The 56,798-nt window shown below is 38.3% G+C and overlaps 3 protein-coding genes across 4 annotated transcripts; 2 read left to right on the top strand and 1 right to left on the bottom strand.

Moving 5' to 3' along the window:
* Window positions 1-4,281: 4,281 nt before the first annotated feature.
* On the top strand, window positions 4,282-7,385 carry olfml1 (olfactomedin-like 1). The gene is made up of 8 exons (XM_020935307.2): window positions 4,282-4,498; window positions 5,302-5,405; window positions 5,473-5,660; window positions 5,876-5,979; window positions 6,065-6,256; window positions 6,335-6,515; window positions 6,593-6,752; window positions 6,837-7,385. The coding sequence occupies exons 1-8, from the start codon at window positions 4,355-4,357 to the stop codon at window positions 6,985-6,987; spliced, it is 1,224 nt and encodes a 407-aa protein (XP_020790966.1). The 5' UTR covers window positions 4,282-4,354; the 3' UTR covers window positions 6,988-7,385.
* A 240-nt stretch (window positions 7,386-7,625) lies between these two features.
* Window positions 7,626-39,370, top strand: si:ch211-266k8.4 (uncharacterized). 2 transcript variants are annotated; one of them, XM_055155532.1, is made up of 15 exons: window positions 7,626-7,848; window positions 8,330-8,417; window positions 8,857-8,964; window positions 9,030-9,219; window positions 9,335-9,460; window positions 9,743-9,866; window positions 9,982-10,051; window positions 10,462-10,576; window positions 10,696-10,813; window positions 12,749-12,873; window positions 23,449-23,529; window positions 25,078-25,259; window positions 26,023-26,135; window positions 28,705-29,001; window positions 39,173-39,370. In XM_055155532.1, exons 1-15 carry the CDS (start codon window positions 7,703-7,705, stop codon window positions 39,237-39,239), a joined length of 1,950 nt encoding a protein of 649 aa, XP_055011507.1. In that variant the 5' UTR covers window positions 7,626-7,702; the 3' UTR covers window positions 39,240-39,370. The 2 variants fall into 2 exon arrangements, 1 of the variants encoding a protein (XP_055011507.1); XR_008632406.1 differs by lacking the exon at window positions 39,173-39,370 and having other exon boundaries at window positions 25,760-26,135; window positions 28,705-28,738.
* Window positions 39,371-53,964: 14,594 nt separating this feature from the next.
* On the bottom strand, window positions 53,965-55,416 carry rassf10a (Ras association domain family member 10a). Its single transcript, XM_055155655.1, has one exon. The coding sequence runs from the start codon at window positions 55,381-55,383 to the stop codon at window positions 54,040-54,042; it is 1,344 nt and encodes a 447-aa protein (XP_055011630.1). The 5' UTR covers window positions 55,384-55,416; the 3' UTR covers window positions 53,965-54,039.
* Window positions 55,417-56,798: the final 1,382 nt, after the last annotated feature.

Genomic DNA, 56,798 nt, shown 5'->3' on the forward strand with positions numbered 1-56,798 from the left:
TTGATCCTGAAGCTCATTTTATATTAAATGCCAGAGCTGTCCTCTTGTCTGTGTACAAAATCAATCAATGAAGATATAGCACAATGTCCTCTTAAGTAAGTCTGCTTCTTTTTTAAAAAAAATAAAAAAACTAAACATGATCCAAAGATGACTTGTATCATGTTTTTTTCTGTGGTGATTATTGGGTTCCATGTGAATACAATATCTTATATGTGGTAAATCAGCTTTCATTATCTATGTTTCATCCATCTATACATGTGTTTGTGTGTATATTTATTGAACAATGATAATTTGTACTTTTGATTACAGTTTTATTTTCACTTACTTTGACATTGACTGTCTGGGTTGTGTAAAAGGCAGCAAAAACCTGAACAAAACTTGAAGCACTGAGACAGTCCGCCCTGTCTTGCAAAGGCGAGGAGGAGACAGCACATCAGAAATGTTACACAACCGAGAAGTATAAGGCCAACCAGTGACAGTGGAAATGGCACAGGGAGGTAACAATAGATCGCTGCCACATTAAGACTAATTAATGTCTGTACCTGGGGTCGACTTGGCATTCAGGTTCGTCTGCTGCACCCGGACACACACGCCTGTAATTACATTTTTAATGGCGGCACCCTAGGGAGTCAGACACCCTGCTGAGAGAGACAGGACCGGGTGGGGTGGAGTGAACCGGGGCAGAGGGGGTAATGAAAGTCAAAAACCACTGAGAGACAACCTAATGCACAAATCAGAAGCAACAGGTATATGTATAAGACAAAATGCTTGGGATGCACCAATACAATTCTGGAAATTTTAATTGAAAATTTTGATGGCTAGGATATCGGTTCTAGGATATTGATTTAGGTCATATCCTATTTTGGCCTATTTGGTCTATTTTTTGGTGTATTAAGACGATTTACATGCCAATCTCCATCCCAACCACCTGATATTGAAAATGCATTTTTTCAAAGCTGTTCTATAGTTACTTTACATGATAAATAACATTTACAAAACACATTTAGATAATTCTTTACCATTCACCAATTGTGTTTAAATTAAATAAAACATATCTTCAGTATCTGCCCTAGTATTGGTTGATTTCAGGTACTGGCAGGTGCTTAAAGACAAAATACTGATATCGGTATCAGAAAAGAAAAAGCTACAAAATACAAATGATTAATCTCTGCAATAAACAACAAAAGATACAAATAAATACAAGCCTAAACAAACCCATTTTAACCATAACCAGCCAGTACATACTAGTAAGTGACAAGCAACATACTAATTATTAAGGTATAGGTAAACAATAATAATATACCAATGAGCAAAACATGAACTTATAAAATGCTGTATTTATATTTCCTCATTTTGACGCATCTGTCCATCCACATGTCAGCAGAGCCTTCCTGACCTGCCATTATAACCTCATCATCTGCCAACGCACAGACTGGCAGCAAAGGTCACCTGCATTACTCACATCGCCATCAACGCCACCAGGCTACCAGTGACGTCATCCATAAACAGACCGTCCAGGAGCACGCTTTCAAAGTACTAACCAAGGATTAGTTTGACGGCGAGATAGGCCTGTCACAATAATTACTATATTGATTTATCGTTCAGTGTATGTTGGATGGAACAATACTTTTGGGGGGGGTCAATATTTACTTTGTGTACATTTTCTTTACACGACTGAGAAATGTTTGCTACTTTTTGTAATATGATGATGAGATTTAAGCCATAAAAGGTTGAATAAATAACTTCTATGTTTTATTACAGATGCAAAGTAAGTAGTAAAGTGTTTCATTCTCCTGTTTATTTATTGCAGGTCATTGTTTATTTAACAGTGTTGTACATTTAGAACACTATTTGTGGTATAACTTTGCTTCTGGGGTGACAGTTAGTAGAGTTTGTTCACTGGTCTGAAGGCTGGCAGTTCAAATCCTGTTCAACATAAAGATCATTGGTTGAGTGGTCTTATTAACTGACCCTCAGGTTGGTGGTGCGATTCCATCACCTACAGATTAATTCTTGGGAAAGATACTTAACCCACCTCGCCTCCAGTGTCTGCGTTTGTGAATTTGTGAATGAATGCAAGTGTGAATGGATGAGCCTTTAAATTTCCTTGAAGGTGGAAAAGCTCTATATGAAAATGTGACCATTTATTGTGACAGTAGCATAAATTATCGTTTATCATCTATATTTACTACAGCAATATATGGCACTTCAATATTTGTTATCGTGACAGGCCTAGTATGAATAGACAATCATATAACCTATATATACTTTAGCCTTTGTTTACAGAAAGAGCTATGGGCTGTCAGTCTTCATGCATGACTGATCCTATATAGATATTTTATATCCCTGCTCCACAAACAGTGATCAATCTTTCATCAGGTTACATGCATGCCGCTGACATGTACAACTGCCTCCTCTGAGAACAATGAAGGTATTTACATAACGCTCCATTTGTTCTGTCATTTTGTATACACTAGTCACAATCTACTTCTTTGTGATGTGGCACACTGCCACCTCCTGGACGCAGGCTGCTATGACATTCAGAAACACAGACTATATTATTTTAAAGAATATACGTAATAATAGGTTGTAAGTAATACACGCTATTAATATGTTACTTAAGTAGCCATCTAAAAGCCACAATTTGCAATCACTCAATCCTTTAATGACATAAAGTAAACAAAAGGCTACGAAAAAGTTTGTTCCTGCAGCAAAGGTTAGAGACTTTAATGTATTACTATAATAACTGTCTCACTTCTTCTTGCAAAAACATATGGTGCACTATCTGTCTCTGTAGCATATGTACCAGATGTGCTCTTTCATCTAGAGGACTATAATGTACTTCACAGAGAAGCAGATGGAGATAAAGTTCAAACCAGCAGCAGCTGACCAGCACCTGTGCTCCATTTAACGTATGACTGTTGGATTACAATCAGTAGAATTTCATTTAGAATATTTTAAAATAGCATCCATTTAAACAGATGAGGGCTACATATGTTGTTAAAATAACTCAATTCTTCAATGTTTACACAGCTATGCACAGACCAATAAGCAATATTTCAAATTCCATATTTCAAGGTTTAGGCAATATTGAGGGTTAATGAACATGTTTTTAACATGGTTTCTCCTTACTAAGATAAATGGGGGAGAGCACACATATGGTATGCCTATTTTGGGCTATTATCACAGTCTGTCTCTGCTTCCTCTTTTGGTTTGTTCTCTCATAACTTGCATTCTCAAAATCAGTGCAGAGCTAGAAATAGAGGGGTTCAAGGGGGAAACATGGAAAGCTTCAGAGTGGTGGGTTTGAGGCTTTTGTGGATGGAACAAGCATACAGTTACAAAACAGAGCAGAGCTGAATCATTTTGAGATGAAAAAAACTATGCACTTTATACATTCTACAAAGTAGTACGAATAGAGCGGTACAAAGTGTTATAATATTACAATCAATACTGCACACTTAAGTTTATATTCTATACTTAAAACTGTTGTAACTTTTTTGGCAGAAGGCCTGCCACCTGCTTGCCTCCATGAAGATGATATTGTTTTGCCTGGAACGTTTCACAGTATGGCATTAAACTTATCACTGCCTCATCAATTCAATTTCAGGTGTTTGTAATGCACAAAAAATATTTGGTCATCTCTGCACAGATCTGACTAGGAACTTGACTTTGTGGCATCATCTGATAATAGTTTAAAGACATGCTGTGAAATATTCCAGACAAAGCAGTAAAAAGAGACAAGCAGAAAAGTTGCATGATTCATCTTTCACTATGGGTGTTTGATGATTTTTTTTTTTCTCTCTTTTTTTTCCATCTTTCCATGGTTTGTAGGCATTGTTGGCACTAGAAAATTTTACATGGCAGGAACAGAAAAATGATTACATGAGAGCTCTGAGTCAAAGCCAGGTGTTGATATGTCCTCCCAGTCTGGGTGGGGGGATAAAAATATTCAACTTCTCAGGGGACTAGCCTCAGTAGGAATCCGTAACAAGAATCTGATTTAGCAATGATCTTCTAATCGCTCAAATATTTACTAAAAAACAAACAAAATCAACAAATACAGTAAACTAAACACAAATAATTCATTCTGACTGGCACTTACTCCTACCATCTTTTCTCTCTCACACTGTTAAGGAACCAGATCCAGAATACGTAGCCAGGGAGGAAGGGTGGGAGCAAAGGAAAATAGGAAAAACACAGCTTTTCAGAGATGGTGGGTGGGACTGAGGGTGAGGTCTTGCATCAAAACTCACTGCAGAGACGGATCAGACCGACCAAGACAACACAACAGAGCTGGAATAGTTCATCTAGGTCCAAAAGTTATAACAAGTAACCACGATTGCTTGGTAACATGTTTTTCACTAAGATGGTGGGCAGAGGGGTTCTTCTTCTAGCTGTACACCTGTGCGTGGCTCTGGTCTCAGTTCAAAGCCAGGGATCTCAACAGGACAGCTTCATTATACAGTATCTGGAGCGCAGGTTGGCACAGATAGAGGTAAGAGCTTACATTTCAACTAGACATATTGTAATAATAGGGAAGGGCATGGAAGAAAAACATAGCTGATATTTTAAAGTATAAACTGTAAGAAACTATAATATCTTAGTTTAGATTTCTTGTTAAATGAATCATAATAACACGTGTAAAGGCATACGGTCTGTCAGTAGAAGTTAAATTCACTGTTGTCCACACTGCATTGCAAAACAATGTCTTCTCAAAAAAAAAAAGAAAATTAAAAAAAAATTATGTGGGAATACTAGTCTTTTTTTGTAGGTTTCAAGAGAGCTACAGTAAACTAAACAACACTGGAAGTAAAAACAAGTTTGCATGGTAATAACATCTGGAGACAATATATCTCAGCCCCATAGTGTTTTTATCAGAATACATTTGTGCTGAAAAATACCTTCCCAGTAACAAAATATCTTGTAACATGTCCCTACAACTCCAATGGATAAAGCAGGATATGGTTCTTCTGGTACAATGTGAAATTAAAGCAGTGTCAAGTATCTGTGTGGTCTATTATTACGAAGAACAATGGAATTTCAAGACAACACAATGTTGGCAAGTAGCAATTACAGCAAATGCATGTATCTCCTTCACAGATCTTCAGAGCCAACTGTCTGGATGCTGCTGTTTGCAAGGATTCTTTAGTTTACCAAGGCTAGCTAGAATTTGCTATAATGTTGCAATAATGCAGTTGGTGTTCATTATGATCTAAGCCACAGAAAACAATGATAAACATAACCTGATAGCTCTTCATAAATCTCTCTTCCTCACTGGTTAATGTTTTCTAATTGCAGGAGCGTTTGAGCCAATGTGAGCTACAGAGTATAACTGCCACACAGAAAATTTATGAGCTTTCCTCAGAGGTCAAAGGTCACATGTCTACTCTTGGTATTTTTCAGTAAGTACAAATCTTTTAAAGTGCTCATTAAATAATGTTTATACATGTAACTGAGAACTGTCCACAGATCTGAGATGAAGACTCAGGTGGAAAGTGTCTCCACTCGTGTGGAGCGAATGGAGAGAGAGATGGAGTACCTGGAAAACAAGATCCCCACACAGTCTGACATTGAGATGGAGGAGGCCCTTTTGGAGCAACAGATCAAGGACATCGAGCAGGAGCTGAAGCAGAAGGCCAAGTTCAAAGTAGAAAATGGTAATATGTGTTTCTTATACCTCTGTAATTTAAGCAAACATCTCAATAAGCAGAGAAAACAAGATGGCATTGAACATGTAAAATTGTAATTTAATCATCACAATTAAATATGTCATGTCATATTTAGTTATTTACTCAAACAACTGAACTACACTGAATTGTCATATCAGTATAAGCTACTATATGGTAGAAAAATGTTGTCTTTGTGTATTTAGACTGTAATACAGCACTAAGCCAAATCAAGTCTCTGAAGATTGTAAAAAAAGTTGGGGACACTTCTGGGTCCTGGTTTAAAGACCCTTCAGAGGGGTCAAATAAGGTGAGCTCTAACTTGGAAAAGTTTGAGTTTTACATTTCATTGGGTAGAAGGAGCCAATAAGTGTGCAGTGTTTGATGTGTTGCAGGTGTACCTGATGAGTGGAATCCGGAACAATACTCTGGTGGAGTATGTTTCACTGAAGAGATTTACAGAGAAGTCTATCACTCCAGCTCCCAAAGAACTGCAGCTTCCTTTCTACTGGCAGGGCACTGGGCAGGTTGTCTACAATGGGTTCCTTTATGTCCACAAAGCAGACACACCAAATCAGATACTCAAGGTAAACTATTATTTAGTATGACTATGAATGACTGGATAGTTTCCACATTTTGAGGATCTATTATCGATTACAACACAGGTTGATTTACTGAATGGTACAGTGGTGGACAGCACACTACTTCCTGGAGCAGGTCAAATGCCAGTCTACAGTCTGAATCCAAACACATATATGGACTTTGCTGTTGATGAGCTAGGCCTATGGGTCATCCATGCTGATTCAGAATATGGAGGAAACCTTGTCATCACTAAACTGGATAAAGGTAAATTTTAGGAATTTATTTATATAGATAAGATAAGATTTTGAATTTAATATTGCTACACTGTGTACATTTTCCAGCTAGTCTGTCAGTAGAATATACTTGGGATACTCAGTGTAAAAGTCGGGATGCTGAAGGAGCCTTCATCATTTGTGGGACTCTGTATGTGGTCTATAACACACGTTATGGGGGACGCTCCACTGTGCAATGTCTCTTTGACATCCATGACACCATTCACAGGTGAGTCCAGTGCAGGTTCCTTCACATGCAGTTTGAAAGACAGTCATTATTAATGGAGTATTTACCTATATTTTTTTTTTGAAGTAATGAGAGCCCCGTGATGTTCTTCCCAAAGAGGTACACGAGCCACAGCAGCATCCACTACAACCCCAAAGACAAACAGCTGTATGCCTGGGATGACGGATACCAAACAATTTACAAAGTGGAGATACAGAGGAATGTCACTGCTCAATGATGATTTTTTTTCAATGTGGATGTCATGATTGCACCTGAACTAACCCACACATGGTCTACGGTTATCCTGGGAAATGTATTTTTAAATCGTTTTAACTGCTACAATTTATGTCACTTGTCAACACAATAAATGATATTGGTCTGCAATAGTCTACTCTAGCCACTTCTAGTTTGCCAAAGTTGTCATAATGGTGAAGCTTTTGTTTTAATAAATATATCGTGATTGGACTTTTTAAAAGAGTAAGTCACCAACTGGCATCAACCATAGACTATGATAAACATAATTGTATGCATTATCCAACATACAGGACATGCTTTTTAAACTCAGCCTTCTTATACATTATATAATTCTGTGACAGATGTTTAGATCTATCTTTATCAACATTCTTACCTCTCTGCCCTGCCCTGTGCTGCATTAAAAGTTACACAGCAAATACTGGACTCGCCTTTGTTTGCCCTAAAGTCTGTATAAGGGTTATAAGGCAGATACAAGCTAGCAATACCTTATCCAGTTATGTTAACAGATCCACGTGTTTTGTTCCTGACCTCATCCCGTTTCCGCCCATTTTCGGTTGACCATGACGTCAGCGGGGGGCGGGGCTAAAGGCTCTGATTTGACAGCCGCTTGTTTCAAACCAGAGCATCCATTCACGCCAGCTTTGAGTCATACGAACAAAACAAAACTAAAGAGTGCTGTTAAAGGGAGTCGATGAAATATGAGGAGAAGAAGTAGCAGCAATGGCAGCAGGAGAAGAAGCTCGATCATCCGAAGACGTAGTGAAAACGTGCGTTTTGATGAGTTCGGTTTTGCGATCACAAAGAAGAAGGAGCAAAAACTTCAGCACAGATCTCACGACTACAGGTGCGACACACACAAAGGATCACTAGTTTATTTGAGGATAGTTAATTTGGATAATTATTTATCTTAGAATCCCTCCTATTAGAAAGTTATTTTATTAACGTTATAATAAAGTAAGTAACTCGTTTCCGATTAGTGGTTATGCTGTAGCAACAACAACACAAACTAAGCTAACAAGCTACCTACAAAATCAAATCAGTCTAGATTTAACGATTAACATTAATCTTGAACTAAAAAAATTACCCTGTTTCTTTTTAAGCCTCTGTTTTTTTCTGTTTTTGTCTTTTGGCATTGAACCAGCGGGAAATAATACATTCAAGTACTTTTTGACTCGTGTTCTTTGTATTCAATCTTGGTAGGAAAGCATATTCTTTTTAGCCGCACCTTTCATTTTAATCTTGGTTAATTATTATTTGGATATCAGGAACAATAACAATGCCAATGTCATCCACATTCTCCATGTATTGTGCTGTCGTTTTCTTAGCTACCCCCAGTTGAGTCCAGTGAGGGTCAAGGAGCTGTGTGAACTGCTCAGCTACTGGAATGGAGCCAGCTTCCTCTGCAAAAACCAGGTAATGTCATAATTTTAAAATGATCAGTTTAGAATCAAATGAAATGTATAGACCGAAATGGATAGATAGAGATGGACAGGTGTTAATGCCTGAATCAGATCTGAGAGAAAAAAAGATAAATCCAACAAGTGAAAGCTTTTGGCTTTGAAGACACATTTGACTACGGAAGCTTTAGTTGTTGTTGTTTTTTACACTTGTTTTTAAAGTTAACAGTATGTAAACACTTGAGTTTTTTAAATGAAATATATTTACTACTTACTATACTATTATCGTTCCTCTAGCTCTTTGATAAAGTAGTTGGCCACGAAATACACATTAAAAGCCCCCAATATTGAGTTTTTAATATTTGTGCTTAATACACTATCAACCTTAATGCTCCATCACAGGACTATTATTTGTGTTGCACTAAATGCAGTTGTATTGTAAACTTGTTTTTTAGATTGAGAGATTCATCAGGATGGGCATTCCTTCAAGTTTGCGAGGGCAAGTTTGGAAGTGCCTTCTCTCCATTGAAAACAGGAGACAAAAGAGCCAATTTAACTATGAGGTGCTTTATTTTTCAAAATTCATTATTTAAGTAATTAAAGAGTTTAATTCATATCTCTTCTTCAGATGTGCCTGGCAGAAGTGCGAGGACCTCTTGTAGACCTGGGGGTCAGTGAGTATGGCATTTTGTCAGCCATCACCACATTGAGTGAGACACAGAATGATTTGGGAACAAGCCAGCAGCAGTTCACCGGCTCAGAGATGCGCTACTCTGTGGATGACATCACACTCTTCAGACAGATAGCACTGGACTTGCGTATGCGTCTCTCTTTTAATTACAACTTGTACTGTTCCCTTTAAACGTATAAGCTTAAATGCACACTGGACAGTAAGATACTGTAGCGGATGCTGAGAGTATGTTCTTGTTGCAGAGCGCTCATTCCCCACACACCGCTCTCTGATGGGGGACAGTCCTGAAGCCATAGAGGGCCAGGCCAAACTTTTCCGGGTCCTCATTGCCTATGCAAGATACAATCCTCAGGTTGGATACAGCCAAGGTAAGAATTAAGTTACAGCTCTGTGAAGTCTCATAGGGGCAAGACTGGTCCTCCCACTGGCTTTAAGTAGAGATTGGTGTAATTCCTATTTTGGCCACAAGATGGCGATATAAAACAGATTATACAAATAGTATGTGGTTCTGCTTTGGGGTCCTGCAAGAAACCACAAAGCTACTTTCCTTATTAATTGAATGCCATGATATGTATGTGAAGTGCTGTTTATTTCTGGTTTATTGCAGCACCCTAAATCTTTCATATCCCATATGTCTATGTTATTTACAGGGATGTCCTACATAGCTGCTGTATTGCTGATGCAGCTGGCAGAGGAGGAGGCATTTTGGGCTCTTACAGCCCTGTTGGATCAACCTCAACATGTAGCTGAATTATTTGACCTCAACCTTTCAAAGTAAGAATTTACACTGTGTCATGAAACATGATGATATCTTAAACCTAAATGTTATTTGAATGAATCCATCTGTGGACTTTCTTACCCAGTTCAATCGTTTTGTGTGTCTCGACAGAATCCAACATCAAGTGAAGGTGTTTGAACAGCTTCTGAAACACAGAAAACCTCAACTCTCTCAGCATCTGGTATGTATGCATACTAAAAGTAATAACTGATCAATATGTGTTTGTACGTTTGAATAGGCTCATCATGTCTGTTATGTTTTACTACAATATATAAATTCATAAGTTCATTTCAAAAGTTTTTTTTTTTTTTTCTGTTGTAACATATTGAACTTGCTGAAAAATCAGTGGATTTCCCCTGGGTTTTCCAGGTTCCAATGAGTCACAGAAGACTCCAGTCCTGACCATCACACACCTGCTGTTAAATACCTGCTTTGTTCAGCTGTACTGAACATTATAACAAAGATGAAGGGATTGATTGAATGCCCTTCTTACACTATTTCAACTCAGTATTTTTTTTATGTGTGATCGAAGTATTAAGCCATAGATAATCGCTGTACGTGATTTACATGTAGTATCTGCCTTCTCTTCAGGAGTCTGTGGGACTTTTGTCAGTCCATTTTGTGATGCCCTGGTTTCTCACCCTCTTCACTTCACTGCCCTGCTGGGACTCTGTGCTGGCTGTCTGGGATCTCGTCATTTTGCATGGTTTGTACACACGCACACTTGCGCACAAAAGCGCGCATGCACACACACACATACAACTCTTTAATGCTCTTGACTTGTTAGTCATTTGATTTGTGGGTGCCCTGCTTGTATTGACCCAGGGTTGTCAGCTGTTTTCCGGACGGCGCTGACCATCATTGAGCTCCTGGAGCCTCGGCTGATGGGGCTAAATGATGAAGGGGCCATGTTACCACTGCTGCTTCGAGTCCCAGTGGATGTGTAAGTACAGACCAGCTTGCAGCATAAAGTAATGCCAGATCTACAATTAGGAAAAATACTATAATGTATTACCAGTGCAGATTCTGTTTTGCAGCTTTTGTACAGCAGTGTTCAAAATGTAACTAGCTAAACTAAAAGTGTGAGCAAACAAACAATTTAACCTCAAAAGTTTTGTCTCTTCCAACCCACATTTTAGTGAGTTTTCCTGGAATAGTCCTGTTTTTTCTGAGTACTACTGATTAATTAACAGGCAACTCATGAATATGAATCAGTCCATCAGAAATGGGCATGTTTTGACATTTCTAAAAGTAAAGTGTCATTGTTGCTTCACTTGTTTTGGAGCGTGTTTGAATTGAACGCCCTTTATGCAAATGAGCTCCTTCAATGGCTGTCTTTCAGTCTGGTCTAACTACATAAGGAGTATAATCGTTACATGTTTAGTTGACTTTGGGTAGTTGCTATAGCAACTGAGTGGGTCACTGGGTTTGTGTACACTGCCAATATGGTTAGTCAACAAATGTATTTGTTTTAATTGATAACCTTTTTAATTTCATATCTTTTTGACTTTCACTCTGAGTTTAATTTACTTTACAAGTTAAACATTATCGCCTTTGAACTAAGACTGTACCTTTACCCTCACAGATGAGGAAACACACGCTTAATGCCACTAAACTACCCTAAATAAATGTTCCTAGATGTATTCATCTGGAGTAAAATCCTAGGTTTAAAGGATAAAGCATATTTGCAGTACTATTTCATAATGTGAAATACTGTACATGTTAAAATCCATAAATGGGAACAGTCATGAAATAAATGGAAGCCTAAAGAAGACACAAGGACACCTCTGCTGCTGCTCTGGTGTCCAGTGGGCAGCCTGCCATAGTGTTTGTTACTCAGTTGGAAGTCAGCTCTAAGTGGTTTGGTTGTCTCCTGTGGCAGGATCTTCTTACTCTGGGAAGTTTTAAAGAACGAAAGCTACAAGACAGAATGACAGATGAACAAAAGGGAGCTATAGAACTGCTCACAAAATATGCTATGCTCCTGCAATCCAAATAGCGAGAAGAACAATGAAAAATATTGCCTATACCTGGTAATTGGTCTAGTATTGTAACTAGAGTGTACCAGACATCGGTTGAACACTTGATGTCTTAATTTTACTTGGTTGACACTGAAGATTTTTCAACTTACATTTGAATTATTTCTACCAATCCCATGAACATTTTGTATTATACGTCTACATTTGAGCCTAAAATATGTATGTGAGGTATGTTTTTGGAACGGCTACACTACTCTTGTTCCTAAACCCCATCCCACGCACTACTACCACTTGGGTCTTTGGACGTCATTCTCTTTTGTTCACCCCTCTTTCACAATCCTCTGTTCCCATAAATCTCCCCGGGCCGTCCATCCTCCCCCTGCTCCCTGACTCTCTCTCTTTCCTCTCCTCTCTCCCCCTCATTCATTCATTCTTCTTCATTGACACATTGACACTCGTTCAGCTGAAGGGGTTGCCACATTATTTGTTCACTTCACACTGACAAGGCTGGCTTCAGCAAAGTCTAGCCTTTATCCATTTAGACCACCAACCAGCGGCCCTTTATTGTTAAGTCTGATTTGTGGAAATCTGTTGTAAACATGCTTTTCTGAGCACTGAGCTTATGAGATGCCTTAATTGCCCATAGATTGCCTGATGAGTAGGATTGTGCTAAAATCTCATATGAGTAAATTGTGATCTCATTCAGAGATACAATATAAATATTCTCTACTGTTGTACTAGCACAAATATGTTTCTGTATGTCATTTTTGTCTAGATTAAAATTTTTTTGTGATTTGGCTAAATTCAGATTTTTTTGTGATAATTTTTCTTGCTTAAAGTAGGACAACAAAGTGGCCAACATAACTGATTGTGTGTGGTTTTAACTTTCCTGTCTCCAGATCCCAGTACTGTGTGTTGATTCCTGCTCTGTGGAACACTGAAGTGCAGGACTGGGAGCTCAAATGCATGAACAGCCTTGTTCTGGACGAAACCCTAACCCTAACCCAGAGTGGACCCATAGCTGGTAAAACACTGATAAACAACACACACACACACCAGAGTTTTTTTACAAAAGGGTGGCTGATCCAGAATCCTATGGGGAGCACTCAGGACACAGGGGCTCAGGTTCTGCTCCACTTAACCTTTTACAACGTACATGTAACCTGTTCTCATCAGGCACTGCCTTTTGTTGTTGGGTTGTTGTTTGGTCTTTTTTATCTTATTAACTTTGCTGCTGGGAGACCAGGAGGGCATCTGTGTGAGAAAGACTGTTGTTTACATACCTGCATCCTCTTGTACTGCATATGCTTGATTGTGTGGGTGAGTATCCTGATAACAGAATACAGACCATATCTCAAGCTACCAAGCAATGTGCTAAAAAATATATTAAGTTATGTTAGTTGAGATTTAAGTATCAAACACATAAGAAAATCATGTTATGATTACATTTGAAGTATGATATTTTGCTTAAGAAAATACAGATAATAAAGAAACATACTTATGCTATTGACACAATAACCCTAGAGAATAATTATCCCCAAAGGCGTGATAAATGTATAATACGGTTAAAGCACAAACTGCAATAAATAAATGGCAGAATGAAGCACTTTTAGTAGTTAGTTTGTGTCTATAATGAGTCATTGAAGTTATTTACTCAACCATCTACAGCTCAAATTTAATCGTAGTACAGAAAAATAACAAAATGTCCCCCCCAGTGCTAAGAAAAAGTCATCACGATAAATAGTAACCCCCCCCCTCCACCGAAGTAATAATTCTATCATGTATTGAACAATAAGTAAATATAGTAATTATTGTGACAGTCCTGTTTATAACTTACATGACTATTCATATAACTTTTGCTTTCTTTTTTTTTTCTTTTCTTTTTTCATTTTAATTAGAAAAGATTCGTCCGACATTCATAATATTATTATTGAGATATATTTGATCTTTTTTTATATTTTAACTTGATGGCTAATTTTGTGATTGGCATACACTGTACACTGTAAAACATGCTGTCAGTTTTATGTCATAATTCAACACAAAAATCTTGAGGCATAAATTCTACATCTGTCACCTTAAACCTTTAACAATCTTAAGATTTAGAATTTGTGGTTTGTTGCTCAACTACCAGTTTTCTTGTTTGTCAAAAATGAGCTGTTGTGCCGGGAATGGGGAGACTTGTGTTTCTGCGTGCGTGTGTGTGTTTGTGTGTGTGTGCGTGTGTGAGACAGAGAGAGAGGTAGACCACTACAGCTCCATAGATCAAAGAACCTGTAATCTTTCTGCAGGCTGTTCAAATATCTCTCCACTGAGATCTGTAATGCCACTACTGCAGTCTCAACTTCACAAAATCAGACAGGTTGGAATGTTGCCTTCGTGCGCCTCTGTGTTACTGGGTCCTGGGCTGGCAGACTGGAGCGGGATTTGCTTTGTACATGAGTCACATGCTGTTTGCTGCAAGGGAGAAAGGGAGAGAGAAAGAGCATGTGTGATCTGTAAAATAAGTTTTGGAGAGACTATAAAAAGAGCACATCAATCGTAGACAACCGTGAGTCTGCTTTTGGGTCACTTGGAAGCTACAAAGCATATTTTGGGACAGCGCTCATCCATCAGTCTTGTTGCATGTGTCCCCCACCTGTGTGTGTATCTGTGTATGTGTGTGTGCGTGCGTGTGTGTGTGTGTGTGAGTCACAGTGAGTCATCTGAAGTCAGTCCAGCCTCAGGCATCAAGAGGAGCGCTCTGATTCAGTCACCGGTGCTACTACGCCAAACATTTACTTTTACTTGTTACTATTGTTGCTCTCCAAAATTGAGTCATTTTAAACTTTCTTTAGCTGATGTAAAATAAGGGTGTAGATGAAAAGGAACTTTTCAGCAAACATTTACGGGACACAATTACAAAGGATACTTGTTTTCTTTTATATATTGGTGTGTCGTCAAAATGTAAAGATGACCATGTCAAAAGCAGCTTGATCTAGACTTTGCCAACCTTAACTCCATGTTTTCTGGAATACTCCTGACCAAAACGCTCAATATTTCCATAATATTTTGTGAATTAAATTGAGTGATTAACTTGATGGATGGTATTAATTTTAATAAAGTACTTATAGCAGATTGAGATACTTAGCTTGTTGTTTTGTTTGTATCTGTGCCTGAGGCAAGAGTTCTTTTTGGAGAAGGCCAAAAGCCAAAATAAAGTGCTGTAATAGTATATTCTGTGTATGTACGCCTCACCTCTGACCTGTCTGTCATGTTTTATAATGGTCTATAGTGAGAACATGTGAAGGATATTGATGAGATGTGTGGCTCAGGGGTCTGCCAGCATCGGGCTGACTCATCAGGAAAAGGACAGAGTAGGTTACTTATGTTATGCTGACTCAGACTGTGGTCTTTTATGTTTTTACGTTTGCCCCATCTCCATCGTGCTCTCTGTTTTTGTAACCATTGTGGCCCCCACTGCTTCTCCAGTCTATTTTTTAGACTACGTATAGTTTCCCTTCTGTGTATAGATCATAATAAATAGTGTATTTTTGTTAACTAAAAGCAACGTTTGCTAAGATGCAGTTATTATTATCTAAATATTGTCAATATACTGTAAGTTGTTTGCCAATACTGCAATAGCAACACTTTCTACCACCTTCAAAAGATTTGCAACTTTAGTTACATTTGGTGGCGACTCTATTACTAATTCAATGAATATGTGTCTGACATGCTTGCAGCTATGTTATTTAATGTTGTGAAAATCACAGGGCTCAGCAGCATATATTATTACTATAATAACCTCCTTTTAGTGCACACAAGCTGCTCTCCTCTCCTCCGTCCTTTAGGCATCACTAGATCTCTCTCTCTCTGGTCCTGCACCAGTATTTCCCTGCTCTAATTCCCTCTCTGCTTGTTGTGTCCCAGTGCTGAAGTCGCAGATGCCAGAGCCCTGTTCTCAGCAGGCTCCCCTGATACAACACTCTTTTTCCTGTTCTCCTTATGTCCATGCTAAGTGCTGTGACTCAGCGTTTACATTGCTTTTTTGTCCTCTAAGAACTACCTCTGGCCAGTGCTGCACAATCACTTTTAATGCAGGTGCTTTCATATTAGGCCTTTAAATATATACACTGGGTGGATACATTGATGTGAGAATGGGTTCATAACAGCTCAGTATTACGGAAATGATCATTACCTTTTTTATCTTTGCTTCTGTTGATCTATCTTTGATATATTTGTCCAATTTATCCTTTAGACTTCCTTACCGTGTGGTTTTTGTATGAATCCAAAATGGATGTGAAGAAGTCCAAAGAAAAGCAAGGTCAGAGTTAAACGTGGGGTCAGAGTAAATTGGCTTGGCTTGGGGCAGCGGTGCCAGACACAAACACATTAAAGGCAGGAGTGATAAGAGCGGTTGTAAGGGTCTCAGTGGAGATGACCTTCAGAAGTGTTCTCTCGCTCTAATGTATCTAGGATACTATTGTAGCCTCATGTACTAGTGGGTCATATAGTCTTCTTACATATAGTATTATTATTGCCTCATAAGAAAGACGGCTTATACTTGTGTATGTCAAGCTTAAATTACCCTACTCTAGTCTTGAGATGGTCCTTCTTATTTGTACAAACACAACAGAAATACTTCAGTTTATGATAAATGCCACTGCATTTAATGTTGATATTAAATGGTGTCTTAAAGGTGACAGATTCAGCAACCATATAATTTATAGGGAATGAAAGATGTTGTTGCTGCTTTGGTGGCTATTGTTCTAATATTTTGTATCATATGAAATGATAATATAATCCAGTGAAGGGTCTGACGCTATTTCAGAATTATAAGTTTGGGGGAATGTCCTGTCTCTAACCTGGTTAAGATGTCCTAGCCAAGGGCACTTGGCCCACCAGTGACCCCAGTTGTAGTCCTCTGATGAGCCTTGCTCTTTGTACAAGTCTGTGTCACTGTGTGTTTGTGCTTGAAGTGGAATGTCACTGTTCTAATCAACCCTGGGTTGACCCTCATTAAGCGTCACCTACGCTGCCAGGTTTGTGTTCAAAGGTCCACTACACTTCTCCCTGAGGAGCTGCAGTCCACAAAATGGACCACTTAATAATACCTTGTCATTAGATAATTGATTAGATAATAAAGTGACCCAAACAGCCCCTATAGGCCATTTAGTCACAGCACTGAGCAGTGTTTCTAAACTCTACTGTAACATAAGCACATTCTAGTGAGGTTTTGTCACTCCCCTGTCTCCCAGCACTCTGCATGCTCACCTGCTTCTCCCCACATTTTTTTAAGAGTTGAAAGACAACACGAAGGCAGAGGCACTGCATATAACATACACACTACATTCATGTTGTAAAAGTGTCACATAAAATAGTCCTGTGAATTGTGTGTTGTTAAAATTGTAGAAATTTGAAACTGGTTTGGCAAACTTACTGAAGCAGCATATGGAACTCATTAGTTTCAAAACCATGTTATTTATTACAAGTGACTTTTTGCAGTTTGTCCTACAGCACAAAGTGAAAATAAAGGTTCACATCCCTGAATGCCCTCATTAAGACAGAACTAGCCATATGGTGTGAGAGTGTGCACATTTTGCTTAATTATGAGTCAACTTTTTTCTGAGCTAGTGTGTTGGTTAGGTTATAAGCCACGGTTCCACAAGACGTGTAATTAAAACAAAACATTAAAATAAACAAAGTTAGTTGGCTTGCAGCTAATGCCACAAGGGAGACCTGCAGGCTTTCAGCTGTTCGGATTTAGCACACCTCCAAAATGTTCATATTTCTCTGGTGTGGTGTGTGTGTGTGTCCTGGTTTCATGTTCATGCATGTGTAAAAAGCCTTTGTTTTTGAAAAGAAAGCAGAGGAGTGGTTATTTGAATAATTAATACGTTTTTGTAATTATGTTTACTTCCTTTAAAATCTGGGGCATGTTTTTTCATTATATAGAGTGCATTGCTTCGAGTTCAAATGTTGTCATTTGCTGCTGTGCAAGATTCATCCACATGGCATATGCTTTTTTAAAACTTTGACATCAACCCCTTGACTCAAGTTTCACAGCCGTTTATGTTTCTAAAATAATTTGTATCATTAGAATGAAATATTTTATTAGCATGTAGTGTACTTTTGAACAGTAATATGAGCAAAATGTTCAAATCCTTGGCAATGATGTTTATGTCCCCCCTGTCTGTGCTGGCTTTGGAGTGGATTTTTCTTTTTCATATTGATGATTTATTCAGTGAATCATCTGATGGCTAAATTATATTCTAAGGGATAACAAGTGTCACCTATTCGTTTGTGTACTGTGCTTTAAGTAATAATATTGCAGTTAGAACTGCTCCATTGTTGTGCTTAATTTTCAACTAGCGTTATCAAATATTAAGTGACTGCAGTGTAAATTACAGGCTGGCGTTTGAATGGCCCATCACTCTAGTCCTGGCAGCTCTAATTACAGTTTGAAAACAGACTTTGGCTGGCTCTCCATTCTTTCCTATGGCTCTCCTCTTTTCCCCTGTCTGGTAAATGATTAACATGTCTGTAGCACCGTTGTGTTGTTCAAAGGGGATGGTTGGCCAGTGCCAGTGCTTCAGAGGTACCCCAGCTTTTGGGAGACCCCTGGCCTCTAGGACTGCCCTTTGACCTTGTGGTAAGCCTTAAGGGGCTTTAGGGCCAGCTTGTGAATGACAGGGTCCAAAAGGGGTCATGAGGGGACTCTGACGCAAGCTGCGGGGAGTCTCAAGTTATTGAAGTCAAATAAACTAAATTGTATTGTTCTTTGAAACATGTCAGTTTCTGTTTGACATGTTAATTCACGTTTCTTCTTTTCATGCGCTGCAGGCTCCCTGATATCATCTCAGCATCTTTAGACCTCAACCAGGTGGCCTCTGGCCAGTTGCATGTAAGTCTTTGAAAGACTTTAATATTATTATCATAATTACTTGCTGTATTTTGTATTTTTAGACTACCGTGAAAGCTGTGTATTTAGTCACTGTTGATTTTTTAATTGTTAGATTTTGTCAAGGAAATAAAAGATATTGAAGGTAAATTTTTAAAATGACCATTCTCATGTTTTGCCTGGTCATGGTCTCTCTCCCTTTCTGTATTGGTCAATTAGACAAAACACAATGTTTTCTTGGTGAATTCTTGGTCTGTTCATCTCACACGCACATGCAGACACACACATCTAACTAATCACTTTTGAAGCTCCTTATTAGTCGTACTTACAGTCTAAGGATCAAGTATAATCCCTGGCTTCTTTACTATAAGAACAAACGGCTGCCTACAGACTGCGATATAGGGAGGAGTTTTCAGTCTAGCTTTAAGGAGAGTATGTGATGATTGAGCTGCTTTGTGTTGTGAGTACAAATTAATCTTTACAGGGAATTATGTGATTAGCTCAAAATCCCAATCCTTTAATATAAAAACAACATTCCATTTCAGATTAGAACACTTATGGCAAAGTCAACAGCGATGTTTACCAATAGTCAATGCAAATATTTGACTGAGTGATTAACTGACGTTTTTCATTTTTCAATATCTGTCACTGTATTTTACTGTTACTTTAATGTAGTTATCATAGATCATTTAAGTGGAAAACCCCTTACTCTACTACACAGCCCCTTTCAATCATATCATTTGATATGTTATGTGATATGATGATGAAAAACTACTGGTAAAATCCCCGCTTTACTTTGATCTGATCCAAGTAAATTAGTCATTTTGCATAAAGTTCCAAAAAAGTATTCAAAAATATTGTCAAATGCCCTTTTTCATTTATTTATCTTGCAAAATATCTTTATTCTTTTTTATTTATTTGTAAAAGGACAGCACATATCAATGAACATTTAAAAGCTGTTATTTATCACTCAAGTAACTACAGAATAGCTTTGTGTAAAAAAAATAAATAAATAAAATATGATGAGACTTTCTGAACCAATTGTGACTTAAATGATGTATGTCCAAAAAGGATATCAGCAGTACCGATATTTGGAAGCCGATATTTGATGTAGCCATTTTTTTTTTTTTATCATTATCCGATTGGTGCAGAGGTGAACCAGCATGTGGTTTGACTCAAGAAAGAGGAAAGAAACATGAGCAGAAACAGCTGTGTTTTTTTAAAAGAATACAGCTACACCTTGATGTTACTGACTGACATCATTCTATTACCTCAAATTCTCCCAACAATTTGTTAACTTCCGTAAGTCATGTGTAAATTACAATTCTAGGCTACAGTACGTAATGTTTGCCTCTTTTATTATTGTGCTCCTGCAAAGTGTGACTGCATAACCTTTAGGAATGAATCACCTGACTCCTATGAAGTAACTGTCTCACTTTGGCTCCCACAGAACGACGTACAGCTCTGGTTTTGCCTTAGGCCTAACCTTTACTGTCAGGTCATAATAATGTGCATTGGTTAAACTAGAAAGAACTGAGCACTGTGCTCTAAGAGAATCAGGTACTGAGTGAGTGTTTTTTCTGGTGGCAAAGTAAGGACAACATTTAGTGATGTTTAAAGGTGATAATTATTCTTACTTTAAAATGGTTTAAAGGGCCTATATTGCACTACTCATCTATGTTATAATGTTGTTTCCTGTTTTTCTGGAGTTGCGTTTTGTTTCAGGTTCAACACATAAGCCCTGCTTATTTAGGCTTTGTTCTTCTCTCAGACAGAAAACATTTTCTTCCACCTTGTGATGTCATGTGGTAATATGCGCTCTACTGTGTTTTTAAACTCCGTACACATTCACTTTAATCATTTTGATGATTTCAGACCGTGAATTTCCAATCTCTACTGAACTAAAGCTAAAAGGAGCTGTTAACTTGTACAATGCAGATTTATGACATCACAAGGTGAAACGGAGCATTTTGAGCTAATAATAAAGGGTTTCTCAAACATGTGTGTGAAACATAACACAACTCCAGATATGTTTTTGAGAAGGGAACAGCATTATAACATGGCTTAAACCTCACAAAAGAGTTAGCTTGCATAATATAGGACCTTTCCGTCAGGTAGGAGATAGTGTTGTCACAATACTCCAATGTCAAACTTGATTTTAATTTTGTTTTATATTAGTTCTGACAAAGCTCAAGATCATTCTGAAAGTGTTCAGGAAAGGTCATATTTTGTCCTGTTAATGTGATCTTCAAAACTGATGCTTGTTCAAATGAGTACTGTGTCTCAGTATGTTTTTTTTAGTATTGATTAACTACTTATTTTCAATCCTTTTAACAACCTTAGAAGGAGACATAACAATTTGCTAAAATGAATGGATAAAATTCAGTTGGGGAACATTGGCAGAGGCAGCAGTTGCAAAACCTGGTATATGTTTGACAGCACAGTAGCACACTTTCGCTCCTTCCTTCAGTGTTTTTGTCACACACAGCCTGTAAAGATTGGCAGCCCCATTGAGCTGTGTCATGTGAGCTTTCTACTGCATTAGCCGAGCCCTCCCCAGTCAGTCCCCAGAGGACACGCACTAGAACAGCACCTTCAAAAGCCCGGGTGTCATCAGCATCCATTCCCCCGCAGTGAGGCATCAGCACACCGCTCTGTCATCCGAGAAAGCACAGGGCAGTAAACGCACCGTCACCCCGGCCCTATCATTACAGCCCCGCACTGAGTCAGAGGGGGACCTGGGCTTTTACTATGTGCATGGACTGAAACAGGTTTACTTGTGTTTTGTGTAAAGACTGTGACTTATTTGTTTTGAAGAATTATCACTTGTTTTATAATGTGCACTTCTAAGGTGGAGGGTCCTCTACTTGCTTGTGTCCATGGAGATGTTATTTCTTGTCTGGAAAGGTCCACAGTGGAGTGTTAGACTTATCTCCTTTGCATTTGCTCAATTACAGGTGTTTCATAGCTCAAAAATGCCTTAAAAACAGCTCCATCGATCTGACAATTGACCTATCTCCACCAACTTTATTTCCATACCATGAAATGATCAAGGCAAAACTGTAGTATCTCCATGGAGACAAGAAAGTAGTGAAACCTCCACCAGAAAAGTTACACAGTGCACCTTTAAAATGCATGATTAGATTATAATTCAGAAAATAGTACACTGGGTACAATGGGTAGTACAAAGTATAGAAATATTTCTCAAATTAAGGGTAACTCCTGAGTTAATCTCTACAGGCCAATCTGACCCACAGCATGTTGTTTTTCTGGAGGTAGGGGAAATCGGAAATGAAGAAGATCATCCAAGATCCACACAGGACACTGGTAGAGGTTTGATTCACATTATTCTGTGTTACCTGTGCAATTTTGAGGACTTAAATTGATTTACTTATCCTTGGGACAGTCCTTGTTATATAAAATGATATATTTTTGAATTGTTTTATACTTTGGCTTGGCAACAATAATATGACATATTTCTGTTGTTGTAGGTTTGAGAATAGCACCTTGACATTTCCAGACCTATTAAAAGTGTTTGTGGGGTAGGACGCTCCTATAAATCACATATGCAGCAGACCGTTCATTACTGCTCTGAGTCATACAGAAACCGTGGCTCTGAGCTCATATCCACTTTAAAACCAACTGTTTCATTCACCTCTTTGTTTTGATGAATTATTGCACACTGTGGGTGTTATGGGCTCTTACTAACACCAATTCTTAATTTGCTCATTTTGAAGTTTTAATCTCCAGTTTGTCAAGAGGGACTTAAAACATGGATGACCTAATGCGTCTTGTCGGACATGTTGGGACTGCTCATTGTTCAAAGCTAACACCAAAGAGGAAGGGGACCTGGCTCACCCTGGGCTCACCCGTATGACGGTGATTGAGATGGATCGGAAAGAAAGAGCTGTAAGGATATGGGGCTGGACTGCCATGGGCTACAGCAGAGCAGAGGGTGTGGCTTGGGACCTGTGTGAACATCAAAGATTACTCCAGTGAGGTCTTCTCTCAGACCTCACATTAGAGGCTTCAATTTATCATTTGCGCTTCCTGTTTGCCACAGGACTGTCATTTGAACATGGTGCTGCAGAGGTGATGCATAAATTAAACATGAGGGCCCATATTATGTGATTTTCTGCTATTTGTTATAATGCTGCTTCCTCATCAAAAACATTTGTTTTGTTTCACTCACACACAAACCCTGCATATTTAAGATGAGTTCTTCTCTCAGACATTTTTTACCTTGTGATGTCATGTTGTAAACCAAGAAGTTCTCCACTGTATTTTTAAACTCCATACACCTTCACTAGAATCATTTGGATAATTTCAGCCCTGGAATTGTAAATCTCTACTGAACTAAGAGTAAAAGGTAGCTGTTAACTTGAAAACTACCTCTGCGTAACAGAATTATAACATGGCTTAAAACTCACAAGAGTCAGCTTGCATAATATAGGACCTCTCAGTCAGGTAGGAGATAGTGTTGTCATAATACTCCAATCTAACATGGCTTAAAGCTCACAAGAGTAGATTTTGCGCAATATTCAACCTTTAACCACAAATACCAGATGGTTAGCAGTTCAATACCTAATCTCTCTCGTTTACTGTGGTTTTGTTTTCATCAAATACATTTTCTCATTGAGTTTAATGTCTTAAGTAGTCTTCTATTCTGTGTGTGTCATAAGATGTTAGAGATAAATGAAGGGCCATGTGTTTATTTTTCAGATCAAGGTGAAAAACAGCATCCCACTGCAGCTTTGAATGAAAATGAACTTCCATCTTCAAGTGATGGGATTAATGAAAGGGGTGAGTCTCTCTTTTTGTAAATATCTTCTTTATTGTTCAAATGTTACCTAAGATGTAATTTCATTATCTCATGTGCTTTTTGAATTGATTCTGTAGACTGTTTTATATTGCAAATACCAAAAACAATCTGACCACTGTATGGACATCTTTTTTAATCATCTTTTTTATTTGACAGTAGACTTTGAGGTATAGTTAGGTGTATTCCCCTCTCTCAGGTTTCATGCCCCTCTGTGCAGGTCTAGACTCCTCTCTATCATACATCTTGATGCTGTCGGGTGAATGGTGGTTGTTGATACAGGAGAATAGGATGTCAGTGTCGCTAAATCAATTTAGCAGGTTTAACAGAGGGGCGAGCCCTGAACAAAGCTCAGACATGAGCAAGCCTGCCTAATGCGCTCATTAAATCATATTTGAGATTTAATGGGCCAACAACCTGTGGACATATTTAAAGATGACTGCTGAAGGGAGCGTGTAAGTGATACCACAGACCAGGACCACGTAGTAAATCATGACAAAACCTGTACATCTTTATACTCCAGCTGACTCTAGTACAGCCATAATCGAAGCGTATGTCTTGAATCTTTTATACAAGTCATATTTGTACCTTTTCCAAGTCTAATTAGATGAATGACAGGAAGCGCATCTGGTGTAAAATCATTGCTGAATTTCATATGTAAATTAAAGAGGATAATTCTTTTACTAAATCATAAATGGTCATGGTCATATTTTTATACAGAGCTTTTCTACCTTCAGTGCACTCAAAGAGCACTTTACATCAAGGAACCATCACCCATTCAAACACCAGTGTACACAGGCACTGGGGGTGAGGTGCCTTAAGAGTCTTGCCCAAGGACACAACAAAAGTAACAGTATCGCATCCTAACCTCTGGGTCTGTGGGTCTGAGTGCTCAAGCAATTATGTTGATGTTGAGAGAAGAATTCGAACAAACAGCCTAAACGGAGCTTCTGTCACCCACTACAGTATATTATATCATTATGTTTCATCATTGATTATGTTACGAGGTTGTTTATAGGTCCAGATGAGTGGTAGTAAAAGTGATGCCTACTCCTTTATTGTGAGACATAACATTGTACATGTGTATGTGCTCCCACTGTCCTCTGTATGAAAGGGACTTTGTATTCACAGCCTGTCACAGCAAGCAAACTCAGGCCCTGAGTAAATATGGTGCGCCTCTGATAACATTCATCAGTATACAGCATGGACACACACCTCTCTGGATGTATGCTGCTGGAGAGGGACGATAGCACAGTAATGTATCATCATCACAAGGTTATTCTCAGGCTTACGCTCTGACTTACAACCACAATGGGAAATGCTCTGTTTAACGACTTTATTAAATTAGTTTGAGCATGGGTTTCTCAGTTGTACATATGTAATGAGTTGTTCGATGGTCTCATTTATAGAAGCTAAGGTAAAAGGAGGTCTGTACAAGGCTGGTGTTTGTGATTAAAGTTAAGTCCTGTCAAATTGTGAATAGCTAGAGACATCATAGAGTATCTTCTCTTTTGGTCTGATGTGAACACTAGACTCAGGAGGCAGAGGAGTTCTGAGCCGGGTTCTTCATCTGGCCCAGCGCTTCCTCCTGGATCCCATCGGTCTACAAAGAGAAGACAAGAAAACCAGAGCACAGAGCAGGAGCCAGCCGCTAAGTCCTGCATCCGGGCGGAGCATCAGGAGCAAAACTTCAGCATCACTGACACAAACACAGGTTGGAATTTTTTTTCCTTCATTTAAAAATATAATTAACAGAATCAACTTAACCAAGTGTTTTAGAAGCAAAATCTTGCAAACTTTTGCTTGTCTCCATAAAGAGAGGTACTGTTTTGCCTTGATTAATTGACAGCATGGAAATAAACTTGGTATTCACAATGGAGACAGGTCAATGGTCAGATCTATGTAGAAGCAAGCCTGCACATGGTAAGAATTTGTGTTTTTTAAGATTTTTTTTTTTCAGGTATAAAGCATCTGTAATTAATCAAATGTACTGTGGAACATTCAAGGCAAGGAAATAACATCTTTATGGAGACAAGCATGTAGCCAGCCCTCCACCTTAGAAGTCACATAGTGTACCTTTAAATTGTATTTGGCCTGATTAACTTATATTCTTGATGCCAAAAGGAAACTGATGCTTTTGAAAATACTACACATTTGTTTATTATGTGTGTATTAAAATTATTTGTATCAAATTTGTCCAATTGCATGTACTAGGTTTAAGTGAAATCCATTGATCAAAAACATCTTATCGACCAGGTAAGCTGACAAAAGCCTTGTAGTTAGTAAATAATTCTTAAATAAATGTCAGCCATTTTCTCATTAACCCAGCTCTTTCCAGTGTTCTCTTACTGTTACCTAGTATCTTCAGCCTTGTCTAAGAACTTTGTCTGTTTTTTTATTCTGTTTTTCCAGGTGTTTGTGTTTATATTCTTTTTTTATTGTAAGTATCATTATTCATTCCTAGGTTTCTATTTCAGATCAGGACGAGGAGGCGTAGTCAGCATCGAGGTGGAAATTTGCAGCCTGTAACCGAGGGAAATGGCACTGATGTTACACCGCCCAGTACAGCTGATGCCAAAAGAAGCTTCAGGTATAGTAGATTTTTGTAAAACTTGCCAAAAGGAAAATCCAATCAGTTATGTTGACAATGGAACAAGATGTAAGCCTGTCATGATAATTATTAAATCAACAAAATATTTTTTGGTGCTCAGTATTTATCGTGTGAACATTTTCTTTGTAAAAGTGGGGAGATTTGGGGTATTTTTGTACATACAATGCAATAGCTCTAGACGGTTGAATAACTGACGTCTCTGGCTTATCATTGGTTCATTTTGCTACTTATTTGTTGCAGCTCATGCCTTTTGAATGATACTGTCTATTTAAAAAGGGTTTACTAAGATTATCTTGCATTATTTTTATTATGTCAGTGGTATAAAGTAGTTTCAATATTATCGTTTATCCCAGTATATCTCTGTAGCAATAAATCGAGCTTCTAAATGTGATATCATGACAGTCATAACAAGATGATTCACTGTAGTGCATCTGGTTTTCTGAATGGCAGTCAACTACAAAAACAAAGTATCTGTATAGAGATTACAAGCAGAAACACATGTGAACAATGCTGTACATGTTTTCATTGCAGTAACAGCAGCTGGCCTCCTCAGAATGTCTCAATGGAGCTCTAATCTTGTCATTGTGCTGTTTTGTTTTCTTGTGTCAGACTCTGCTCCGAGCTTGGGGCTGGCACTCTTGTGTTAGTATTGTGTGCATATGACCAGCTCCATCAGTATGAATGGACCCACGTGTGCTCAAGCATGTTTGGAGCATACTTGTCATTCCTCACAGCTTTAGACTCTTTGGGAAGTGGTTGAGGTCGCAAGGGGTCTCCAGAGGTCACTGCTGGGATTATTGTAATTGACTGGCAAATGAGTGTTAAGAAAGGGCCTGGACAGTGGTCGCTGCCAGGCGTTGAGCACAAACGTCAAAGTCAACGCGTAGTGACAACTGACAACATTATTACCCAGCAGGACTCAACAGGATTTGTAACTGTTATAGTTTGGTTTTGTGTGAATCATTGTAGGAAAATTGCCCAATTAGTGTTTTAGACATAGACTTAGACAAACTTTATTTATCCACAAGGGAAATTATTTGGACACAGTAGCTACCACATCACAATAAATATAATAACAAAGAACAAAAATATAAATGGAACATTAAATAAGCACCAAAAATAGCACAAAAATAGTATAACAAAAATAAGTACCGCTTTATAATAACTACTCCTTAATTAGCCTTAATAAAGCGTGATTAAAACATTCATAATGGACAAATAGAAAGAGAATGATTCAGCAGGCTTAGTCACTGCTTAATTAAGGGGTTATGAGTTAAGGTAATATGTAGTGGTAGAGTAGTTATAGTAGTTGTTTTTTGTTTTTTATTTACCTTTTGCAACTCTGATTTGGGTTTGTTAGATGATTGGTGATGGTAGACTGAAGCTATGGAATTAAAATTTCAAATACATGTATTATGAACTTTTTTGTTTGTTTGTTTCAGAATTTCTCATTCAATCAAACTTTATTTATAGAGCGCTTTTCAGACAAAAAATGCAACACAAAGCACTTCTAGTTATTCTTTTCTTCTTTTCGCTTCTCAAATATTGCCTCAAGTGTGAAACAAGCTCCTTTCAGTCATGACGTTACCCACAGTCTTATGGCTGCGAGACAGATACAGAGCACGTTAACATGTCTCCACAGAAAATTTTAATTGTACATTTTTGACAGATTGTGTTTCATAATCATACCCAACAGTGAAACAGAAACACCATCTGAGCTCTGGCCCGGGCAGTCATCCAGCTAGAATCCAACACTCATCTCTCTTTTAAAGGGGTCAAAGTTCACAGCTTGGTGCCCTCGTGTGGACCTAAGGGTCACACTTTTTGAATATCACAGTCTCCTGGCACTATCCCATTGGCCTGTGGCATGTCTCCTGTACTGTATTGTCTTTGCCTTTGTCTGACTCATGTCTCTGTCTCCAAGGAGCTCACCCCAAATGTTTCTCAGACATGGTAAATCTGGAAAGAGCCCTAAATAGCAGACAAAACAAAAACTTAGCAACAGCGTGGGTCCTTTTGAGTATAATGACTACACCTCACACTCTGATCAAAGATAATTGGACCTCATTTGTACAAAATTTCTTCATTGCATGCACTGTTTTATGATGCTGTTGTCAGCTCATGTCTAGCCGTGTGATTGTGTGGCATCTCTTCATTATCATTTTATTTGACACCAGTCTTTTGCTATTTTTGCTACTTATTTTGAGTTTTTTAATATAATTTATATTTTTGCTCTTTGTTATTATATTTATTGTGATGTGTGAGCTACTGTGTCCAAATAATTTCCCTTGTGGATCAATAAAGTTTGTCTAAGTAATATAAAAATACTCATCCTTTAGCCACAGCGTTTAGAGAGCCTGAATACGCCATATGACAACAACCTACATGTTTGTTAAATAAATCAGCCATTTTGAACTCAGTGTTTCTTTATTTGTCTAATTAACTATTTTAAAGTTTCTCTTAATTTGTGGAAATGGTGATCTGAACAAGATGAGTCACAGAAATTATCTTTAATCTGTGACTTTCTAATCTATTTTTTAAAATACAGATCAAATGAAAACTTCAAGCGCGCCCTTTCAGGACCTAATGGAAAAGGGAGCCATCGCCGCAGCAATCACAGCCTGATCCAGCCTCTCAGAGTCCGATCTCTGCGTCTTTTAAGAAGCAATAAGAACAACCCACCCTCCCCCTCCTCAGTGCTCCCCCCAACGCTACGATCAGCCGCTCTAACTCCACCATCCACCCCTCTAGCAACTATCCCTTCAGCATCCACCCCATCAGCATGCACCCCCACCCAAGCACAGGAACGGGCCAGGCCAATCAACAACAGGAGGGCCTTTCTCAAGTAAGACTCATATTATAATAAACTCTTATATATAAATGTAATGTTGGACTTCCTTACTGAGAGAAGATTTGCTGCTGTGGATCTTTGATTAAAAAAAACAAAAACTGAAGCATATCCTTAACAATTAGAAATTCCTGAATATCTATCTTTATTCAATTTTAATTAAAATTTTTATTCATTAGATTTGGTCTTACCTGGCTCAAGATAGACATCAGTATGTACTGAAAATATGTACATACTGATGTCTGTCTTGAGAATAGACATCAGTATGTACATATAGATAATATCACTTTTGATAGAAAAGTGTGCACCGTCTTGGAATTCAAATTATTTATTATGTACATTAACGATGTCTGTGAGGCAGTGGACAAATTAAGTTGACGACACCAGTCTCTATTGTTCAGGAAAAGACCTACTGCATCTTCTGTACACATATTAATAATATTAATAAACTTTCAATATTTATAAACTTTCAATGAATTTGGAGAAAACTGATATATTATCTTTGGAAATAGAATAATCAAATAAATACTAAAATTAATCAAATAGGAATTGAAATCTGTTAATAAATTCTTGGGCATTCATGTAGATGAAAAACTTGGAAAATGCAAATATGTATAATTCAAACTAAGCCAGCCAAAATTGTTGCTATAATGAGTAAAATGCAAAATTTCCTTTATTTACTGTATAACAGTCTATTCCTAACTACTGTGTGGAAATATGGGGAATAATTATAAATCAAATGTTAATAATATTTTTTCTACTCTAAAAGAACGTTATCAGGATGTTTAATCATACGAATTACTATGCACCAACAAATTCTCTTTTTGTTAAGCTAAAGGTACTTCAGCTTTTGATCTTGTTGACCTGAGTACAGCTGTAGTGATGTACAAGGCCTAGAATCATCTGCTTCCTCCTTGTTTACGGGAGTTCTTCGAGCAGAGAGAGTCAGTAGAACCTTAGAAGAACAGGCATCTTTAAAAAGAAAAAAAATTAAGATAAGAACTAGGGAAAAAAATGATTTTTTTTCTGTTAGAGGAGTTAATATATGGAACAACCTGAGTGATGATTTAAAAATGTCTAACACTGTAGAAGCTTTTAAAAAAAAAAATAGTACAGTATAGAGTAGAAAGTATTATGTTTTGAAAAGCTATAGAGCCCTGGAATGAATGTATTATGCACTCAGTTTTGTTTGTTTTAATTTATATTTTGTCTCTTTATATATATAGTAAGTCGCAAGTGAAATTGTAAATACGAACTTGGTGTTCATATGCTGCTTTTCTTTCTTGGAATACTGTCATTGTTTAATAGGGTTAGCCATTATAAGTACTTTTTCTTTACCTTTCGGTCATGATCCATGGGGTTGTAGTCTATGTTTTGTTTTGTTTTGTTTTGTTTTGTAGTGCTGCAAACTGCCTGAATAAACTACTACTAGTACCTACTTTACGATAAAGAATTATGATAGCAGTATTATTTTGGGACCTACCCCGCTATTAATCACTAATCAGTTTATGACCCTCCTAATGGCTTTATGCGATCGGGACAGTGTAGTTGTCAGTGAATGAGAAACAGAGAAGCAGTCCTGTGGTGCTTTCATGACGTTTGATGAGCGTGTGGAGTGGGAGGTCCCAGAACTAAAATAACTTGCTTCTTCCTGTTTGGGTGACGCATCTTCGGAATAAAAGCCCTTCCCTGGAATCTCATGGGAGGAACTCACACCTGAAGCGCCACTGTCACTGTAGATTTCCTGACATGATGATGACTGGAATTATAGAAAATGATAACGTTTAGAATGGAATTTATACACATTTACTGAGCCCAATTGAATATTGTTATAATAAGCCGAAGAAGATGAGTATTATTGTATGATGTTATTAAAAGCAAAATTACTCATATGTACTATAAAACCCAAGAGTTATAATTGAGCTTAGGCAAGCTTAAAGGGCCTATATTATACTCTTTTCTGATCTTGTATGTTATGTTTCCTCATGTGTTTTGTTTCATTCACGCATCGTTAACACACAAATCCTGCCTATTTTTGCTTCTCTTAGTTTTTCTCTCAAACAGAAAACAGTCTGTTCCACCTTGTGATGTCATTTACTAATACAGGAAGTGCTCCACTGTGTTTTGAAACTTCATACATCTTCTCTAGAGACATTTGTATAATTTCAGCCTTGGAATTGCCAATATTGAACAAAAAGGGAGCTGTTAACTTAAAAACTGCTTCACGACATCACAAGGTGGAACAGAGCATTTTGAGCTTTGAAGATGTAGACAGGATTACTCCAAAATGTGTGAATGAAACAAAACATAACTCCAGGTATGTTTTTGATAAGGTAACAAGCATTCTAAAATGGTTTAAAGCTCACAAATATCACAAATGAATAAATGAGATTGTATTTTGGTCTAGATCCAACTGTTACTTTGGTTTTCCAGGCAGGAAAACTTAAGATTGGCATCACATAATAGTTTTGTTTCTCCACACTTGAAAAAAACAGGTTGATCCAGTTATGTAGAGTCATGTCAGGCACAAACACATTGATTCTTGGCTATTGATTTATTTAAATTAGATCAAATTACATGTCAGGTTGAGTGTACAGATCTGTCCATCAAATACTGCGCCTCAGGATCCAAACTAAAGCCAGTCATGCTTTCGAAAGATTACGCATTAAAGAATATTAAAGAATTAGTTTTGGTTATTTATAGAGATTGACTGATATGGGTTTTTCCATAGCCGATGCCAATACTGATTGGTTAGAATCAAGAGGAATGGCCGATTAACTATATTAAACGATATTTTTGGACCGATTTTGATTATTTTTCCCAATTTCTGTAATTTAAATTTGCTGCAAGCTCACCAACAGCCCTTTTTAACCATAAACATATAAGAGAACTGTGTAGTCACATTTTGTGCAGCTAAGAGTTCAACTAAAGCTTTACGTGTATTCTTGCTGCAGGTCAGTCAAAACTAAACATCGTCCTGTGCTGGAGATTTAAGGCCGATAGCCGATATGCTAAAAAGTGCAAATATCAGCCCAATATATTGGTCTCTCTCTAGTTACTTATATTTGGACTGTAACACAAGAAGGATACATTTAGGTTTGGTTTTTTTTATACATTTATTTGCATGTATGTCCTAGATCCAAAACTTAACCACACTCACTATTTACTTTAATACACTCCCAAGTTCACTAGAGACTGAAGTCGCAGCTTTTTATTACATTGCATGACAACATTCTGATGCCCTGCAGTAAAGTGGAGCAATAACTCTGTTGTATAGTTAACAAAGGATAGTTAGAAATAATAAAGGATGGTTGGGTTGGTAACAATTAAATGTCCCTGTGCTATTTGTTATACTTTTTAAAAACTCAAGAGTCAAGTTCAAGTTCATGGTACAGTACTCTTTTGTATGTGCTCCTGCTGGTCGTGCTTTCTTCAGGAATTCCATAAATATTGTGCATTTTGTTACGGGGGGCAGAGTGTAGCATTCTGTCTTATTTTAAATGTTTTGAGCAAATGTTTATTTTTGACGTATATATATTATTTCACTATCAGGTTAGGGTTAGATTTAGGAACTGTTAATTTGGTCAAGTTTAGGGCTTTGGGACATTGAATTGTTATGCCCTGTAACAAACTGCTGAACATTTAAGCACTAATATATGTACTGTATGTACTTACTGCGTTCAAAATGTATCGAGTCACCCACCCTGTCTTAGCATCCTGTCCATAAACTGTGTAAAGAAGTGGACTAAGGGAGTGTGACATTACCCATAGCGTTTGGCTCCAGTCAAATGAAGCTCACAATGATAGCAATTACAGGACCGAATTTGGAGCCAAGTCCATATTAGAAATAGGAATTTATTTACGGGCAAAACAGCAAAATAAAAACACCAAGATCATGTAGAAGGAGGTTAATACTAATATTTTATCACCAAAATGACAAAGCTCACAACAGCAGTGACAGAGAGAGGGGTGATCATTTTTTAATGTAAAGTCAATTGGAGCCAGAATCCATGGAGCCAGAAGCGCCCCATGCCTATTTGGAGCACAGTGGCTAGTGGGTTAGCTATGTCCACAGTCTATGGTTCAAATGCAAAAGTAATGTAATGTAATGTAAGCAGTTTATCTAGCATTCTTTCCCATTATTACACATACCCATACACTGGATCGAGAAGTAAGATAATCCAGCCGTTAGTAGAGCCATTTTCAGGTCAGTGAGGCAGAGCGGAGGACTCACATAGGGAGTCCACGCCACACCCCTCCTTTGTGTGGTGCAGGTCCAGGGTGTTATGTAACAGGAGGGAAGATACAGGATGGATGAGCGATCAAACATACACTGGACCTGTCTCCTATTTAAAGACACAAAGCAGCTCACACTGGGACCGCTGTGTGTGGAACAGTGACGCCCTCATCCCCCTGACGACTACAAACAAACCCAACCTTTGGCCCTGGCACACGCCCACTGTTCCAGGGCACGTTTTAAAGGGGAAAACAACTCATACAATTCATTATATGATCATGGAGTTATACAGGGAGAGGTGAAGAGACCAGTCAATAAGTTAATCTAAATTTAGGTGTGAACATTAATTTTAATCAAGTGACAAAAATTTTATATTACAGAAATCTGATTAAAGGTTCTATATTTCACAAAACTGACTCATACTTATAGTTGTGTTTTGTTTCAATCACACATGTTTGAGTAATCCTTTATTATTAGTCTGTCTACATCTCCAGAGCTCAAAATGCTCAGTTCCACCTTGTAATGACATGTAGTTACTTACTTGACATCACAAGGTGGAACAGTGTTTTTGTTTGAGAGCCTAACTCAGCCTAAATATGTAGGATTATTGTGTTAATGTGTGAATGAAACAAAATACAACTTAAAGTATTTTTTGATGAAGGAAACATTATAACAGAAATTTTAAAAAATAGCATAATATGGGCCCTTTAATTCCTAAATATAAAAATGTTTAATTGATTCTGTGGGTCTTTGTTACTTACATTTCAGACAACTGTGATGTAGCTATCTCCTCAATTACAAAAACTAAACTAATTAATAATACAACAACATGCAGTTAACTTTAAGGGAACTTTTTCACAACGTTGTAACATATTTATGAGTCTATTTATCATAATGGTTCTTTATAATGGTGGATTGTGATTGTGACTGTGGTCTTGCCCTCTCAGTTTACATCTTTGTTTGTCCCATTGTTTAGTTGAACCTGACATTGGAAGGGTCAAACGTTTTAGCATTTGTTTTCCTGAGTGCTCATGTGCTGGTGTTGACTTGTAAAAGGATTTTGTGTTTGTGGCAGTGAATTATTGATACCTAATCTGATCAGACAGACAGAGGAAAAACTACATGACTTGAACATTACACCTGTTGTTTGAATCATTTATGGCATTGCTGCATTTCCCAGCGGTGCTCAGCTGTTGTCCCCGGTGGTTTCAAGAAATTGCTGTAAACTGTTCCCGTGTGAATGCTAACAGTTAAGGGGTCGCACACAAGTGAGAGGGCCAAGTCCAGACGACAGTTGACAGTGGACTTGAAGATTTATTGTGTAAGGGACACAAACTGACATTTTGTTAATTGTAAACTGCAATATAAATCTGCTTAAGAATAAAAACGGGTCTATTGAAGGTGCACTGCGTAACATTTCTAGTGGTGGTTCACCACCTGATTGTCTCCATGGAAATGGTATTGCTTTGTCCAGCCTGTTCCACTCTATAGATTAAACTTGTCTGTCACAAGAGAGACAAGCAGGTTACAGCACTACAATACATTACAATTCACATCTGTGGAGAGTCTCTCCTATTCACAGAAGGAATAATTGTATTTTTTGAACAAATAGAAACACACATAATGAATAAAGGCTATATGGATATGGTTAATGTCATACCATGGAACATTCCAGGAAGTAATAACATCACCATGGAGACAAGTAGGTAGTGGACCCTCCACCAGAAAAGTTGTGCAATGCACTTTTTAACTTCCTGCTCAAAACTGCAGAAATGACCAGAGAGAGGATCAGTCTCCAAATGGTGACATTTCCACATATCAAGCAGCTGATTTTCATTTGTGTTTTTATTGTTAAAACAACATTGTGACAGTTTCAAACCCTATGTGTATGACCTGGAGTTTGAAATGTTTAATATTTGCAAGCAAAGAAAAGTGGTGGGTGAAAACAAATATCTTCTGAACATACAAGCCTCAAATGCAGGGCAGTACAAGATTACTCAAATATGTATGAATCAATTGAAATACAACTCATAAATACAGTAAAAAAAATACCTCAAAACTCTATTTTACATACTATGCTCTCTTTTAAATGTGGCTTACTGTTACACTAAAAGCATCCTGTAATACATACTTTGTTTTAATAATATTGTTTGCCATGGCTAAGTCTCGGCCCCTTAATTACAGTTTTCCTTCTCTGCATACTTTCATCACATAATTATAGTAGGACATTACACGTGTAAACAGCACTCATGGGCGAGTGGTGGGCGAGGAGTGGGCGAGGGGTGGGTGAGGGGTAGGTGAGGGGTAGGTTTGGCCTTGAGGGAGAGAAACAGAACTACTTGAATGACACTGGAGCCTACGCCTCAGTGTTTATCTACAGAGCAAACAAAAGCTACCAGGTATACACGTGAAGGTGAATGGGCCACACCTCACTGCTCCTCTGACAGCTCAATGCGACTGGAGATAGAAATAAATTGGCCCGTGAGGTTATTTCTCCTTGTGGAACAAAAGAACTGCCATGGCTTTTCAGAAACTTGGAAGTGTTTTGATTTGTTTGAAACGTTGCAGGTCTCTGTACTGTAGTGCGCTGGAGTGAAGGGAAGTCTGGTGTCACAAGTGGGGTCGAATGATAAGATAAGATAACAGCTACAAGATGACAACAGAGATTGCTAGTAGTGGTAACATGAGAGTTTGAGTGTATTCATAGGAGCAGTCTCAGTGAATCTCATCAGTTGAAGAGTATAACTATTTTCTAAAATGTTTGGGTAAAACCTTATAATAACTACAGTAATGACTACAATTAAACCCTACCCATAATAAAGCATGAACAAAGACTTAATTCAACACACAGTTTATTAAGAACAATTCCCACTTTTTAACTACTTAATTAAAGGTCCTTTATTATACTAAATAGATTTTTGTGAGCTTTAAATATGTTATAATGTTGTTACTTCATCAAAAACTTTCATTCACACATGTATGACTAATCCTTTATTATTAGTCTGTCTACATCTCTAAGGATCAAAATGCTCCGTTCCACTTTGTAATCTCATGTAGTGATAGTTTACAGCTACCTTTTTACCTTTACTTCAGTAGAGATTGGAAATTATCCAAATGATTCTAGTGAAAGAATATGGAGTTTAAACACAGAAATTGTCTTTTTTCTAAACACAGAAATACAACATATTCTACACAATGAGCTATATTCATCCCTTATCTTGTAAATCCTCAGAGTATTATCAGATAAGTGTCTTTTTGTCTGTTTTGCGTGCCTGGACGTCGGTAAGTAGTGGGTGCTCACTTGTGTTGTATAAACTACCAGCAGTTTATTAGAACAGTGGAGTATGTGAGATTCCTCAGGCTGTCTTATGTTCAGCTTGACTTCTTTAGTGAGTCCCTGGCACTTCCTTTGGCCCGTATCTGATTGTATGCGATAGGAGTCTAAGAGTGAACACCTGTGGAGGGCAGGATAGGGGTGTTACTGTAAATGTAGTCCATTGTCTCTATAGTCTCTCACTGCTATGTCGAGGTAATTCAGGTTCAATAAGAGGATAATGCCTACTGTCATTTTTAAAGTTTACTCAGAAGGGATTTTCAGAGAAAGAGTGGGTGGAAGTGTATGTTTGTTGCTTTGATGCTTTGTTTGGGCAAACTAGCATGCACAAATGATCTGCAGATGAACAGAAAAAAATCTAAAATTTAGATATATCAATTTGAATGTACAAATGGCCAAAATGGCACATATTTACAATATAAAAATCTGTATAAAAATATTTTATTATTATTATTTGAGAGAGCCAAACTTCTGTTTAAAGTTTTATGTAAGTCCCTGTCTGGGCAGTGGTTGTTGGTATACTCTCTTAGTACATTGACACAAGTTTCTTCATCCACTCATAGAAATAGTTGTGTGCAATATATTTAAGTTTTGAGTAGGAGCAGGTACAATTAATTTGAAGTGTGGCCCAGTGTCTTCTTTGCTGTAGAAACAGAACCTGGTGGGAGCAAGTCCCTCAAAGACATTTATTTCTCTATTTTTCTCACAGTGTAATTGCATTTCAATAATGCATGCAGCTGTCTGCTGGAGCTCAGAGTCAGCAGACATTTTTACTGTAAGCAAATGTATCACTTGTGCATCTTAAACTGAGTCTGTGTTTAAATATGTATTTATGTTTTAGACATGGTCTTTTCTCTTGTAAATGTAACCCTACCTTTGTCCGGTTTCTAGGAGTTCTTGGGTTGCTCTCTGCTCACCTGACTAACGTTACTCAGCAATCTTACTCGAAATACCTCCAACCACATCCACACAAGCGCCAGTTCAACATGACACCACCTCTTTATGTTTCAGCTGGTTACTATAGTGCTGACAACTGTGTGAAAAGCAGTCACTGAAACACACTTTAATGTCATAGCTTTGTGTCAGTTTCTAATTATTGTCTGTGTGAAATCGTGCTGCACAATATATTGCAAAAGTATAGTGCAGTAATATCACTAATTGAACAGATCACCACCAAGACAAGTTTTTTTTTAGCAGATAGAAATGTATTTATCATTCTCCTTGTGTCCCAAATCAGGCTTGATTTTATCTTGGTTTTGTTTGTTTAGTTTTATCTCTATTGTACAGCTTAGTTTGAAACATATGTCATTTATTTTTTTGTATATCACTATAAATAATTATATTCCAAATATATTCCAAATAATTTCCCTTGTAGATCAGTAAAGTTTGTCTAAGTCTAATGATTAAAAACAATGAATTGCTTAAATACACTCATATGCCTTTTGAAGGAAATTTAAGTGAATTGACAGAAAATGATCTATTTGAGAGATTGTACGTGGTCGTCTTGCAGAGAAACTTTAAACTGGACAATGAATAGTTTAAAAAGTCTGTATGATGGATTGGAGTTTCAGGTCTTAGCTCCATGTCAGCTCAGATTTCACCTGCTTCTCCGGTTTGGGGCATGTTTGAGTACACCAAGATGCACAGTTGATATTTGTCAGAAAAAAGGCTTTGAAAGACTCAAATACCTGTAATTCCTGTGCATATTTATTTATAGTAGTTTGGTGTGATAAGTATTTCAATTCTCAATACTCCTCCTGATACAATTTACATCCAGTGACCTTTTTTGCGTCTGAGGTTGACCTTTGTCCTTTGGCATGACACTGGCAGGTGTACAACAGTCCAGCTGCTCCTCTTTCTCTTAATCTTTAAAAATGCTTAGTGCATGTCCCTCTTATTATTGTACAGGTCCAATTGAAGTCTGAACATTGAATCATACCAGGACCACCTCACAGGCTCCTGCAGCTTAGTGACACAACTGTTTAATGGTTAGATGAGTGACTTGCATTTGCAGTGAATGAGAGCTCCCCTTAAAGGCCAGACAGAGGCCACTGGGCAGAGAATAGATGTTTAGCAGCAGTTTGAGTCTGTCTCCAGCCACATGCAGCTAAAGCTACCGTGGCTAACCTGCTCAGTCTAATCACCACACACACAAGCCTGACACTGAGCCTCCCGCCACTGCAGAAATCCTCACTGAATCACACAATACTCTACATATGGCACTTCTTAGGCTAAAGAAGTACTATTAACTAATAAAAATGTTGGACAGATAGGAAAGGTTGGTGCTGGTAACCTATAACAACCAGCAAGTAAAACAACTGAGACCAAATGCCAAATCTGTTCCAGTTTCCCAATTATATATTATGGTTTTACAGAACTGCCAGATTTTCGTTGTTGTTTTTTTAGTCTTATTTCAAGTTAGCCATCTTTTTGTTTTCCCCATTATTCACACTTCATTATTTTGCTTCAGCTGGTGTATTTTGACAAGTTATTTTATGACTATAAATGTATTTATATATTTATACAAGCGTGACTTTAATATTCCACATAAATGTTGCATCAGTGTAATGCCTCCCTCCCTCTGTGCTTCTTTACAGTGAGCTGTCCTCCAGACATCAGACCTGTGCCCCCTTCAGCAATGTCAGAGAATCCGCACTCATCTGATGGAGCCCAGGGGAGAAAACTGAAGCACTACCTACTTCCACAGCACTGAACCACATGTGTCTACAATTTACTCCACACTGATAATTTATTTTTTTATAATGTTTTACTGGTAATGTGCAATTTTGAAAGGCTACCACTAATAAACTTCTTTTTTTTTTTACACATTTTTGTTTGAATATGTTCAGAAAAGCTTTTTTTTAATTTTGAGATCTTCTACACAATTCGCATCCTTGTATGTTCCCACTGAAAGAGACTCAAAATGTCTTTGCCAAATATCATACAAACAAGAAATATCTTTAATGTGCCCTATGCAAATGACGGTAATTACAACTTGAACACTTGATTACTCTGTATTCAGTTGTATAATTACAAGGGAGGGTCCCTTATTCATTGTTCACCACTCTACTACCGCCATGTAAGTAGCTGTATTGTTGGCTGTTGCAATTTTTGACAGGCATACCTGATTTACTGCTCTAATAATCTGTCATTGCCAACAGTTTTCAGAAGACTGGATCTTCAAAGTGCTGGATTCAGATGAGTGTTGGGTGGAACAGGCCGGCACTGCTTCTTGGCAGCATCACAGAGATGTAACTGTAGTTTATGGTATCCAAAGTTGTAAAACTGCTATAAATTATATTTATTTTTACCTTTTCAGAATTGGCTAACTTGGTTGTTTTCCTCATTTTAAATCCCATTGGTTAGATTGTGAGTGTGAGGAGTGAGCCAGTGTAGTGACCTATTAAAACAGAGGAATGTCCAGAATGGATGCACCCTTTGACCTGTGATGTTTAGAGCTGGGGCCGAGGCCTGGTCCCATTGGCTCAGGTGGGCAGGGGTCACATACCTGTGCTCAGTTGAGCAGCCTGAAAGCGTCGTCATAGTGCAGTGTAAAGGAATTGGAAACAAAGGCATTTTGAAGAGAAAGCAAAACAAAGAATAGTCAGATATTAGCACAAGGGAGATTCTGCATCTTACACAATGGTTTCCAGTGAAATTCATTATCGTCATGTTGAGAAACACAGGTGCCAATACAACTGTATTATTCTTGGACAAATCAGGGTTTTTGAAATATACAGGTTAATTTTGATCCCAAAATATATACGCACTTCACAGGATTGAGTTGCACCAATAAGGATATCTAGAATAATGGCATACATGACAGATGTGTATTGATGTGTATTGATGTGTATTGTTGTGTAGAAATTTGTTGTGCCAATCTCTGATGAAAAAAGCTATAAAAGCTTGTGATTGTGAGCTAAAAGTGAAATTATCGTTTTTAGAATTGTGGAATAATTTACTAAGAATGCTAAATCTGTATTGTTCACTATCAGGGTAAATAGCAGCTTGTCACACTTTTCTCAGGGTGCAGTGTGGCATGTACTCTTGGACCTGAAAAGGCTTGTTTTATTTCTTTATATCTAAAATCAGTCTTCTGTTTTCTTCTCTCATCTTGAACTTGATTAGATATCATTTATGAGAACAGTGAGCCAAAGCTTACTATAAAAACAGGAGGACATTTTCATAGAGATAGATTGTGAGTGGGAGCTGGATGAGAAGTAGAGGTTAATGATTGCCTGCTGTTTCCGAGCGACCGCAGCTAATCTACAATCACATTCTTTCTGTGCAGGGAAAGTGGAGGAGAGGCCTGGCACCTGATAGCTGTGCACTTGTATCGTGTGGTAACTCAGACCATCTCCAGTTCAGCCCTGGCAAGAGCTGCCCCATTCAAAGCCACTGATATCTGCCAACTGTGCAGCATTAAAGCCCTGGCAACGCTACAGAAGAAGGTATCAAGTGTAAAGTGCTGGGCTAGGGCTAATAGTGTTTTGACATAAAAGAAAGTTGGGACTGACTCATTTAGCTGCAGTGGATCACAGTGCAGTGAGAGTGAAGGGGGTTTATTATGAGACTACTAAAACAAATGGAAAAGAGGGACAGGAAGTGGCCATCAGGAAGTAGCACTGACAGCAACAGGCTGCATCTGTTTCCAGCTATTCATCTGTTCATCCTGACCACACTCGACTTATTACACCAATCACACAGTCTGTCAAAAGTAAGCTGTCCTGTCCCACAAGGACTCGGTTTTATCTTTTAAAAATGATGTTTTAACAAGCAGCAATCTGAGTACAAACGGCCACAAGGGCATTTCAGTTCTTCTCCGAAAAAGGGTAAAGAATAACTGAAATATGTGTGTTGCACAGTAGTCGGTATTTCTGGTTAGGGTGCATATTTACTAGTATATATTTTGCTGCCTCTGAAATTGCATCTTTTAAAAAAAACTGCAAATACAAAATACTATGATAAATAATAATCACGAGATAATCTTGCATTTAAGCCTTTTCTTGACTGACTGCTTATCTCTAATCTTCTGAAGGTCTTGAAAATAAGATTTTTGTGTAAATCATTTTCAATAACATTCTCAAGCAAATTGTTTTAGCTGTATTGGATATTTCTTTTTTTGGGTGTGTGTGGATCTTCTTGAGATGTGCAATGCATTGACTGCAGTTACATGTACACAAGAATCTGATTATTATCAGATTTCTCGACCTTTAACATGACTTAAATGACATGCAACCTGCAAAAAAACTGAGTATTTATAAGGACCATGGTCAGATGATTTTGCTGTTTACAAGTTCATTTAATAATCTTATTACTCTAAAGATCTAATAACCTGATTTTATGAGTGCTTGTAACCAGAGTCAGTGTCTACTCAGGACTTTTTAAACTAGGCCTGTCACGATAATTATCAACTTATTGTTCAATACATGACAGATGGAACAATACTTTTTGGGGGTCAACATTTATCGTGGGTACTTTTTCTTTGCATTAGTTGGAAAATGTTGGTTATTTTTCTGTAATACAATTAGATTTGAGCTGTAGAAGGTTGAATTATGAACTTCTATGAGTCATTATAGAGACAAACTAACTGTCTAAGTGTTGCATTCTGTAATTTATATATTGCAGCTCATATTTTTTTATTTTTGGAGAATTTGGGGATAATTCTGGTTGTTGGTTTTGTTTCAGTATTATCATTTATCACTCTTCAAATTGTGTTATCGTGACAGGTCTACTTTAAGCATTACTTTTTGTCAGTTTATTGAGAAGATAATTGAGAGTAGTTACACACGTGCTCTGTAGGAAGTGTTCCACCCACAGAACCTCTTATCAGTGTGCAGTGGGGAGTGGTCTGGGGAGAGGGGTCTCCGTCGGTCTCCTGTCTGCTCTGCTCTGTCTCAGCTCAAGTGTGTTTAAGGAACCTTGACATGAGTTTGTGTTCGACAGCACAGAGGAACGCGAGGTCAAGGCCTGGCTCCTGGTTGATGGTTAATCGGCAGTGGACATTACTGGGAATGGGGGGGCCTCATCAGTCACAAAGCAGCACAGTGAAGGCCAGGTCCACCCCTGCTGATACAATGACAATAACAATACAATTACAATATAAACTGCATATAGTAATTGGAACTGAACTGATCCCAAGCTCTGTTAAAGGGAAAGAATGCTGTAGAAGACATACCAGTTGTTTCGTTGTTAATTTGTTAATTGGATAGTTGTTGGAGTGACAAAAAGTGCAAAAAATAAAATAAAAAATCCAGGATGTTGATGGCCATCTTATAATAATATGTTTCAATCATTTAAAAAGCAAGCACACAACAGACATTCTAATATGTAATTTTCAGTCTTCACATTTTTTGGGCTTCAATAAGGTCTACTGTGCTAACCTAGGTAACAAACAGAAACTGTAAACTTGTAGGTGGGTTAGTTTCAGTGTAGTTAGCTCCTCTGTTCAGGCAAATATAAGGCAGTGTCCATTGGAAATCTAAACAGAACTGAAGAAGCAGCTTGGATGAGCTGCAAGAAACGTCCTCATAAAAAAAAACTTTTGTTCAGCTGACTTAATTGAATTTTCCTTCATCATAATTTTTAAGGATTTCACAAAACTACACCTACATTTTTCATTTAAAATTGAAAGTAAGTCTATCGATGACAATTATTTTAATCCTGTAATTATGATTTACAGTACAACTAATACAGCAATGTAGACTGTTTGTAATTTGTAGTATGCGCATCAAAGAATTCCTTTCACTAATCAACTCTTATAGTTCCTTGTACGCACGCCTAATTCCTCAGATGACTGGCTCCTCTCAGAGACTGTCACTCGGGCTCATGTGTATTTGATCTCCCTCAGTGATGTCACCACTCATCTCTGTATCTTATAAAAGTCTCTATAAAAGTGTGGCTCCTCCCTGTAGCCCCTGAGTCTGGAGAAGGATGCACTGCGTGACGGCTCCGTGTAAACAGCCAGGGAGCCGCAGAGCAGAACCAGCTCATCTGGTTCCTGAGCGTCACCATTGCCCCCTCCTCCTCCTCCTCTTCCTCCTCCTCCCACTATAAATCTCAGACTCTTATTACTGTTGTTTATCACACGGATCTCACAGTCCATCTTCAAGTCTGTTCGAACACTGGTAAAATGTAATTGGGTTCAACTCAGAATTCACTACTTTACAAAACACGCTGGTACTTCGTAAGGTAACATCAAGTATATTTGCCCATCAAACAAAACATGTCTTGTGTCTTTATTAGACTCATGATCATTTACTTTATAGGTTAGTTTTTTATTTCAGTAAACATGGTAAGATTTTGTCTGGTTTTATGTTGTTGAAGCTTATTATTATTATTATGGATACAATACTGGCATTAAATATATATCTGCACCAGTATTGAAAATTTTGGTGGATCGGATAGTGGCGTCCAAGATATTGGTTCAGCCGATATCCCAATTTTGGTCTATAACTTGGTGTAATACGATGATTTACTGACTGTTCAGTATTTACAAAATCCATTTGGATATTTTTTTTACCTTAGGCCTAAATAGTATTTTCACTCTTTTAACTAATGTTGGTGACGATCATGCATCAGGTTTTAACATCAGTATTGGAATAGAAAAATCAGATCAGGGCATCCCCTCCCTGCTTATTATAAATAACAGCAAATATTGTCATTCAAGGCAATTGACTGTGTGCAATAAAACAAAATGTTAAAGTGAGTACTTGACAGAGCAGTGTTAAAGGTGCTGTTACTTTTCCGGGGTGTAGGGTTTTTCAATAAAAATAAATACACCTGTAATTGAATGAACACATGTTAGATAACTTTATTACTAAACTGTAGAACATGCCAGACAAAGCCATAAAATCTCCACGGCGATAAACCTCCCACCGGAAAATGTACACAGTGCACTTTTAAGCCTCCATACAAATTCTCACAATGGTAGATGATCATTCTGTTTTCCATGTTCCCTGTGTTCTAGTCTGTCAGAGCTCATTGTCATTGTCAACACCTGATCAGCTTCCCAGTGTCTCAGGTCCCTGTCGTCACATCTCCTCCTAATCCACACTTACATTGTTGTGACCTGAAAAGCTTGTTCTTTTATCACACGCCACACTGCTCCTGTAGTTGCTGACTCTGCTCACTCCCAAAGTTATCAGGAGAGCTGCTGGCATCATTGTCCCCAGGCTCTTAACCTGGCTGCATGTCAAAATCAGCAGGTTTGTGCTTGTAGATATTACTACATTAAAACAGGTGTCAAATTTGTCAAATCTCTCTCAGGTTTGGGGCGATCTCGTGGAGCTGATTGACCTCTGGGATCACACGTGTATGGTTTTGCCTTAAACTGTTTTTATACTGACTGGAGGTGAGCTGTGTATTAGAATTCATTCATGATAATAACTACTTCTTAACTGTTCTGAACTGTGAGAAAGTCATGCACATTTGATTAGTCATGTGCAAAACACCCCACAGCATTTTGAACATGTCCATGATTTGTAGTGAGATGTACGTAAATGCATAAATGAGAATGTAGTATCATTGACAGCGGTTTGCTTAATGAACAGAATATTCCCAAGGTTTAAGTAGAGGTAGTGTGAAGGATGAACTACTAGTAGGCATAAACTTTTTTTTTTTTATTGAAAATAATGCTCAATACAAATTACATACAATTGGGTGCATCAGTAGCTAAGTTGGTAGCGTGTTTGTCCAATGATCAGAAGGTTGGTGGTTCGAATCCCATTCTCAACAACATCTCCCTCTCCCAGAGTTGTGTCCACAGGCAAGGCACTTAACCCTCCTGGCCCTCAGTGTCTGCGTATACTGTCGTGTGAATGGTGGTTCCTTGATGTAAAGCACTTTGAGAGTCTTGAAAGTGGAAAAGTACTACCTGTATATATAAAAAATTTGACCATTTGCCATTAATTCTTTTACTAATCATTGCTATGGAAAAGGGGAGTTATTATTACATTGACAGTGATGTATGTGGGACCATCATAATAGGCTTTAAGAGTTGAATTATGACATAACAGGTGAGTGAGTGAAAATAAGTTGGTAGCACAGATTGCTTTCAGAAGTGCTTATCGTGTTTATTTTAGTTTTTCTTGGTAAATCTTGTGTACTGTAGGTTGAGATTTTTGGTGATATCTGACAAGTAAAATCTTACTGAACTGAACTCCTGAATTTTTGATCTTTTGCAGTTTTATGTATATTTCATGTTTGATATAAGTTTTGACTTTAATGATCAAGCAGAATGTGTCTTCTCTCATCACGTTTGACTCCAGTCACATGTTGGTGGTTTCCTGCTCAGAGCGTCCCTTGTGTATTCCACTTTTTTTTATCTATGCAAATTCCCAAATGCCTTGAGCTCTTTTAATGTACCATGAAAGTGTTTTTTAGAAAATGATGGAAACTTTACCTCTAAACATTTTGGAACCACTCCTCAAGGCAATATTTGTTTACGAGACATAGAGATCACAGGTAAATTCGCTAATATTGCTGCTTTTGCCATTATAGGATCTAAGTTTTACCCCCAACTGCGACCTTAAGGGGCCCCTCCTAATGCTGCTTGACACGGCAGAACAGTTGCTCGGCCGACAAGCTGTCTCTGCTCCATTATTTATGTGAGAGTGGAGAGTATTAGATATGTGATTCTGGATGTGGACTGAGACCGGGGCCTCTGTGGGCTAAAACCTGTTTAAATAAGTAATATGTCTGACAAGCATTATAAATCATGCTAAGTGACTGGGCTCTCAGGGTCAGTGCGTTGTTTTGGGGAGGAAGGTTTGATACTGTGGTGATGTGGAGAAGTGTTCAGTTGCTTCACAGTAAATTTGTTTGTATTGTGTGATCCAACAAAGTATTGACTTGCCTTTTTTATTGATAGTTTCCAGTAACATTATGCTGAGGGTGCTCTGCGTGTATTTCTTTGGCGTAATGTTTCTGTAATTTACCATGGTGACACAATGCGCACATTAACAAACAGCCAAAAAAACTATGTGGGACTAGTCATAAATAATTAATACATTTAATTAATGAATTAAACATTGCATTTATATACCACCTTTCAAGACACTTAAAGAGATTTACAGTTCATTATTCATTCACTCCACACTCAGTGGTGGTGAGCTTTTTGCTTATTGTAGCCACAGCTGCTGTGAGGCAGACTGACAGAAGCAAGGCTGCCAATCTGAGCAATCGGCCCCTCTGACCACCACTAACACTCACGCACACTCCACTTTCTTACTAGGAAATGTAGGTGAAGTGTCTTGCCCAAGGACACAATGACAGTTTTTGCCAGTAGCGCCCCACTGTGGCACCTGGATTTCAATTCCCAGTGGTCTCCCATTGTAGGCCCGGCCCTGCTTAGCTTCTGAGATCTGACAAGATCAGGCTTTGACAAGCTGGTATGGCCACAATAATAATATATAATAAAAAGCCTATTAATAATAGGATTGAAAGGTCCTATATTACACAAACTTAACTCTTGTGAGTTTTAAACCTTGTTAGAGTGTTGATACCTCATCATAAACATAGCTGGAGTTGTGTTTTGTTTCATTCACACATGTTTGAGTAACCATTATTAGTCTGTCTCCAAAGCTCCAAATGCACTATTCCACCTTGTTATGTTATGAAGTAGTTATCTTTTACCTGTTGGTTAGTAGATTGGCGATAATAGAGGTGTATGGAATTTAAAACACAGTGGAGCATCTCCTTTATGACATTAGAAGGTTGATTTTAGTTTGAGAGCCTAAATATGCAGGATTTGTGTGTTTAAACATGTGTGAATGAAACAAAACTCAACTCTAGGCATATCTTTAATAAGGAAACAACATTATGACATAGATCAGAAAATAGAGAAATATGGGCCATTTAAAAGACTTGTCAGTTGTCAGTAGATGCTGTAGATTACATTTCATTTCCTTTAGTTCTTAGTCTATGTATCTGAAGACATAAGCCTGATACTTCCTAAAGCAGCGAGTAGAGCCACCTTGGACAAACACAGACAGCGTATCTGAGTGTCTTTGATTGAATGCTTGCATTGTGATGTATTTAATCCTGGATTTCCACAGATTAAATGTTTGAAGGCGAGTGACGGTTGAGGACAGGGCGCTGAGGGTGACCTGTGGCTCTTATGATACAATCTTTAAATACATATACTGATTATGTCATGTTTCTTTATGGATTGTAGAAATGGACCTGTATATGCTAAGCCGCAGATATCGGATCTGATCAACTCCAGGGCTCACCTCTCTAATGACAGTGTGGCGTTGTTAATCTTGTTTGAAATCTTAAATCTTTTTTCTTTTTTTTCCAACATAATTTTCATACAATTACTGCAAAAAATCAGGGTCAGACACAACTCAGGGGCTCACGAGGGAGAACACACAACCTTGCATTGTCAAAATTAGGTCATTGCAGTATGTATGTGATATAGAAAAGGGAACTTGCAGAATAAGCCTTTTTCTAGTGTAGATACTGAATTTTCTAGTACATCCTCCTGCTATTTATATCCATGTATTTAGAGTTATTAATGGAAATTTGAGCATTTGGCCTTGTCCAGTTATTTTCAGACCAAAAGGAGTTGTAAAGTAAATTTAAAAGTACACCATGTAACTTTTCTGGTGGAGGGTATGCCTACATTTTTGTCTCCATGACGATGTAATTACTCTGCTTGGAATGTTTCACAGTATGGTATTAAGCTTAACTATCTCCATGGAAGCAAGCAGGAGATGCCACCAAACCAAGATACGGGTCAGATCTATGCAGAGGAAGGCCCCCTGACTGTAGGTGTGCATGTTCTTTGAACAATAAAAACCCACTTAACTGAATGAATGGAAAATGGATAAGTTTAATGGCGCACTGTGAAACATTTCTGATAAAGTAATACCATCTCCATGGAGACAAGCAGGTGCCGGGCCTCCTACCCAAAAAGTTACACAATGCACCTTTAAGAGTTTGTCCAGCTGACTGCCAAGACTGTCTTTACATGTCTACAGTGTGAGAATCAGGCCACACACAGACCCAGATGGGACACGTTATTAGATCACAGTGAGCTCACATCAGGGATTAGACTGCACATGTACACACACACACACACACACACACACAGGATGTACAGCTGTGTGGGGGGCCAGTATGTCTTCTGCTTCATCACTGAATATTGTTAGATATCAGATGTATTACAGTTATGATTTATTCAGGATTCATCAACCTTTCTAAACTCAGATGCAGTATGTTTAAAACCCTTTAATCTGGTGTAGCTAGAACACATGACATTTACAATCATTGGGTCGGCAATCATATTTAAGTGAGTCTTTTATGACTGTATTTATTGTGCGTAGGAGTCCCTACTGTCATGAGGGAAAAAATCAATACAGACATGGTTGTTCATATTAAAGGATCCATATGACGCTGTTTTCTGATCTGTTATAATGTTTCCTTAACACAAATACACCTGAATTTGTTTAACACATAAATCATACATATTTAGGCTCATTTCTTCTCTCAAACATAAAACACTCTAGTTCACTTTGCGATGTCATGTGGTAATACAGAATCCTCCACAGTGTTTTTAAACTTCATATACACCTTCACTAGAATCATTTGGATGATTTCAGCCCTGGAATTGCCCATCTTTACTAAACTAAAGAAAGGTAGCTGTTTACTTGAAAACTTCCATGACATCACAAGGTGGAAGTGAACATTCTGAGCTTTGGAAATGTAGGCAGACAAATAACAGGTTACTCAAATGTGTGAATGAAACAAAACATAATTCCAGGTGTATTTAGGTAGGTAACAGCATTATAACATGGCTAATACACAAGAGTCAGTTTTGCATAATATAGGACCTTTAAATTCAAGTAAATATCTTTTTTTTTTGTATGGCATAATGCTTTTTTTATTGATTAAAAAACTCTTTATTACTTAAAATAATAGTGTAAAGATGCAAGATAACATTTGTCTATGTGCACATTATAGCAGATTCAGTCCCAAAACTTCTGCAACAGGAACCAGATATTAAGGAAATGGACTTTTCTGGCACCCATAATGTTGTGAAAAATATTTGCTTGGATATTACACACCTATTGGAAGCATTTGACTATATTGACAAGGCAATTGTAGTTTCGCATTTGACGGTGTTAGCCACTATAAAAGCAGTAATCTTTTGCAGATCAACCATCACAACATATGTTTAATTTGTTTTGTGTCATTTTTAACAAGCCTCTAACTGCTCATACTTGGATAAACACAAACTATGTATTTAGCTACATTACCCACCTACATCTTTTTGCTCAGTCTTTTCATTAATTAGTCTCTAGATCCACAAACACACCCGCCCTGCAGATTCAGGCTTAGTTATGTAAACTTTCGCATCTTTCTCACTACGCCACATGGAGCTAATGAATATAGATGTAATGCAGCAGACTCCTGTGGTCATCCTCTTTGATTTATGATGCCAGAGAGTGAGGCTGAAGTTGTGCCAAAGTCATTTTTAAAGGTCCTGTATTACGCAAACTAAACACTTACAAACTGTGTTGTGTATGTTATCATCAAAAACATGGAGCTGTGTTTTGTTTCATTCACACGTGTCTGAGTCTGCCTTTTATTGTTAATCACTGAGCTATTGTGAGCTCAAAATGCTCTTCCAACTTGTGATGTCATGAAGTGGTCAAGTGAACTGCTACTTCTTACATTTAGTTCAGTAGAGATTGGCTATTCCAGGGTTGACATCATCCAGTGTTTTCTAAATAAGCAGTGTTTGTGTGTTATATGTGTGAATGAAACAAAACACAACTTCAGGTATGATTATAACATAGTTCAGAAAATAACAGAAGCTCTTTAAAGGTGCACTATGTAACTTTTCTGGTTGGGATTGTATGGGCATGTATGTTATTGCTTTGTCTGGAATATTCCACAGTCTGACATGAAACTCATCATTTTGTCTCAATTCAATTACAGGTGTCTTTTTTTTTTTAATAAGACCAGTAACTTGACCTGGTAGCATCATCTCCTTTCATCATGGAGATACATTTAATGCCATACTGTGAAATATTTCAGGAGAGGCAATAGCAGGGGCACAGAGATAGCAGGTAGTAGACTCATAAGCTTAGTCTTCCCCTAGGCCAGGCATTTCTACAACAGAACTGATACATTTGATCCTGAATAGCTTCCATCTTCATCATGAACCACCTCCAGCTTTACCACATGCACTTCATCTTCTCTGCATACAAATAATAAAAAGTTAAGTTGTGCAATTGATTACATTTTTGTTTATTGTTTTTTTTTTTTTTTTTTTAAGGAAGGACAGGCAAGTGAAAGTGACCAGTGTTCTGAAACTGGGATCTGTGAAACAAGAGACTGGACAAAGTGACTGCCCCAAGCACTCAGCCACTGCCACCTTTAATTTAATGTGGCTGAAATATCCGGTAGAACAACCTCCAAAAATATTTCTCAAGTTGATATATGTTATTAGCACAATTCATATTTTGATGCTACTACTTTTACTACCCATTTCCATCACATAATTTCCTAACTGTAACCATAATTTTAAAATTTTCTCTCTTTGATACTTGTGCTGTATCAAAATTTGGTGACAAAAATATACTTTTTAAAGGGCCCAAATCAAAACTCAGCTCTAGGTATGTTTTTGATGAGGTAACATTACAACATGGCTTAAAGCTCACAAGAGTAAATTTTACATACTGGACCTTTAATACTGATTTTAAATGTCCATAGAGATCAGTTACAGATGATTAGTGTGGTTTCGAACAGTGAGGAGTGGCTGCTCATCAAAGTGCAGTCGAACTGGGATAGCAGGCAATAAAACAGAAATGTCAGTGCAACAAAACATGAGAGGAATTCACGTTGTACTAAACACTAACACACAGCTCGTACTCAGTAGTTCACACAGTCGTTGCACTTGGGTTTTGTGTGTCACATTTAAATAGTCTATTATTCAGTGTGGAACATAACGTAAAAGAAGGAAAGAAAAAAAATAGTTTTTTTATTTCAGTACATTTTATTGGATACTTTTTACGTTTACCTCGCTACATTTTTAACTGGACTGAAAAGTAAAATTATGTTTTAAGAGTTTGTAGCCTGTTGAAAAGACTGAGAAGTTTATTTTTAACTAATTTGTAGCCTGAACAAACAAAAATATACAAATAAAAACAGCTAGAAAATAACAGGTACTTTTATTTAAGTAGATTTTTTCATGTGATATTTTTGCTTTTACTTGAGTATTTCTTTGGTGCCTTATCTGTACTTTTATTTATGTAACAACATTGAGTATTTCTTCTATTAACATTATCATTATTATTTAAGTATATATCGTATTTAATTGATACTACAGCTCCAAGCTCATTAGTGAACACTGACAAGGCAGAACATGTTTTTTTTATTTATTTATTTATTTCTCAAATCAACATTTTGAGAACGTTTCCTTTTGTTGTACAGATCCTAACCTGCGTTAGTTGCACTTTTTAAAAGGTACTCCATAAAACTTCTCGAGTGGAGGGTCCGTCACCTGCTTGTTTCCAGGCCAAGTTACAGGTCAGATCTGTGGAGAGATGACTCCACTCAGAGAAATAATGCATGTTTTTCCAAGATCTTTTTGAGCAACAGAAACACTCAGTCAAATCATTTCTAGACAGCCAAAGTTCAAAGCCATATTGTTGAACACTCCCGGCTAAACAACGTCTTTATGAAGGCAAGCAAGTGACGAATCCTTAGTGCACTTTTAAATGAAATGTTACGCAACTCAAACCTGTCTTTCCTAATGTCAGCAATCTGTTTTCCTTAAGTTACATGTTGTTCCAAGAAACTTCAACAGAATTATAAAAGCAATTCTCAAAAAATTAAAAACAGCAATTAATAGTGAAATTTTTATTGAACACTAGCTCATAAAGCACTATCTGAGGTGAGTTTGGTCCAGAGCTACAAGTCTGTGATACATTGTTTTGACAGGACTCCAGAGCATTAACATACAGGTACATACACACACACAGTAATGCAAGGCATTTTCTCTAGATGTCTGGTACAGTGGTTCTCAAACTGTGGGACGTTACATGAGATCAGGGTAGTTGTACTCAGGAATGAAAGAGGGATCCCATCAAATACAGTACAGCTCTGTTTAGTCTTTTGTTCTTAGCTCTAAATATTTTTAAAAGGTCTACACAATAGTTTTTGTCTGATCATGGAGTTATGTCCGTATAGTTGCTTTCTAAGAATCACAATTACTCTGTTATGGTATTGAAGTTGAAGCTTTGAATACCAGTTATAAACCATTGTGTTGTCTTTAATCATCCTAATCACTCATATTGTATCCACAGTAGCTGAACCCATCAACATCACAACAATCAAACAACATACATTGAATCATATAGCCATACAGTGCCCTGTATTTACTCAAGTCTTCTACAGGGGTCAGCAACTTTATGGTCATTTTTGAAAACATCTTTCTGTGGTGCTCTATCAGTTTGTTAGTTAGAAAAAAAAAATAAATATACATGTGTTCAGATAAGGAGGCAAGATGTGAGCCATTTAAAAAAACACATACAGATATTAGGGGTGGGGAATTTCTTTTATCTTCTCTCAAAAGTTCATGTTGACTTTATCAAATCGTAACCTCTCTTTGGACTTCCTTCAGGCTTCCAGCTCACTTTCGCAGCTATCCGTCTTATATACGTACCCAAGCCTTCTCAGCATCTAAATCACCATAACATCAAATATCAACATCTACAGAACCCATACAGCATGCCCAATCTTGCCATCATCTGAATATTGCATATCATGGTAAAGAAGTTGGAGTAATGCTTATTTATGGACAGAATTGGTCATTTCACACACAGGTTAAGAAAGGTTGTACAAATTTATCTCAAAGATGCTGACCCCTGGCAATTGTGTGAGTGTGAATCTAGTAAAAGAAACACTTAATACTGCTGTGCACCAACTACTGTCCAGGAAGTGAGTCCGGCTAAAAATAGTGCTCCTGATGTCACACTTTTGGAGATGCACGGATTATGCTCCAGCTGCACTTCCTAACACAGAGACCATGTAGTACACTGGGTCAGTGTTAACACAAAATGCTGCATAATGACTTCACTATAATGCTCTGTATAATGCTACAATTGGTGCCAAAATAGAATTATGTTTGGACTTTTTACTTGTTAGTTTGCATTATTGGAGTCTAATTAGTATGCTATGTTTTTGTTATTGTATTTCAGTTGTTGATTAGAATTCACGTTAACAAGTCTAACACAGATCATTTCTAATGGTGCATTTGCACAATATTAGATTCTGCATTTTACATACAGATGGACCTTGTGTAATAAACCTTCAAAGACTAAACATGGACCATGTCTGACCCAATCCAGCTGGGCGATAGGCCTAGGCTCTTTGGGCTATACTACACTTATTGCTCTAAGGAGGTGCATTGTGGGAAGGGCTTATCGCCAATACTGATCTAAGTGGTGGTCTAGACCAGGGACTCACAGACTGGAGTGTGGTCTGAGTCCTGGCTGTGCATGGAGCTGAGGCCAGTGTCTGAGTCCTCATCATTAGTGCAGGACTTGGACAGTCCTCGGGCCTGTTCCACCCACGTCCCATTGTGGTCCAGCTCTGCTCCAGACCCAACGGTCCCTTCAGACCCTTCAGATCCTTCAGTCCCATTAGCCCTATCAGCCCCTGGTCCCATATCTTGAAGGTTCTTCCCTGACTCCTCCCGGGCCAGGAGATCCAGCAGCTCCAGCAGGTCCTGCTCGCGGCGCTGCCACTGCACTAGACTGGAGTCCAGCTGAGCCCGGGTGGTGTCCAGGTCAGTCTTGAGTCTGAGCCCAATGTAAAGGCTGGTGTCCAACTCAGTTCGGATCCTCTCCTGCTCCAGAGCCAGCTCATTCTCAGAGAGACCATCCGGTTCGGCCACGTCACATGCATGAGCCTCCTCTGTCATCTGTTCTCCAGAAACATCTCCTGGTACCACTTCATCACGCCTGCGCTCCATCCAGCGGTGATTGAGTTCTTCTTGGATTTCAGCAGTGATACGGTCCACGATCTCCTCGCGCTCGGTCAGCTCATCCTGAACCCGCACGAGCTCCTCACAGCAGAGAGCGTACTCCTCAAACTGCGCTAGCGCTTCCTGCACGCTGCGCCGGTCTTCTGCTGTTCCGATCTCCGACGCATCTTGGAGGTACGTGTCCTGGACGTAATTGAGGCCGTGACGCTGCACGCGCTCCAGGTGTACTTTGGCCTCATAACGCTCAATGTCCCGGTCCAACTCACGCATTCGCTGAAGTTGTTGTCGGATGGTGTGGTCTTGGGAGACCACCAGATGGACCAAGGTCTCCATTCGTTCCACTGACGCCTGATCCTTGTTTGCCACCTGTTCTTTTTTCCGGTTCATTTTATCAAGCTTCCGGAAGGCTTTGCGCACCACGCGCCGTTGTTTTTCCTGTGACACTGTGGTCCAGCCATGTCCCCGGGGTCCTGCCGGGCTATCTCTGCTCGGGACCACCTTGGCCTCGGCGCTGCGCGGTCCGCTTGGCAAAGAAGCGTCATTACGCACAAGTACAAAACGTACATTCTCCTGCTCGTCGCCCCACGCCGCCCACAGACGCATCAGGCGCGTCTTGTTGGGTAAAATGCGCTCGAAGCCGCGCCATTTCTCCACAATACAGTAGGACTGCTGTGCGCCCGACAGCCGGGCACCCTGCTCCTCCAGAAGTACACGCACCACATCAGCGCATGTCGTACGGCGTGTGAGCCCCGACACCAGCTTCTCCTCTCGGCACACCCACACCGAGATCTTGCTCTCTTCCTCCATCAGGACCAGGTTCTGGTCAGTGCTCAGCCAGGTTTTTTCTGAGTCCAAAGCTCATGCCCATCCGCTACCCATGCGCTCCATCACTCACATGTCCTTGCGCGCGAGCGAGATCCAAGTTTGAAAACAAATAATAAAGGTGCTGCGGGTGGGTCTATTCTGTGTCAGTCCCGTACAGCATACCCCGTGTCCGTGTATCCTCTGTGTGTCCTCTGTCCCGTTCCTCTGACCGGCTCTTTGATGCCCAGTGAAAAGAGAGGAGCGGAGTGCGTCTTCGCCGTGGGACAGCCTGAGTGAGAGTGAGGCACTGAATAGAAACAGAGGCTGTTCTCGGGGCTGCTGGGACACGCCCCCACACTTCTCTTTCACACACACGGTCCAAGCTCAGGTGAAAACGTCAAGCAGAACTTTCATAGGGGCGTACACATCTTTTCCAAATGCATGCACGCCAGGGTGAAGAGTTCTGCAGCCTTGTAAAAGCAATGTAATGAAGGAAATACTTACTTTGCAAAATAAAAAAAAATAAAAAAATGTCATAGATGTTGGAATATAAATCCAGATCAAACAGATAATCTTGGTGCATCTGTACGTGTCCATATAATTCTGTGCTTTGTAGGAGACCAACCCTGACTGAAATCCATTGTCACATAATACATAACAGAGAGGACATAATCAGCTTTCCGTCCTGGAATATGTCTTGTGTAACTCCAGCGATTGGTGCATTAGTCTCGTGTTTGAGCTGTAGTGTTGACCTCTGACCTCCGTAGACTCCATTAGACGTCTCGTGACTAGCTCAAATGCGTATGTTGCCACAATAAGTGCTTAGAGTGGACGCTGTAAAGACGATTGCATTAGGCTTTCATAAGCTCTCACACCGGTATTACAGATTTAACTAACTACTCGATTTAATATCACACTCACGATACTGTACCATTGGCTTATTATTTTTTGACGCCAAATGCATTTTAAATGTAAGGGTCACTCGTGTACTTCCATGGGGTCTCTTCACCAGTCTATGTCTTTGGTAACGTGGGATAGCAGAGCACTTTATTCCTTGACAATGTCTCCCTCTGGTGGTGTCGAATAATTATGTCATTTCTACTTAGTTATGCTTGTACACTACCAGTTAAAAGTTTGAACACACGTTTTTCAGTGTATTTTTTCTTTAAATAGACTCACTTTCTGCATTTTATATACACACAGAAGACATCAAATAAATAGGCTTATGCAATATATATGGGATTATGTAGTGAAGAAAAAAATTAAATTACTCAAAAAAAATTTATTATTATTATTATTATTATTATTATCATCAAAGTAGCCACCCTTTTGTTTTGTTGACAGCGCTGCAAACCCTTGGCTTTCAGTGATCTTGATGATTTCATATTGATGTTTTCACTTCACAGGCTTTTCAGGGT

Source organism: Boleophthalmus pectinirostris, unplaced genomic scaffold, assembly GCF_026225935.1.
Source record: "Boleophthalmus pectinirostris isolate CB_2022bp ecotype Guang Dong unplaced genomic scaffold, ASM2622593v1 HiC_scaffold_2, whole genome shotgun sequence".
Classification (NCBI taxonomy): domain Eukaryota; kingdom Metazoa; phylum Chordata; class Actinopteri; order Gobiiformes; family Gobiidae; genus Boleophthalmus; species Boleophthalmus pectinirostris.

Bases quoted from the DNA above. Each gene is read 5' to 3' on its own strand.
- olfml1 (XM_020935307.2), top strand. From the start codon at position 4,355: ATGTTTTTCACTAAGATGGTGGGCAGAGGGGTTCTTCTTCTAGCTGTA. The intron at 6,516-6,592 runs GTAAATTTTAGG...TACATTTTCCAG, and splicing joins CATCACTAAACTGGATAAAG to CTAGTCTGTCAGTAGAATAT. The intron at 6,753-6,836 runs GTGAGTCCAGTG...TTTTTTTTGAAG, and splicing joins ATCCATGACACCATTCACAG to TAATGAGAGCCCCGTGATGT.
- si:ch211-266k8.4 (XM_055155532.1), top strand. From the start codon at position 7,703: ATGAGGAGAAGAAGTAGCAGCAATGGCAGCAGGAGAAGAAGCTCGATC. The intron at 8,418-8,856 runs GTAATGTCATAA...CTTGTTTTTTAG, and splicing joins GCTTCCTCTGCAAAAACCAG to ATTGAGAGATTCATCAGGAT. The intron at 12,874-23,448 runs GTAAAACACTGA...TTTATTTTTCAG, and splicing joins CCAGAGTGGACCCATAGCTG to ATCAAGGTGAAAAACAGCAT.
- rassf10a (XM_055155655.1), bottom strand. From the start codon at position 55,383: ATGGAGGAAGAGAGCAAGATCTCGGTGTGGGTGTGCCGAGAGGAGAAG.